The sequence below is a fragment of the Aquarana catesbeiana genome, linkage group LG02, assembly GCF_042186555.1.
Source record: "Aquarana catesbeiana isolate 2022-GZ linkage group LG02, ASM4218655v1, whole genome shotgun sequence".
Lineage (NCBI taxonomy): Eukaryota > Metazoa > Chordata > Amphibia > Anura > Ranidae > Aquarana > Aquarana catesbeiana.
The window spans coordinates 595,846,098-595,918,186 of NC_133325.1; positions in this window are offsets into that span (position 1 = coordinate 595,846,098).

The following is a 72,089-nucleotide window of genomic DNA, read 5'->3' on the forward strand; positions in this document are numbered from 1 at the left end:
GTGGGGTACCCACCCTGGCCAATTCATCTTTCAGAGAGTCAGAAAGTCCCATTCGAAACTGATAGCGGAGAGCCGCATCATTCCACTCTACACTCCACTTTCTGAATTCCGCCACATAGTCTTCTGCAGCCCTGCGACCCTGCTGAAGGGTGTGCAAAGCCGCTTCTGCAGTCACGGACAGCTGGGGGTCATCATACAGCTGACCTAGTGCGTCAAAGAAGGCGGAAAGATTAGTCAAGGATACGTCCTTTTGCTCCAAGAGGCGGTGGGCCCAGGCTTGGGGGTCACCAGAAAGCAGAGAGATTACGTAGCCCACCTTAGTAGCCTCAAGGGAAAAGGTACGTGGCTGAAGAGCAAAGAACAGTTCACAGGAGTTGCGGAAAGCCCTGAATTTGAGGCGATTTCCGGAGAAACGTTCAGGCGTCGGGACCTTGGGTTCTGGAGGGAGCATCACCACTGTTGAGGAAGGCCCGACTGAAGGAGCAGAAGCGGAAGGGACTCCCTGAGCCCTAATGGGATTAGACAAAGTTAATACTCGTTCCTCCAGCCTGGTGTAACCTTGCTGCAGATTCTTGACTGCTTCAGTCAATCCTGCCAGGTGTGCACAGAGTTCCTCCATGGGAGACGTTCCCTGCTCAGGCTCAGACATGGCTGTCTGCTACTGTCACGTACCTGGTAGGTTGTGAGCCTGAAGTGCAGAGAAGGACCTCCCTTACAGCTCCCACTCCTGTTCCTCTGGAATGGAGACAGAGGGCCAGGAGTGAGGAGTGGTATGGGTGCCTGGCAGGATCGACAGTCACCGGAAGTTCAGGAGTGGTGACACCCTCTGGGTCCAGAAGCTGAAGAGGACGCTGGATCGCAGAGAGGACCCGGAGCCACAGCAGATAAGGAAGCAGGTAAGTAAGCAGGTAAGTAAGCAGGTAAGTAAGCAGGACTGGAACCAGGAACAAGCAGCAGGTAGTAGCCTGGAACGCTGGACTGGAACCTGGAACAACAGCAGGTAGTAGCCTGGAACGCTGGACTGGAACCTGGAACAAGCAGCAGGTAGTAGCCTGGAGCACTGGACTGGAACCCGGAACAAACAGCAGGTAGTAGCCTGGAACACTGGACTGGAACAAGGCAGCAGGTAGTAGCCTGGAACGCTGGACTGGAACCAGGAACAAGGCAGTAGGTAATAGCCTGGAACGCTGGACTGGAACCAGGAACAAGGCAGCAGGTAGTAGACTGGAATGCTGGACTGGAACCAGGAACAAGGCAGCAGGTAGTAGACTGGAACGCTGGACTGGAACCAGGGACAAGGCAGCAGGTAGTAGACTGGAACGCTGGACTGGAACCAGGAACAAGGCAGCAGGTAGTAGACTGGAACGCTGGACTGGAACCAGGAACAAGGCAGCAGGTAGTAGACTGGAACGCTGGACTGGAACCAGGAACAAGGCAGCAGGTAGTAGACTGGAATGCTGGATACAGGTATCAGACTGAGGGGTGGTCAAACAAGCCAGAGGTCGGTATCGGTCGATCAGCAGAGGTACCAGGGACAACACAGAGGGATGGTCAGGCAAGCCAAGAGGGTCTGGTGCAGGCGGATAGCAGGATGGTCTAACAGAAAGCCGGGTCAGATAGCAGGGTACACAGGTCAGATCAGGTTAAGGCACACGGAACGCTGTAGAGCAGACAGCGGGAATGGAGTGTGACAGGCCGGTTTAAATAGCCCGCCTGGCACTAGCGGGAGTGCGCGCGCGCGTGCCCGTGCGTGACAGCACCCGTGAACGCGCGCGCATGCGCAGTGGAACCCGCGGCCGTGTCCACCTGCGTCTAGATCGCTGATTATTGGCAGGATCTTCATGACAGTGGAACACAAGAACACCCTATTTATTAGGGGGCCCACACAGGTGATTCAGTGTATACTATAGGGGTGTCTCCATCTTTGAAGCTTGTACAAAACAGGTAAGTATTCAAGCTTGACAAAGGAAAACAATATTTCTTCATCTTGGAACTCTGCCAAAACAGACAATTGTACCCCACTTCCAAGCAATGTTTCATATTCCTATTTTTGCCATCAAATATCTGTGTGCTAAGTATACCTATTTTTTTTACATAGGGGAGAAAAGACTCGGAGGACACCACTCATCCAAGGAGACCACAGACCCCCCACCTCAGGAAGAAGTGCAAATCCTCCAAAGCCAAGCAGAGCAGGAGGAGGAAGGAGACGTGGTGGAAATAGTCAGCACAACAGGTGAGTGTCTGTGACCACAGGCTCAGGTAAGAGATGGATGCCGGCAAATTTCTAATACATGGTGTGTTTTTGTTTTTATATTTTTAGGTGATTGTGATGTTGTGGATCCAGGTCTTTTCACCAGTGAGAGTGCCCAGATCCTGATCGGGGAGATCATGGGGTGTAATAGGGACTTGGAAAACATCCAGAAAAACATCAATGATGTTAAAAACAAAATGAAGAACATCAATGATGTTTTAGGGAGAGTTTAAAACACCTTCAAATCCCTTACTTTTTTTAGGTTTTTTTTCCTAAAATGTTTCCGATTTTTTGGCATATTCTCTAAAAACCAAATTTTGAAGACAGTATGTCAACATGTGCTATCTGCCATCACGGGAGATCAATGTAGGCGTTTTGGGGGTGCAACCCCTTCCTCAATAATAAAGTAGCTGAGAGGAAGGGGTTGCACCCCCAAAACACGTCCCTTGATCCCTCGTGATGGCAGCTAGCACATGTTGACATTTGCCAATTTGTGTGCATCTTCAAAATTTGGCTTTTCCAGGGGTGACTTCACCCCATCTGAACGCAATATCAAACACAGTTTATAAATACTCATGTCTGATATTGCCTTCAATTTCTACAAAAGTTGAATTTTGTAAGTTCCAGATTTGTGTATTTCTTGTTGGTTTTAAACATGCCTGTTTTACCTTAAATGGACATTTCTACTTTTATTAATGTTACCCAAAAAATTGTTATACAACAAACATGTCGGTTTGTTTTAAAAAACCTTTTATAAATGCACATGTGATTGTGCTTGTATTAAAAATATTGATAATCAACAATGTGTGGATTATTGTTTCAAAGCTCCCAAACTTTTGTTGTGGTAAAATTGGTGTTTTCTGTGACAATGGGGGTTATTTCCCAAGGGCAAATCCACTTTGCACCACAAAAAAGTGCAGTTTCAGTGCAGTCTCAAGTGCACTTGTAGTGCAAAGTGTATTTTCCTTTAGTAAATAACACACAACAGCGCTTTCTAATGTTACACAATCACGCCATTTTCAGGACTACCCACATTTCAGTCGTGGTCAGCTAAAAGAAACACAAGCAGTAAATGTCAGCAAATATTTTAGTAGTTAATTTTTTTTTTTATTTAAAAAATGTCTCAGACATTGTCTGGCATATTGATGGCCCCCCTACCCGCAAAGTATTCAAGGTATCTTAGACGTACCTCGTGGGCACTCAGGGGGGGACAAGCCAGGACGGCCAGCTTCAAGCGCCATCAGGGTTGGTTCATTTACATGAATTCTGGCCTCAGGCCCAACTGAGGCAGCATAGTTGGCAGAATTTCACCTTAAAAAGTTGTGGAGAACACAGCACGCCAGGATGATGTGATTCAGTTTATACTCCGCCATGTGTATGGGTGTAAGAAATAGGCGGAACTGGCTGGCCATGATTCCAAACGTGTTCTCCACCACTTTTCTGGCTCTGGCCAGCCGGTAATTAAAAACCCTCTGGTCCGGGGTGAGGGTCCTCATCGGGAATGGCCGCATAAGATGGTCCCCCAGCACAAATGCTTCATCCGCAATGAAGACAAATGGGAGTCCTTCCACATAGTCTTCTGGAGGTGGCAAGTCCAAGCTGCCATTCTGGAGATGCCTGTAGAACTCCGTCTGGGCGATGACTCCACCATCTGACATCCGGCCATTCTTCCCCACGTCCACATACAGGAACTCATAAGTAGCCGACATCACTGCCAACATCACAATACTATTGGACCCCTTATAGATGTAATAGTATGACCCCGAGTTGGGTGGTGGGATGATGTGGATGTGTTTCCCATCAGTTGCCCCTCCGCGGTTAGGAAAGTCCCACTGCTGGGCAAAGTGGGAGGCCACAGTCTGCCATTCCTGTGGCGTGGAAGGAAACTGTGGCATCAAACAAGAAAAATAAATTAATCATTTTGCACATAAACATGGAAAGCAGATTAGACACAAACATTCTTGACCAACATCAGTATAACATTTATTTTAGGGACTATTTAAAGACAAAAGGGCCATTTGTTAGATTTTATGGGGGGTAGATGTTTTGGACAGGTAACCCTCTCCACTTCATTGAGAAATGAATGCCTAAATAATGTGTCTTACTTTGGTCAGCCCCTCCTTACTTACACTATTGGCAGCCCACTGGACAGGTAAGAAGTGTCATAATACAAAGATATAAATACACACTGTACACATTTTAGCACATTTTTACATTCTGCTATTACTTATCAAGATAATAATAGGATACCAAAAAGTTAAACAGTACCATTTAAAAGTATTCAGGCAGGCCCTTGCACTACATACTTTGGGAAATTCATCCATCCATTCATTCATTGTTGTTTTATTGTTCTCCCTCTCTCTATTCTCTCTATTGTTCTGCTCTTTTTTTCTGTATTCTATTCTGCAACGTTTTATTGTTATTAGGTTTTATCATGTTTGCTTTTCAGGTACCCCATTCAGCTGCAGCACGGATTTATTTATCTTTTTTTTTTTTTTCAATTATTTTTTATTAAAGGTTTTTCAAGTACAAAAAATAGTACAAGTTTTTTCTTAAAGTACAAAGCATGAGAACACACGTTAAAATGTAAAAATGTAACATATTCAAAGTGTACATTCTAGAGGGTGAATGATTTTTACAGTCCTATTACATTTTTAATCATATTATATTGATATATTTATTCAGTTAGAATAGTGTATTTCCATGAAACAATAATATGGAAATATAGAGAAAGGGGGAAAGAGGGAGAGGAGGAAAAATAAGGTAGGGAATTGGGGGAGGTGGGGAAAAGGGGGTGATAAGGTGATGGAGGTATATTTAGCTTCCATTAACTATTCTAGTTTAGCTGAGGTATAGAAAGGGGTAAATACCTATTGACGCATTATTTCAAAAATTGGAGTGTGGAATAGCATAATTTAGAATTGTAATTGGAATAGGTTTATCTAAATCCTTGGAAGAGGATGAAGATGATTTATGAAGTTCTCTCCATGCTGATAGAGAGGCCTGAATAGTTAGTGGTAATGATCTTAGGGGGTACGGTTTCCATATATCAAGTAGTAAGAGCATTCGGAGATCTTGGGTTGGGCTAAGGGCTTGTTCTATGTTGCTCCAGAGGATATCTGGGGATGGTGAAATCCAATGTCTGAGTTGGGTAAGCAAGGATGCTCGGTGGTAGTCTTTGATATCAATCAGACCCATTCCTCCAATTGACCTATGTTTAACTAGAATAACTCTGGAGCATCTGGGTCTTTTAGATCCCCATATGTAGTTTCTAAGGAGGGAGTTTAATGTTTGGAGGTGGGTATTCTTGAGTGGGATAGGTAATGTGCGAAACACATACAAAATTTGGGGAAGGAGGAGCATTTTAAAGGATGCTAGTCGTCCCAACCACGATAATTCTACTTTGGTTAGGCGTTTTGTTTCTTTAGAGATTTTATCTATCAGTGGATTATAGTTGGCATCTGCTAATTTTAAGGGGTCGGCCGTTATCTGTAATCCCAGATATGGGATGCTAGATGAGTTCCATGTATATGGGAATCTTTTTTGTAGGTCCGATTTAAGAGAGGGAGGGATATTTAAACCCAATATTAGGGATTTTGAGAAGTTTACTTTATAATACGACACCTGGCTAAAATTTGTAAGAATATCATGGGCACATTTTAAATATTTAAGTGGTGATGTCAAAAGAAGAATGATGTCATCTGCGAACAAGTTAATATTGTGTGATTTACCTAATAGGGAGAATCCTGGTGTACCTAGATGTGCTCTATTTTTTTCCGTCAGAGGCTCTATAAGGAGGTTGAATATAGAGGGGGACAATGGACATCCCTGCCTGGTATAGTTGGTAATATGGAAGGGAAGGGAAAGGGCATTGGAAGTATAAACTTGTGCACATGGTGAGGAGTACAGGGCTAAGATGGCTGAGAGAATGGGGCCTGAGAATCCAAACTTTTTAAGTGTCTGCGTCATATATCCCCAGTGGACCCTGTCGAATGCCTTCTCCGCATCCAGAGAAAGTAGAAGAGAAGGCACCCGACAGGATCCAGCGTGATGGACCACACCAATAACCCTCCTTGTGGCATCAGACGCCTGTCTACCTTTAGTAAAGCCTGTTTGATCTGGGTTGATCAGGAGCGGTAGGAGTGACAGAAGTCTGTGGGCCAGGATTTTGGCATACAACTTAACATCTGTATTTAGTAGGGAGATAGGCCTAAAATTAGCAGGTGTTATAGGGTCTTTTCCCGGTTTTGGAATGGTGACAACATATGCTTTGAGCATTTCAGCAGGGAATGAGGCAGAGGACACTGCTTCAGAATAAATGTCTTTGAGTGAGGGGGACAGGGTTTCACAGAACACTTTGTAATAACTGTTTGGTAACCCATCTGGTCCTGGAGATTTACCAGTGGGCAATGTTTGCACTGCTTTTCGGACCTCAGTCTCCGTTATGGGTGAGTTGAGTTGTTCTAATTGTGATGTTGAGAGGGAGGGTAATGTGAGGTCTGCCAAAAATGATTGAATGGCATCATCTGAGGGCTGTGGTGTGCTTACATCTTATTTTAAATTTTAAAAGAGAAGAGTAATATTCAGCAAAATTATTTGCTATTTCGCTTGGGTTGAATATTTTACTGTTGTCTGAGCTGCGAATTAGATAGGGGATCCTCATTTGTGTTTTTCGATCTTTTACTCTCTGGGCCAGAAATTTGCCAGCTCTATTACCAGAAGAATAATGATTCAGTTTAAGAAACTGAATATGTTTGTCATATTGTTCTAGCAACAGGAGTCTGAGATCCGATCGCATTTGGGTTAGCTTGTTTGCTGTGCTAGGATCAGGCAAGTTTTTATTTTGAACTTCCAGAAGTTTTATATCTTTTAAAAGGGAATCTAATTTTTGTGTCCTCTGTCTCTTCATCCGCGAGCTTATCTGTAGTAAGATACCTCTAATATATGCCTTATGGGCACACCACATAATAAATGGATTATTGACAGATTTAGCATTAACAGCGAAATATTCCTTCAGATGTTTGTTCACAAGAGCAACCTGGGTAGGTTGCTGGAAGATTTGATGGTTAGCCCGCCAGATGTAAGCTGGAGCTGATGCATATCTCTCCTCTATCATAATAGACACAGGAGCGTGGTCTGACCACGTAATGTCATGTACGGCAGAGGAGGAGATTTTCTGAAGCAATGTTCTGTCAACCAAGATTAGGTCTATGCGCGAGTATGAATTGTGTCTAGAAGAATGGAAGGTATAATCACGCTCGTTGGAATGCTGACATCTCCAAGCGTCGTACATCTCTTCTTTATGTAATAAATTTTGGATTGAGGGAAGAGGGCGTCTTGATTTGGAGGTAGTGTCCATCTTGTAGTCTACTGTGACATTATAGTCCCCACGCATTATGACTGTACCTCTTTTAATTGAGTTGATCTTTTGAAATAGCTTTTTCAAAAAACGGAGTTGGTGTATATTGGGCGCATAGAGGTTGACTATCGTGTATAAGTGGTTATTGAATTCCCCAATCAGGACTAGGTATCGACCCTCTGAGTCTATGTGGGTTTCTTGGATTGAGAAAGACACAGAGTCTCTGATGGCGATAAGAACGCCCTTTTGTTTTTTAGAGGCTGATGATTTCTTTCATTTGTATGATCTTACAATCCATCACCGATACGGAGGGGTAAAGGATAAGAAAAAGAAAAGGTAAAAAAGAGAAAAAACAGAAACTCAACAAACAAAAATAGAACTGGTGTGTAAAAAAATGAGATTCCATCCAGAATCCGATGGCAGGTGTACTGCACATTATTTAGGAGGGGAACTACGTGGAATATTAACTCCATGTGGTGACAGGAAAATCATAGCTTTGGGTAGCTTATGACATTCGAGGCGATTGGGTATTGCGGTTCTTCTGTTTCTTTTTGTGTGACACAACCTTCCATTCATTTTGGTCGTCTAGTCTCGATGTGGGGGTAGACCCAGCAGAGGGTTGCTCTGGGAGAATATCCCATGTTCGCAGCATGGATAGACCTTCTTCTAAGTTAGTAACCACCAAGGTTTTGCTGTCATGAGTGATGATAAGTTTAGTTGGGTAACCCCATCTGTATATAATATTGTGATTGCGCAATGCCTTGGTCACAGTTAGCAATGATTTGCGCTTTTGCATAGTGAACTGTGAAAGGTCTGCGAACATTTGGATATTGGAGTATTGCTCAGGAGGTTGTGTATTTTTCCTAAAGGCAAGCATGAACTGCTCCTTAACATGGAAAAAGTGCACCCGCATCAGAACGTCTCTGGGGATATTGTCTGGTAGGTGTGCTGGTTTGGGTAGTCTGTGGATTCTGTCTATGACTAGCTCCAAAGAGGGAGTTGATGGTAAATAAGCTGACATAAATTCCTGAGCGTATTTGAGGAGTTGTGAGGGTTGGACATTTTCTGGGACTCCACGCAGTTTCAGGTTGTTCCTGTGTGATCTGTCCTCGAGGTCCGCGACTTTTTCTTTGAGCCATGTTACCTCATCTGATTGTTCATTATAAGCATCTACTAGGGTGTTGTATGATGCTGCGTAATCACCCATCTTTTTCTCTACATGGTCTACCCTGCCTCCAAGTTCCCTCACTTCCACTTTAAAGTTCCGCATGCATTCCATCATGTCCGCATGTAAGGAACTACGTAGTGAGACCAACATATCTCTGAGGGTTGTGTCTGAGAGAGGTTGGTTTACAGTGGGGAAGGAGTTAATGGAGTCAGCCATCTCCCTCGTGTCTTCTAATGAGCTCTGGCCCGTACTAACCTTCTGTCTGTGCGAGTCATCAGACATGCAGGGTTTCGATTTGGCAGGGCTGCCTGAGAGCGGAGTGGAGGCATCTGGAGAGAGGCAGTGCAGGTCTTTTCCGGAGCTTGGGCTCGGTGTAGCTGAGTGAGAGCCGATCGATGTGATCGGAGAGCAGCCGGCGGCGCCATCTTGGACCTCACTGTGATTCTTAGGAGGGAAGAAATCTCTCAGTTTCTTCAGCTGCGAGGAGTTTTGCCACTTTCTAGTCATCTCCTGGGGTGATGCGGGTCTTTAGGTAGGTGCTGGTACCAAAATGAACAGACTGGATCGCCTCGAATTGCTTTGATTCCTGTTGTTGAAGCGGAGCTAACAGGTCATGCGTCTGTTCACTAGCGCGGTAGCCACACACCCCCCCCCGGATTTATTTATCTTGACAGCAACATCGTTTGCTCCCACGATACATTAATCCGTGACTCCAGGGCTGTCAGAGGTGATTTCACCACCACAGTTAAAAAAAGAGCATATATGCTGAAGCATGGGGGCATCAGGGGTGGAGAAGCGATTTGCTCCTAACTTTTGCGGGCGGATGCCCCCATGCATATATATATTTTAGGTACAGATTGCGTTAAAAAATGTTTTATTTTTTATTATTTTTTTTTGTATTTGCTTTGCAGGTATGTTATGTCTTACTGTTATACTGTAATGTTACTTTGTTTTATTGTTAACCATTATTTGCTTAGCAGGTACGCCATTCAATTGCAGCACGGATTTATTTATCTTGACAGCAACAGCGTTTGCTCCCACGATACATAAAGCCATGACTCCAGCGCTGTAGGAGGTGATTTTACCACCACAGTTAAAAACAAAATGGTGCATGTATGTCCGTCATTAGAAGTGGGTGGAAGAAGGGAGGTATTCTAATGGTGGGCATACCCACCAATCAATCTCTTTTTTTCGTTCAGCCCACAGGCTGCATGAAAAAAAAGATTACAATATATGCCCAACAAGGACTAGCAACGTACTTGTATGTTGCTGGACTTTGAGTGGATATACCAGAATGATGCCTGCGGGTTTAGGTATCATCTTGGTATCATTCTTTTCATGTAAAAGCAATCCTAGTGGCTAATTAGCCTCTAGACTGCTTTTACAAGCAGTGAGAGGAAATGTCCCCCCCTCCCACCATCTTCCATGGTTTTCTCTGGCTCTCTTGTCCCAACAGGGAACCTGAGAAAGCAGCCGGTGGTTCCGCCAGATGACCATAGCGCTGATTAGAGACCAAAATGTCTCCAATCATCTCTATGGCCTAAGAAACCAGAAGCTACGAGCACTTCATGACTTAGATTTCGCCGGATGTAAACAGCGCCATTGGGAAATTGGGAAAGCGTTTTCCTGGTGCCTCCATGACAGCATACCAATGGTGTATGTGTATGCTGCCATTGGCAGGCACCAGGAAAGGAAAATTATGGAAAGGTAAGTATTCAATTTTCCATTTTCCTGGTGCCTCCATGGCAGCATACACATACACCACTGGTTTGCTGCCATGGGCAGGCACCAGGAAAGGAAAATTACGGAAAGGTAAGTATTCAATTTTCCATTTTATCACACCGATCTTGGTGTGGTCAGATGCTTTGAGGGCAGAGGAGAGATCTGGGGTCTAATAGACCCCAATTTTTTCAAAAAAGAGTACCTATCACTACCTATTGCAGTCATAGAGGATATTTACATTCCCTGAGATAACAATAAAAATTATTTAAAAAAATGAAAGGAACAGTTTAAAAATAAGATAAAAAAGCAAAAAAAAAAAAAAAAAAGCACCCCTGTCCCCCCTGCTCTCGCACAAATGTGTACGCAAGCGTCGGTCTGGCATCAAATGTAAACAGCAATTGCACCAAGCATGTGAGGTATCACCGCGAAGGTCAGATTAAGGGCAGTAATTTTAGCAGTAGACCTCTTCCGTAAATCTAAAGTGATAACCTGTAAAGGCTTTTAAAGGCTTTTAAAAACGTATGTAGTTTGTCGCCACTGCACGTTTGTGCGCAATTTTAAAGCATGTCGTGTTTGGTATCCATGTACTTGGCCTAAGGTCATCTTTTTTATTTCTTTTTTATTTCATCAAACATTTGGGCAATATAGTGTGTTTTAGTGCATTACAATTAAAGAAGTGTGTTTTTTCCCCAAAAAAATGCATTTGAAAAATCGCCGCGCAAATACTGTGCGAAAAAAAATGAAACACCCACCATTTTAATCTGTAGGGCCTTTGCTTAAAAAAAATATATAATGTTTGGGGGTTCAAAGTAATTTTCTTGCAAAAAAAATATTTTTTCATGTAAACAAAAAGTGTCAGAAAGGGCTTTGTCTTCAAGTGGTTAGAAGAGTGGGTGATGTGTGACATAAGCTTCTAAATGTTGTGCATAAAATGCCAGGACAGTTCAAACCCCCCCCCCAAATGACCCCATTTTGGAAAGTAGACACCCCAAGCTATTTGCTGAGAGGCATGTCAAGTCCATAAAATATTTTATATTGTGACAAAAGTTGTGGGAAAAAGACAATTTTTTTTTTTTTTTTTGCACAAATTTGTCACTAAATGATATATTGCTCAAACATGCCATGGGCATATGTGAAATTACACCCCAAAATACATTCTGTTGCTTCTCCTGAGTACAGGGATACCACATGTGTGAGACTTTTTGGGAGCCTGGCTGCGTACGGGGCCCCGAAAACCAAGCACCGCCTTCAGGCTTTCTAAGGGTGCAAATTTTTTATTTCACTCCTCACTGCCTATAACAGTTTCGGAGGCCATGGAATGCCCAGATGGCACAAAACCCCCACAAATGACCCCATTTTGGAAAATGAACACCCCAAGCTATTTGCTGAGAGGTATTGTGAATATTTTGCAAACCTCGCTTTTTGTCACAAAGTTTTGAAAATTGAAAAAAGAAAAAAAATATACATTTTTCTTTTCTTTCTTCATTTTCAAAAACAAATAAGATCTGCAAAATACTCACCATGCCGCTCATCAAAACGCTTGGGGTGTCTACTTTCCAAAATGGGGTCATTTGGGGGGGGGGGTTGTGCTATCTTGGCATTTTGTGGCCTTCAAAACTGTGATAGGTAGTGAGGAGTGAAATCAAGGTGATTGGATTTCGGGGCTCCGTACGCAGCTAGGCTCCCAAAAAGTCCCACACATGTGGTAGGTAGTATGTAGAATGTATTTTGGAGTGTAATTCCACATATGCCCATGGCATGTTTGATCAATATATCATTTAGTGACAACTTTGTGCAAAAAAAAAAAAAAGTTTGTCATATTCCCACAACTTGTGGCAAAGTATAAAATATTCCATGGACTCAACATGCCTCTCAGCAAATAGCTTGGGGTGTCTACTTTCCAAAATGGGGTCATTTGGGGGGGGGGGTTTGTGCTATCTTGGCATTTTGTGGCCTTCAAAACTGTGATAGGTAGTGAGGAGTGAAATCAAAAATTTACGCCCTTAGAAATCCTGAAGGCGGTGATTGGATTTCAGGGCTCCGTACGCAGCTAGGCTCCCAAAAAGTCTCACACATGTGGTATCCCCATACTCAGGAGAAGCAGTAGAATGTATTTTGGAGTGTAATTCCACATATGCCCATGGAATGTTTGAGCAATATATCATTTAGTGACAACTTTGTGCAAAAAAAAAAGTTTGTCATATTCCCGCAACTTGTGGCAAAGTATAAAATATTCCATGGACTCAACATGCCTCCCAGCAAATAGCTTGGGGTGTCTACTTTCCAAAATGGGGCCCTTTGGGGGGGTTGCCATCTTGGCATTTTATGGCCTTCAAAACTGTGATAGGTAGTGAGGAGTGAAATAAAAAATTTACGCCCTTAGAAAACCTGAAGGCGGTGCTTGGATTTTGGGGCCCCGTACGTGGCTAGGCTCCCAAAAAGTCCCACACATGTGGTATCCCTGTACTCAGGAGAAGCAGCAGAATGTATTTTGGGGTGTAATTCAACATATGCCCATGGAATCTGTGAGCAATATATCATTTAGTGACAACTTTGTGCAAAAAAAAAAAAAAGTTTGTCATTTTCCCGCAACTTGTGGCAAAATATAAAATATCCATGGACTCAACATGCTTCTCAGCAAATAGCTTGGGGTGTCTACTTTCCAAAATGGGGTCATTTGGGGGGGTTTGTGCCATCTTCAAAACTATGATAGGTAGTGATGAGTGCAATCAAAAATTTGCGCCCTTATGCCCCGTACACACGGTCGGATTTTCTAACGGAAAATGTGCGATCGGAGCGTGTTGTCGGAAATTCCAACCATGTGTGGGCTCCATCAGACATTTTCCATCGGATTTTCCAACACACAAAGTTTGAGAGCAGGTTATAAAATTTTCCGACAACAAAATCCGATTGCGTCAATTCCGACCGTGTGTGGACAATTCCGATGCACAAAGTGCCATGCATGCTCAGAAGAATTTCAGAGATGGAACAGCTCGGTCTGGTAAAATTAGCGTTCGGAATGGATACAGCACTTTCGTCACGCTGCAATGTAAAAAATGGTTTAATACAGCGCACTCTCTTCTTCTTTATAATGTGAGAAGAATGAAGTAGTTTTGCTGCTGATATTCACACAGACTTCTCACAAACTTCTTTCTTTATTTTTGTTTTTTGTTTTTTTCAAGGCTGTTTTTTTTTTTGGGGGTTTGTATTTTTTTCAAGGCTGATCTTTGTTTTATTTTAGTTTTAGTTTTACTCCATAATATTTTTGTGTGTGTTTTGTGTGTCAAGTTACCACAACACCATTGATATCTTGTATTATTTAATCTCAAGGAGATTGTTTGGTGTTGGTGTCTCTTGTTAATTTCACATTGAATTTTTGAAATGTACCTGAATCCTCACAAACTGTCCTTTTTGAAGGAAAACACACATAGGCGAGTATAATTGAAACAAAAATTCCTTTATTAAGGGCTCAGAACCAAACAAAGAGGCAGGCAACGCTAGATAAACATCATAAATTAGCGAAGCCTTGGACCCCCAGGGCAGATATCAATTCTTTTACTGCAAAATTGGTGGCCTGAGGAGTCCATATCTAAGGGAGTGCAGTCTGGTCCAGAAGTCCCAGATATCCGGAAAGCAGCAGATGACATCTATGTCCCCAGGCTGTGGTACTACAAGAAAAAGACAATTCCATAGCTCAACTCACCAACCAGTCTGCTGACCAACCAAATTTACCTGTCTAACCGTATGTTAAAGGCAGGGGTTTAGTTAGCACACATTTGCAAACGCATGTGAAAGCTGCAAGGCCTCGTCAAGGCACCCTGTATTACTTGCAGTCCTAACACTAAATTTATAAGTGTCTCCACAGTGGAAGCACATGCATTGAATGGATAGGTGTGAGACAGGTGAGCCAGGAGGCCGCCCTAGCCCCCTTAAAGGGACAGGACACACACTGGACACCCAGCAATAGCAGCAGAGGCGTCCAGTGTGTCCCCGACCCAAATATACAAACGGTAACAAGACACTGGTCACCGCCCACACCCATAACTGGCCTTCACAGTAAGGAGCACATGGAGGGCATATACATACAAGAAAAAGACAATTCCATAGCTCAACTCACCAACCAGTCTGCTGACCAACCAAATTTACCTGTCTAACCGTATGTTAAAGGCAGGGGTTTAGTTATCACACATTTGCAAACGCATGTGAAAGCTGCAAGGCCTCGTCAAGGCACCCTGTATTACTTGCAGTCCTAACACTAAATTTATAAGTGTCTCCACAGTGGAAGCACATGCATTGAATGGATAGGTGTGAGACAGGTGAGCCAGGAGGCCGCCCTAGCCCCCTTAAAGGGACAGGACACACACTGGACACCCAGCAATAGCAGCAGAGGCGTCCAGTGTGTCCCCGACCCAAATATACAAACGGTAACAAGACACTGGTCACCGCCCACACCCATAACTGGCCTTCACAGTAAGGAGCACATGGAGGGCATATACATACAAGAAAAAGACAATTCCATAGCTCAACTCACCAACCAGTCTGCTGACCAACCAAATTTACCTGTCTAACCGTATGTTAAAGGCAGGGGTTTAGTTAGCACACATTTGCAAACACATGTGAAAGCTGCAAGGCCTCGTCAAGGCACCCTGTATTACTTGCAGTCCTAACACTAAATTTATAAGTGTCTCCACAGTGGAAGCACATGCATTGAATGGATAGGTGTGAGACAGGTGAGCCAGGAGGCCGCCCTAGCCCCCTTAAAGGGACAGGACACACACTGGACACCCAGCAATAGCAGCAGAGGCGTCCAGTGTGTCCCCGACCCAAATATACAAACGGTAACAAGACACTGGTCACCGCCCACACCCATAACTGGCCTTCACAGTAAGGAGCACATGGAGGGCATATACATACAAGAAAAAGACAATTCCATAGCTCAACTCACCAACCAGTCTGCTGACCAACCAAATTTACCTGTCTAACCGTATGTTAAAGGCAGGGGTTTAGTTAGCACACATTTGCAAACGCATGTGAAAGCTGCAAGGCCTCGTCAAGGCACCCTGTATTACTTGCAGTCCTAACACTAAATTTATAAGTGTCTCCACAGTGGAAGCACATGCATTGAATGGATAGGTGTGAGACAGGTGAGCCAGGAGGCCGCCCTAGCCCCCTTAAAGGGACAGGACACACACTGGACACCCAGCAATAGCAGCAGAGGCGTCCAGTGTGTCCCCGACCCAAATATACAAACGGTAACAAGACACTGGTCACCGCCCACACCCATAACTGGCCTTCACAGTAAGGAGCACATGGAGGGAATATACATACAAGAAAAAGACAATTCCATAGCTCAACTCACCAACCAGTCTGCTGACCAACCAAATTTACCTGTCTAACCGTATGTTAAAGGCAGGGGTTTAGTTAGCACACATTTGCAAACGCATGTGAAAGCTGCAAGGCCTCGTCAAGGCACCCTGTATTACTTGCAGTCCTAACACAAAATTTATAAGTGTCTCCACAGTGGAAGCACATGCATTGAATGGATAGGTGTGAGACAGGTGAGCCAGGAGGCCGCCCTAGCCCCCTTAAAGGGACAGGACACACACTGGACACCCAGCAATAGCAGCAGAGGCGTCCAGTGTGTCCCCGACCCAAATATACAAACGGTAACAAGACACTGGTCACCGCCCACACCCATAACTGGCCTTCACAGTAAGGAGCACATGGAGGGCATATACATACAAGAAAAAGACAATTCCATAGCTCAACTCACCAACCAGTCTGCTGACCAACCAAATTTACCTGTCTAACCGTATGTTAAAGGCAGGGGTTTAGTTAGCACACATTTGCAAACGCATGTGAAAGCTGCAAGGCCTCGTCAAGGCACCCTGTGTCTTGTTACCGTTTGTATATTTGGGTCGGGGACACACTGGACGCCTCTGCTGCTATTGCTGGGTGTCCAGTGTGTGTCCTGTCCCTTTAAGGGGGCTAGGGCGGCCTCCTGGCTCACCTGTCTCACACCTATCCATTCAATGCATGTGCTTCCACTGTGGAGACACTTATAAATTTAGTGTTAGGACTGCAAGTAATACAGGGTGCCTTGACGAGGCCTTGCAGCTTTCACATGCGTTTGCAAATGTGTGCTAACTAAACCCCTGCCTTTAACATACGGTTAGACAGGTAAATTTGGTTGGTCAGCAGACTGGTTGGTGAGTTGAGCTATGGAATTGTCTTTTTCTTGTATGTATATGCCCTCCATGTGCTCCTTACTGTGAAGGCCAGTTATGGGTGTGGGCGGTGACCAGTGTCTTGTTACCGTTTGTATATTTGGGTCGGGGACACACTGGACGCCTCTGCTGCTATTGCTGGGTGTCCAGTGTGTGTCCTGTCCCTTTAAGGGGGCTAGGGCGGCCTCCTGGCTCACCTGTCTCACACCTATCCATTCAATGCATGTGCTTCCACTGTGGAGACACTTATAAATTTAGTGTTAGGACTGCAAGTAATACAGGGTGCCTTGACGAGGCCTTGCAGCTTTCACATGCATTTGCAAATGTGTGCTAACTAAACCCCTGCCTTTAACATACGGTTAGACAGGTAAATTTGGTTGGTCAGCAGACTGGTTGGTGAGTTGAGCTATGGAATTGTCTTTTTCTCGTGTGGTACTACAAGAGCCTGCATCTTTTGCCAGACCAGACTGGACCCAGGGTCATCACTCTCTGGTCTTCTTTCCACGCTTCCTTCCCGGCTGTGGCTCTGGTGTTGGAGATGTGGGAGGAGGAGGAGGAGGAGGAGGAGATGTGGGGGGAGGAGGAGGAGGAGGAGGAGGAGGAGGAGGAGGAGGAAGACTAGGAGGAGGAGGACTATGTGTGAGGTTACAAATGTGGGTAGCACATGTTATTTGGCCCCTCAACCCCTTATTGAGAGCTCCCAATATTAAGGACTCACACAGGAGTCGTTGGCCCTCCTCCATCTGCATCATTTTGCAGGTAGTTATGCCAGCAAAGTCCTCCTCCACACTGTGGGGGCTTTTCAGGGCCTCTGTAGCCTTCCAAAAGAGGCCTATGGCAGCCTCCTCCAGGTTACTCCTCTTCCTGCCACTTTGTCTTTGAAGGTGTAGGGGGGGACCTGGATATCAGGCAGCCTGCTTGGCCTGGCCACCTCCTGGCTGAGACATCCCTGTGTATGAAAAAAGGACATGGTTTTAGTTTATGCATCATCAATCACAATCATAAATTAGTACTCCAAACTAACATCTAATTAACATCATTGATTGGACAACCATGAAGATTTAGAGGAATGCTATACCTGGCTCAAGCTGGGCTCCTCCACATGTTGCTGCCTGGAAGGCCCAGGTTGGGTGTCAGAAGCCTCAGCTGGGGGGGAAGGAAGTGTGGAAGGAAGAGTGGAGAGTGATGACCTGGGTTCAGTCTGACCTGCCAGAAAATGCAGTCTGTCATAGTACCACAGCCTGGGGACATAGATGTCATCTCCAGCTCCGGATCTCTGGGAATCCTGGACCTTCTTGCGCTCCCTTAGATAAGTGCTCCTCAGGCCACCAATTAGGATCTTCAAATAGGTGATGTCTGCCGTGGGGATCACCATCTTCACAAATTCCAACAAATTATCCAGCGCTGCCTTCCTCTTTGTTTGGTTCTTATATTCAGGGTGGTTTATCTCTCATAGACAGGGCAGCTCCCTGAACATATCAATGAAGATTGGCATAAAGTCCTTATCTTTCAAGCTATCCATTTTCACTGCAAGACACAACACAAGACAAACCCTAATGTCAGCCTAAAGTCTTCTAAACTTGTGCAAATACAGGCCTCAATCTAGAAGCAGTATAGGGCCAATGTTAAATCTTACCTTCGCAATCATGATCGGTGCCTCCGTTACTCCTTCCTCTGCTCACAGATCGCACGTACTACGCATGCGTAATATGCTTTATACACACTGCGCATGCATGAAACTCCGCCCGCCCCTGACGTTCTTTCTAGTCTATTCCCCGCCCCTTCTCATTCGTCGCAGTGGGGAAGAGCACAGCACATGGCGGAGTCAGAGCAGGTGTGTGCTAATTACAGCAAGAAGGAGGAGGAGGAGAAAAGCCCGGAGGCAGAAACGTCCCGATCCAGAAGGAGACGATTTAAGGCATCAAATATGTCCTTTGGGTAGATGTTGGAGATGGTCTACATCCTGAAGAAGGCCGACTATGATGGAAAGTATGGACCTTACCCCAACCCCAATGTCTGAAAGGCCAAGATCATGGCAAAAGTGGTCAAAAGTCTGCACCGGAATTTTGGGGTACGTTGATCGAAAGATCAGCTCAGGAAGCGGTGGTCAGACCTAAAATTAAGAGAGCACGAGCAGTACAGAAAGATCTGGAGAGTGCTGTAAAAAAGTAAGTAGTTGTGCTGTGTTCCTATTCTTTTTATGTTTATTACGTTCATGCTGCTCCATGTGCTTTTCTTAACTGTTATCCATGTTCATGGGCACATTATTCGTTCGTATCAAACATTTTTCTTTCGGCCTATAAAACACCATTGTTTTGGCCATATGCATTTGCCCACAGTTTTTAGGGCCTACTTGTGTGAAACTAATTTGGTTGTGTAGATGGGTTTGTTACTAGAATGAAATGCAAACTAGATTCTGTGTAAGGAGAGGACACTCAGCAGCTGTTTACACATCTGGACGCTGGAGCACTAGTGTGGGACACAAGAACACCCTTTTTATTAGAGGGCCCACACAGGTGCTCCAGTGTATACTATAGGGGTGACTCCATCTGTGAAGCTTGTACAAAACAGGTAAGTATTGAAGCTTGACAAAGGACAAGAAAAACGCAACAACTTGGAACTCTGCCAAAACAGACAATTTTACCCCACTTCCAAGCAATGTTTCATATTTATAGTTCTGCCATCAAATATCTGAGTGCTAAGTATACCATTTTTTTTTTTACATAGGGGAGAAAATACTCAGAGGACACCCCTCATCTGAGGAGACCAGAGACCCCCCACCTCTGGAGGAAGGGGAAATCCACCCAAGACAAGCAGAGCAGGGGGAAGAAGACGTGGTGGAAATTGGCACCACAACAGATGAGTGTCTGCGACCACAGGCTCAGGTAAGAGATGGATGCCGGCATATTTATAATACATGGTGTTTTTTGGTTTCTATCTTTTTAGGTGATCATGATATTGTTGATCCAGATACTTTCACCTCGGAAAGTGCACAGATCCTGATCGGGGAGATCATGAGGTGTGATAGGGACTTAGAAAACATCAAGAAAAACATCAATGATGTTCTTCAAAAAATGAAGAACATCACTGATGTTTTAGGGAGAGTTTAAAACACCTCCAAATCCCTTTGTTTTTTTTGTGTGCTACAAATTTTTGACATTTTTTGACAAATTTGAGAAAAGCCAAATTTTAAATAGGCACACAATGTGTCAACATGTGCTATCTGCCATCACGGGAGATCAATGGGCGCATTTTGGGGGTGCAACCCCTTCCTCAATAATAAAGTAGCTGTGAGGAAGGCACCCCCAAAACACGTCCCTTGATCCCTCGTGATGGCAGGTAACACATGTTGACATTTGTAAATTTGTGTGCATCTTCAAAATTTGGCTTTTCCTGGGGTGACTTCACCCCATCTGAACGCAATATCAAACACAGTTTGTAAATATTCATGTCTGATATTGCCTTCAAGTTCTACCAAAAGTGAACTTTGTAAGTTCAAGATTTGTGTCTTTCTTGTTGGTGTTAAACATGCCTGTTTTATCTTAAATGGACATTTCTACTTTTTCTAATGTGACCCCAAAAATTGTTATACAACAAACATGTTTGTTTTAAAAACCTTTTCTAAATGCACATGTGATTGTGCTGGTATTAAAAAGATTGTTAATCAAGAATGTGTGGATTATTGTCTCAACGCTACAACACTTTTGTGATGCTCTAATTGGTGTTTTCTGTGACAATGGGTGTTATTTCCTAAGGGCAAATCCACTTTGCACTACAAGTGCAGTTTCAGTGCAGTTTCAAGTGCACTTGTAGTGCAAAGTGTCTTTGCCTTTAGTAAATAACACCCACCAGTGCTTTGTAAGGTTACACAATCACACCATTTTCAGGACTCATCGCATTTCTGTCAGGGTCAGCTAAAACAAACACAAGCAGTAAATGTCACCAAAGATTTGAGTAGTTATTTGGGTTTTTTTTATTTGAAAAAGGTTTCAGACATTGTCTGGTATATTGATAGCCCTCCTACCTGCAAAGTATTCAAGGTATCTTAACTGGACATCACGGGCACTCAGGGGGGGCAAGCCAGGAAGGCCACTTTCAAGCGCCGTCAGGGTTGTTTCATTTTGAAGTCCAGCCTCAGGCCCAACTGAGCCAGCATAGTTGGCGGAATGTTGCCATAAAAAGTTGTGTAGAACACAGCACGCCAGGATTATATGATTCAGTTTATACTCCGCCATATGTATGGGTGTAAGAAATAGGCGGAACCGGCTGGCCATGATTCCAAACGTGTTCTCCACCACTCTTCTGGCTCTGGCCAGCCGGTAATTAAAAACCCTCTGCTCCGGGGTGAGGGTCCTCATCAGAAATGGCCGCATAAGATGGTCCCCCAGCGCAAATGCTTCATCCGCAACGAAGACGAATGGCAGTCCTTCCACATTGTCTTCTGGAGGTGGAAAGTCCAAGCTGCCATTCTGGAGACGCCTGTAGAACTCCATCTGGGCTATGACTCCACCTTCGGACATCCGGCCATTCTTCCCCACGTCCACATACAGGAACTCATAAGTAGCCGACACCACCGCCAACATCACAATACTATTGAACCCCTTATAATTATAATAGTACGACCCCGAGTTGGGTGGTGGGAGGATGTGGACGTGTTTCTCATCAATTGCCCCTCCGCAGTTAGGAAAGTCCCACCGCTGGGCAAAGTGGGAGGCCACAGCCTGCCATTCCTGTAGCGTGGAAGGAAACTGTGGAGTCAAACAAAAAAAAATTGTCATTTTGCACATAAACAGGGAAAGCAGATTAGACACAAACATTCTTGGCCAACATCAAGATAACATTTATTTGAGGGAGTTTTTAAAGACCAAAGTATAAGGTACACCTATCAGATTCCCCCTCCCCTCTCATGGGCCATTTCTAAGATTATAGGGGGGGACTCTTGGACAGGTAATCCTCTCCACTTCATTGAGAGATGAATGCCTATATAATGGGTATTACTTTGAACAGCCCCTCCTTAGTTACACTATTGGCAGCCCACTGGACAGGTAAGAAGTGTCATAATACAAAGATATAAATACACATTTGAGCACATTTGGACATTCTGCTATTACCTATCAAGATAATAATAGTATACAGAAACTTGAAACAGTACCATTTGAAAGTATACAGGCAGGCCCTTGCACTACATGCTTTGGGGAATTCATCCATAAATCTGACCAATAAAGAGATGGGTATAGTGTGTATGGGTTTGGCAAAGTCAGCAGATAGATGATTGAGGATAGATAGAGAATTGGTATCAGCTGACTTAGCAGTTGGGGGGAGGGAGGGTTAAAAATGATTTGGGGACCCCCCCAAAAAAGCCTCTGGCACTCTGCCTGAATTTAAAGCACAGATCACATTTTAAAACATTTTAGGGGTGTTTGCGGTAAAGCACTACTATGGAGCTGATAAAATACATTGTTAAGTGACTACATGAGGTGAATATAGGGCCAGAAGACCATGCTGGGGAGGTAAGTGAAAGCAAATATGTATGAAGGAGAAAAAAAATAATTACCTAAAAATCCAGCTTACATGAGGACAAAGGGGACATTCACAGCATATTACAATCATGGTAATTAGGGAATGAGGAAAGAAATACATTTGCAAACATTAAATACAATAAAATGTGATATTAAAGGATATAAATCTTACCTTCATATACTCCTTCTGCAGGACCTGGATGATGGCAGAACAGGTCTCTGGGATAATAATTCCCAGAGCCTGGGGGGAGATGCCTGTCGAGAACTTCAAGTCCTGCAGGCTTCTCCCCATCGCCAAGTACCGCAGGGTGACGACGAGCCTCTGCTCCGGAGTGATGGCTTGCCTCATGCAGGTATCCTGCCTGCTAATATAAGGGGTCAGCAAAGCTAACAAACGGTGAAATACGGGGTCTGTCATCCAGGGAAAGTTCCTGAAATCATCAGGATTATTCTCACGGATCTCACGGAGCAAAGGCATATGACAGAACTGGCAACCAATTCTTGGTCCATGAACTCCTCCCCACCCTGTTCATGGACTGGACTTGTGACAAGGTCAGGACCCCAACACCAAGCCCCCGCACAGCACGAACTCTACGAGGAGTACGTATATGCAACATGGCTAGAAAACGGTCGGCTGCTCAGAACGAAGTAACAGAACGCACTGAAGAACAGCAAGGCCTGTGAAGAGCGACCTGAAAAACAGTAACGAACGAACAAGAACAGAATGACAAGAGTCACGCGTCACTTGCTGCACGCACTGAAGAGCAGATACAAACCCACAAGCACAAACTGAACAGCAGAAAACGATCTGAAAACCACGAGTCTGAAAAAGCGCAAATCGTCTCTCACCAAACTTTTACTAACACGAGATTAGCAAAAGGAGCCCAAAGGGTGCCTTGCTTGGTTCTGAACTGGCCTTTTCTAGTCTCGTTATATGTGGTGTACGTCACCGCGTTCTTGGCAATCGGAAATTCTGACAACTTTGTGCGACCGTGTGTACGCAAAACAAGTTTGAGCCAACATCCGTCGGAAAAAATCCATGGATTTTGTTGTCGGAATGTCCGATCAATGTCCGATGGTGTGTACGGGGCATTAGAAAAGCTTAAGGCGGTGCTTGGTTTTTGGGGCCCCGTACGCGGCTAGGCTCCCAAAAAGTCCCACAAATGTGGTATCCCCATACTCAGGAGAAGCAGCAAAATGTATTTTGGGGTGAAATTCCACATATAACCATGGCATGTGTGAGCAATGTATCATTTAGTGACAACTTTTTGTAAAAAAAATTATTTTCTCATTATTCAATCACTTGGGACAAAAAAATAAATATTCAATGGGCACAACATGCCTCTCAGCAATTTCCTTGGGGTGTCTACTTTACAAAATGGGGTCATTTGGGGGGGGGGGTTGTACTGCCCCGCCATTTTAGAGCCTCAAGAAATGAGATAGGCAGTCATAAACTAAAAGCTGTGTAAATTCCAGAAAATATACCCTAGTTTGTAGACACTATAACTTTTGCGCAAACCAATAAATATACACTTATTGACTTTTTTTTACCAAAGACATGTGGCGGAATACATTTTGGCCTAAATGTATGACTAAAATTGAGTTTATTGGATTTTTCTTATATCAAAAAGTAGAAAATATAATTTTTTTTCAAAATTTTCGGTCTTTTTCCATTTATATCACAAAAAATAAAAATGGCAGAGGCAATCAAATACCATCAAAAGAAAGCTCTATTTGTGGGAAAGAAAAGGATGCAAATTTCATCTGGGTACAACATTGCATGACCGCGCAATTACCAGTTAAATTGATGAAGTGCCAAATTGTAAAAAGTGCTCTGGTCAGGAAAGGGGTAAAACCTTCCGGGGCTGAAGTGGTTAAAGGCTACAACAAACACACATAGTTACCTGCTCTGTGCAGAGGTTTTGCACCTACAGCCCAGATCCTCCTCTTCTCGGGTCCCCACCGCCTCTCCTGGTCCCTCTCTCCTGCCGAGTGCCCCCAGAGCAAGCAGCAGAACTCTGGGGGAACTTGAGCAGGCTCACTCTTGAGCCACTGCTCTGTCTGTCCATTCAGAGAGACGCGGTTCTGCCAGCCCCCTCTCTCTCCTCATTGGCTCACTGACTTTGAGCCAATGGCCCCTACTGCCGTCTCAGTCAATGAGGAGAGAGTGTGCCCGGAGAACCAGGGCTCTCATGCACATTGCTGGATCAAAATGGGGCTCAGGTAAGTATTACAGGGCTGTGGGGAACTGCTGCAAATAGAAGGTTTTTTAAATAAATACCTTCTGCCTTTAGAACCACTTTATAGTGTCATCAAGGCCTGTTTTGCACCTATGCAGTTTGCTTTTGATCCGTTTCAGCAGTGCTTTTTGCAGTGAGTTTTATGGTTTTGCACAAGCATTTTTTATGCTTTTTTTCACGTGTTTTGTGATGCATTTTGCTTCTTTTATGGGTTTTTTTTGTTAAAGGGGAGATGTTTTTGTTAATAGGCAAGTGAAAAAAATGCAAAACAAAATGCATAAAAAAAGCATCAAAAACGCACTACATGCATTTCAGCAGTGTGTGCATTGAAGCCTCTTGAATCAAAAGTGCATTGTGTTGTGTTTAAAAAAGTTCTTGACCCTTCTTGAAAACACGGAGGCTGAGAAATGCATAGATGTGAATGTGTCCCATAGAAAACCATGTTAAATGGACTGTAGTGCGTTTCTGCAAAACGCTAATCGTACTAAAAATCGTATAGCTGTTAAACAGTTCTTCGCTTACATGGGCTACCCAAGATGATTGTCTCGGACAGGTGTAGTCAGTTTGTGTCCCGGTTCGTGTCCCTATTCTGGCGAGCCTTTTGTGCACAGTTGGGAATTTAGCTATCTTTCTCCTCTGCATATCACCTGCAGTCTAATGGAGCTGCAGAAAGAGCCAATCAGTCCTTGGAGCAATTTCTACGTTGCTATATTTCTGACCATCATAACAACTGGTCAAACCTCTTACCATGGACGGAGTTTGCTCACAAGAGTGCCTTGAATTCTGCTTCCCGATTGTTCCTGTTTATGGCAAACTATGGCTTCCACCCTTCCATGTTGCCTGCCTTGTTTATATAGAGTATTCCTGCGTTAGAGGAGCATCTCTGTGGTCTTTGTTCCACTTGGGCACAAGTCCAGGAGGCTTTGTGGCATGCTAATGATAGGTAGAGACTCCATGCTGACCACAGACACCTGCTTGTGCCTTCCTACCAGGTTGGGGACAGGGTCTGGCTGTCATCTCGCAACCTCCGACTTTGTGTTCTCCCTCTGAAGTTCGCACCTCGGTTTATTGGGCCTTTCCGTATTCTTTGCAGGATCAACCCAGTGGCTTACGCATTAGACCTTACTTCTAATATGTGTATTTCGAATGCATTTCATGTCTCTTATTAAAACCTTTGGTCTGCAACCGCTTTACCACCTCGGTGCCTCGTCCTCACCCTGTACAGGTTGAGAACCATGAGGAGTATGAAGTACAGTCCATTGTTGACTCCCGTAGGTTCCATGGGCGCATACAGTACCTGGTGCATTGGAAAGGGTACGGTTTGCAGGAACACTCTTGGGTCATCTTCCTCGGATGTACATGCCCCTGTCCTCTTCTGTGATTTTCATAGATGTTTTCCCCTCAAGCATGGTGGTCCTCCGATGGGGAGGGGTCATTGAGGAGGGGGTGCTGTCAGGGCTGGGCTCAGCCCTTTCTTCTCAAAGCTACCCGCTCAGCTGTCGGCTAATTGCCAGCTCCTATCTCTCCACAGTGACTCACCTGTTGATGATATCCTGCTCGTCAGTTCTGCCTACTTAAGCCATCAAATCCAGATGATCTCTGCCTTCACTTTGGTCATATCTCTAGAGACGCTCTCATGTGTTCCTGTTAAAGACTTGCTTGGCTGACATTCCTTCTGACTCCAGATCCTGCTTGCTGTTCTACTACGCTGTTCTCTAGCTCTCTGACGCTTTGGCTTGTCTGACTATCCGTTCCGGTTCCTGAACTCTGGCTATGTTTTGACTACGTTTACTCTGTTTACCTTTTTTATTATTATTAAACAAGTGTGATTTAACTGTACTTCTGTCTCAATGTGATTCATGGTTTCTGACAGCTAAAGCTGCTACCGCTTGTTACTAACCTTTGGTTTGTTACTTGACAATGCTACCGCTTGATCCCAACCTGCAACCACCATCCATATTTGGTCAATAACATCACCTGGGAGACCCCACCCCTCCTTTGTATAAATGAGCTGTCATCCACAGGACCTATCATTCAGGGGTAGTGAAGTAATGACAGCAGACTTGTGTCTGCAGGTGGCATTACCTTTCTTTTGGATGATCGTTGAGCATTGTTACTAACATGCATTTATATCACTGGACAATGCGATCAAAGATGGATGTACAGAGTGGGATTTTTGTGAGAATTTTCAAGAACTGTGTGTTTTTTTTTTTTTACTGTTTTTTATTTTCTTGTGAATGAGCAGGGATGATATATTTCCCGCTCTCATTAACACGGGGGGGGGGGGGACCGTTATTACGATAACATACCCCCACAACCACTGGGTCAAGGTTGTGGGAAAAAGTCCCTTTCCCTCATCACCATGGTAAGATATCCCTCATGTTGCACTGATGTGGACTGGTATGGTTCAGGAAGGGGAGGAGCATGCTTGTCCACCCCTCCTTTTGTTGGCCTACCAGTCTGCATGCTTGGATAAGGGTGTGGTATAGATTTTTTGGGGGTGTCCCCATACTTGATTTTGGCATGAGGTTCCCTCTTGCCAAAATCTAGAGGGAAATCCCCCATAAACTTCATACCAGACCTGAAAGAAGTGGTATGAATCAGGGGTGAAACCAAAGGCCATTTTATTTTTTTTCTAACTATCCCGGATTTTTTGCTTGAGGTTGAGGTTTTGGCAGTGCCTGCACCCACCAGCATCAATAACAACCATTAACAATGGAAAGCTGTCATGTATAATAGCCTGTGTAATAACAGATTATACTCCTATTATACGGTTGGCTCCCCTTGAAATGGCAAATGTTCAAGTGTTTAGAGCAAACTCTTAAGTTCATCCCTACTAAACAGTTCCCACTGCAAAGCCAAAGTAATGCCACTCTAGATGAGTGACCGACTCTCACATGTTGTGAACTGGAACCCAGGTTGCTGCACAGATGATCTGTGAGATTCAGTAACATGCACAAATCCAGAATATTTCTGCACACCTTACTATCTTTATTGAAGCATTAAAATCACATCAAAGGTATGACAGGAACATTAAAAGGTGACATGTTTCACGCCAAAGTCAGCACTTATTCAAACACAGGTAAGTGCTGACTTTAGCGCAAATCGTGTCAACTTTTAATAATCCTGTCTTATCTGTGATGTGATTTTAATGCTTCAATAAAGATACCAGAGAGTGCAATAATATTCCAGATTTGTGCATGTTACTGGGTTCCCACTGAAACCTCTAGCAGAGCAACACTGGATACACAGACTATGGTGGGTTCAGCACAGTACCTTTTGTACTCACAGTTGTCAACAGCACAGTCCTTGAAACAGAAGCTCTCTTAAACAGCATATTATAGTAACACATCCCATTATCTAAAGACTGGTATCTAAAGGAAACTGGCCAACATTAAGCCAGTGTGTACAGTATTCTGTCCGTCAGAGGCCGGCCATTCTGTCGAATGGGCATGTTGGAAAATCAGCAGCCGATTGGCATCTGATTAGCGCTGGCAGCCAATGGCTGAAAGTGCTGACCAGTATGTTCTAGCCTAGGGGCAGTCCCCCTGTCAGAACACAATAGCTCAGTGGGGAGATTGTTGTACTAACATTGCATAGTTATTACAGTGAGCTCCTCAGTTTTTTTTTCGTCAGCCCACTGCATTGAATGAAAATAAACTGCCTGTGTGCACCAGGCAAAAGTCACCTCCAGAAGTCCCTGTGCAGTTCTCTGCTCCTACACAGACAGCGGTTCTCCCAGCGGCATCCATCAATCCACATGCTTTTCTCCCCCCTCCTCACAGCACGGGTCCTCTTCCTGGTCCCATTTGTGGATAGGGCTAGGTCCCCAGCTACAGCCAATAGGAGTCCATTCCAGCCCACTCTTCCCCAAAATTGCCACCACTCCTCTTGTGTTTGTGACACCTTCCAGTTCAGTACTGTCTGCACTGAAATAAGAAAGTAATAAACTGCAATGTTGGAAACATTCTGCAGGCAAAACTGCCTGTGTGCACCAGGCAAAAGTCACCTCCAGAAGTCCCTGTGCAGTTCTCTGCTCCTACACAGACAGCAGTTCTCCCAGCGGCATCCATCAATCCACATGCTTTTCTCCCCCCTCCTCACAGCACAGGTCCTCTTCCTGGTCCCATTTGTGGATAGGGCTAGGTCCCCAGCTACATCCAATAGGAGTCCATTCCAGCCCACTCTTCCCCAAAATTGCCACCACTCCTCTTGTGTTTGTGACACCTTCCAGTTCAGTACTGTCTGCACTGAATTAAGAAAGTAATAAACTGCAATGTTGGAAACATTCTGCAGGCAAATTAAAGGAGCCACACTTAAGAAAGAAAAAGATGCGCAAAGAAACTGCTACAAATAACAATAAATATTGCTGCAAACAAATTCTCTAAAACATGATAATAAGGAAAATTGAGTGATGTATCAAAAAACAAATAGTCCATGTGATATAAAAAATAAAGAGCTCGGAATCATATTGATCGTATCAAAACCCAGGGAGATACGTTAGTCATCTCCTCACAGGCAATTGCGAAGGCATTTAGAGATTACTATGCCAACCTATATCAGATAGAGGGCCAATTGCCTACTTCAAGGACATCTAATAGATGGGCGTCGGCAAAAGAATACATTTTGGCTTCAGGAATGCCTAAGCTACCTGAAGAAGGAGCAGGAGACATAGATGGCCCAATTACAATAGAAGAATTTTCAGAAGCCCTGAAATCACTGAAGCCAGGTAAGGCCCCAGGTCCCGATGGGTACACCTTGCTGTATTATAAGACCTTTTCTGAAAAATTGGCACCTAAATTCCTAGCTGCTTTTAACTCAATACGTAATGGGCAAACGATGCCCGTGGAAACATTAATGGCCCACATAACAGTTATCCCTAAGGAGGGAAAGGATCCAGCCCTATGTGCTAGCTATCGTCCAATTTTGTTGCTAAATGTAGACCTTAAGATCTTTACAAAAATACTCGCTAATAGATTACTGACACACATCCCCGCTTTAGTGCACCAGGACCAAGTGGTGTTTACCCCTAATAGAGAGGGCAGAGAAAACACGCAAAGGGTTCTAAATGCCATATATATATCTCAATATTATCAAAAACCCCTAGTGCTTATATCCACTGATGCGGAAAAAGCATTTGATAGGGTAGACTGGACATTCCTGAGAGCCACGTTACAGCATATAGGTTTGAAAAGTGGGATGCAGAACTGGATTTCTAGTCTGTATTCATATCCTAAAGCAAGGGTGAAGATTAATGATACAATGTCTGAACCATTTTCTATAAATAACGGAACGCGGCAGGGTTGTCCACTCTCGCCTATCATATTTATTCTCACACTGGAAACCTTTTTGAGAACAATACGGGCCAACCCAGACATTAGGGGCATTTCAATAAAAGGAGAAGAACATAAATTGGCTGCATATGCGGATGATTTGCTATTTTTTATAACCTCTCCAGTTGTATCTTTACCATCCTTATTATCGGAGTTACGCATATATGGAAGGATATCCAATTTTAAGGTAAACTATAGTAAATCGGAAGCGATGGGTGTGGAAGTGAATACTGCACTGCAACATCAGCTTTTGGAGTATTTTGCTTTTAGATGGACAGATTCATATATATGCTATTTAGGGACTAAAATACCGAATAAGCTTAATAGAGTGTTCGAACTTAATTTTGCCCCATTGGTACGACAGATTAAATTAGATTTTCAGCGGTGGGATAAAGAAGTTTTCACGTGGTTTGGTAGAATTAACATCATCAAAATGAATGTAATGCCGAGATTGCTATACCTGTTCCAGACCCTACCTGTAAAGCTCCCCGCAGGGTTTCTGAGGGACCTGAGATCAAGATTTGTGAGGTTTATATGGGCGGGCAAAACAGCGAGAATATGTAGAGATATTCTGACATTACCAAAGGAGAGAGGAGGGGTGGGATTTCCGGATCCGGTGGGCTATTATGAAGCATCACATCTAGCACGGGTAGTGGATTGGTGTGTACTCCATAAGGAAAAGCCTTGGATACATATGAAACAAGCAACGATCGATATACCCTTGGAGGGAATAGCATGGATTTTGGATGTAGAGATACCACAGGCGGCGAGAAGACACCCCACTGTGGGTGCTACGCTCCAATCCATCAAAAAAGACATTTAAGAAAACTAAGATGTCGACACACATCCAAGTCCCATGATACCAATCCTGGGTACCTCGGTTTTCAAGCCAGGCCTTATAGACCAGGGTTTCAGGGATCTGAGGCGACGAGGCATTAGCAGGATCATACATTTCTCAATTGACAATCATGTGATGACTAAGGGGGAGATTGAACGAGTGTTCTCGTCTGACCTAGACCCATTCAGGCAAATACAGCTTAATGTCTTCCTTCGATCAATCAGGCAACAAGTGCCGGTGGTACATACTCCATCTAGGAATGAACAGATATGCCTAAAGGGTGAACCACTGAGACACTCATTTGTGAACACAAGAGCTGGCCTTTATACAAGCATGGGAGAGGGACCAGGGGGTTACTTTCTCTGAGACACAGAAAAATAAGATCTTTATGTTTACACATAAGGCGTCAATGGCAACCAGATACCAAGAAGGGGGGTATAAAATTTTGACTAGGTGGTATAGAAGCCCGGAAATATTGAATCAGATATTTCCACAAATATCCAATCTATGCTGGCGCTGTCAGGGTGCAGAGGGCACCATGTTACACATATTTTGGGAATGTACTGGACTGAAAGAATTCTGGAAAATGGTCTCTGAAATAATTAAAGAAATTACAGGTGTGTCTCTTGGAGAAAATCCGGCAGCTTTTTTGCTGCACGATATTCCGTTATCTATTGATAAATATAGAAAATCCCTTTTAAGGCACCTGCTTACAGCAGCAAAAGCTTGTATCTCGACACTCTGGAAAAGCACAGTAGCTCCGACTAAAATACAATGGATTAGTAGAATAACAGAGACCCAACAAATGGAAAATCTTACCATGACGCTGAGAGAGCAAGAAGACAGATATCGGGAAGTCTGGACTCCCTATATTATATACAGGGAGCAGAATCCCTAAATAAAATTTCTAGCGTGGGGGGAGGGGTGGACGGTATGAGGGGGCATAATATTAATTTTTTTTTCTTTTTTTTTTTTTGTCTCTCTTTTCTTTTTTTTTTTTTTTTTTTCCTCAATAGATTTTTATTGAAATGTTTCAAATGTTACAAAAATAAAGAAACATATGCATTGTAATTCGTTGTGGGTTACAGGCAATGTTATAAACAGTGTTACATCTTGCATAGTAATAAGTAAGGAGAAGATGAAGATGTACAGCCAGCACAGGACGGTATATAGTAATACTAACAGGCATGTATAACGCTGTATAACTGTAAGGAACTTTGAAATCCATTTGACCCTTATTTTGATCCTTATTTTTGATCCAGGGGGGGTTTTGAGCGACAGCTTCACCTGGACACCCCATGAGGGTGCTAAACTGTATCTGAGCAAAGTTGCCCCCCCCATTGTTTAAGCTCCAGACCAGAGTCTCAGGGTATTTAACCAACAGTAGTAAATTTTCAAACATTGAACCAAGAGAAAGAAAGAAAAATATTTGCTAAGGGAGACGTCAGGGGGAATGTATAGCTAATGTTTGATAGGACCTTGCAGAGTCTTTATTCAACGTTTAAGGGGTGAATACCTTGACTATTTGCGATGAATTAACCCAGTCAGTCCATGGTTGCCACATAAGGAGCATGTGCCTTTTGTCATGGCGTAATGCTAGAGTTGTTTTGTGGGTGAAGTGGACGTGGGTGGTTTGAACTACGTCCTGTAACATGGGGGATTCTGGGTTTTTCCACTTCCTAGCAATACTGAATCTTGCTGCTAGGAGTATATGTGTTATTATATTCCTCATCGGGTTAGTGAATTGCTCTATATCTAGTGATAATAATGCCAGGGAGGGCTTTTCTGATATTGTCAATTTTGTAATTTCTGTGATTAGATGGAAAATGGAGCGCCAGTAGTGTGTGAGCTTGGGGCAGTTCCAGAATGTATGTAACATGTCACCTTTTTTCCCACAATTCCTCCAACAAGTGTTGTCGGTTGACTTGTTAAATTTAGACATTCTGTCAGGAGTTAGATACCAACGGTAAGTCAGCTTAAATGCTAGTTCCCATAAGGTAGAGCAACACGTGGCCCTATAGATGGATTTACATGCTTTCTCCCATTTGTCAGTTGTGAATGTTTGACCTAGGTCTCTTTCCCAACTAAGTATCGGTGTTGAGCTGGTGAATGTCGTCTTATGGTGAAGTAGGTTATAAAATAAAGATATTCCTTTCTGGTGTGTTACGGGGACCTAAAGTAGATCCATGCTTCCTGGGGAAGGGTACAATGCCAAGATTTGAGTGAAGATAGGCAGTGACATGTGCGAATGTATAGGAATATGTCAGAGTTTGGGAGTTGGTACTCTTTTTGTAGTGAAGGAAATTATTTAATTTTCCCCTTGTCTATCAGGTCTGAAAGGTATGTAATGCCCTTTTTCCATCGTGAATAGGATGTCGCTGTCATTAGGTGATTAAGAGATTCTATAGGGATGTGTACTGTTGAGTGAATAGAGTGAGTCAAAGCCACCTGTTGGAGTTTGAGCCACGCCTTTATTGTCGGTGAGAGGTGGGGGAGGGGCATAGGCGTGCGCACAGGGTGTGCCGGGTGTGCCCAGACACACCCTAATCCCCCCATGCGCATTAGTGTTATCCTTCTGTGTAGCAACAGGAACATGGGAAAGATCTCCCTCTTACCGGCTCTGCCATAAGAGAAGTGTTTATCCTTTTCTCTTTCACTGTGCCAGCAGGGAGATCAATGTTCCGGGGTCATATATATGTAGATTTATACACATGCATGTATGTTTGAGCTTAAGGGTGCACACCCTAATGCATTAGGCTGCGCACACCTATGGGGAGGGGTTTTGTCCCTAATGTGATGGTTAATAACCAAGTTGAGAGGTTGTCACCAGGAATTGATGATGTTTCTATTTTCCCCCAAAGCTTGGGGGGAGGAGGGTAAAAACCATTCTTTAGTTTGGGTGAGAATGGATGCTGTGTAGTAGTCAAGGAAATCAACATAACCTGTACCTCCTGCTAGTTTGTGTTTGACTAATTGGGAATGTCCACATCTGGGTTTCTTGCCCTGCCAAACATATTTTGATAAGATCGTTTGTAATGATTTGAAAAAGCTAAGAGGTATAGGAATGGGTAAGGTACGGAATAAGTAAAGTACTTGTGTAAGGTGGAACATTTTGAACGCTGCTAAGCGTCCTAGCCACGAGAATTCAACTGATGCTAGTCTGGTAAGATCGTTCTGTAGCTTGGTTCTAAGCGGTAAGTAGTTTAACGTGTCCAATGTTTTAGTTGAGCTGGGTAATTGTATTCCCAGGTATGTTATACTTTTTTCCGCCCATGTGTATGAGAATTGTGCTTTAAAGGGGTTGTAAAGGTAAATTTTTTTTTTTTTAAATAACAAACATGTTATACTTACCTTCACTGTGCAGCTCGTTCTGCACAGAGTGGCCCCGAACCTGGTCTTCTGGGGTCCCTCGGCGGCTGTTTCAGCTCCTACCCGCAAGCATTAACCACCTTAATGCGAGCTCCCTCGCATGGTGGTTAGTGCTTGCAGGCGCGCTCCCGTGATACAGCCGGCGGCTATAGCCGCTCACTGTATCACTCGGCCCCGCCCCCCAGTGCGCCGCGTCATTGGATGTGATTGACAGCAGCGCGAGCCAATGGCTGCGCTGCTTCCAATCCATCCACTGTAGCCAATCAGCGGCCAGGGTGAGCGGAGGAATAGATGTCGGGAACGAGAAGCTGACTTTCGAGGCGTCAGGTAAGTAAAACGGGGGGCTGGGGGCGGCGGTATTGTCAGAAGTTTTTTCACCTTAATGCATAGAATGCATTAAGGTGAAAAAATGTTTACCTTTACAACCCCTTTAAGTCGTTTGCTAGTAGACTCATCCAGGCCAAGATTCAATATATGATTTAGTTTCATTGATTTTGTAATATGAGATGTCGCTGAACCAGCTGAGCGTCTTTTGAATCTCGGGTAGGGATAGGTCAGGGTCAGTGATCATTAAAATTACATCATCAGCGAACAGGCTGATTTTGTGTTCCAAAGCTGCTAAAGAAATCCCAGAAATTATGTTGTTGGCTCTGATACGTTCGGCTAGTGGTCCCATAATAAGGTTACATATTAGTGGCGATAGTGGGCAACCTTGTCTTGTACCATTTGATATTAGAAAAGGCACAGACAGAGTATCCCCAGAAAATACTCGGGCTGATGGGTTGGAGTACAGGACCATTATTGCTTTATGTATTTGTCCTGTGAAACCAAACTTGGTCAGAACTGCTGAGATGTAACCCTAGTGGACTCTATCGAATGCCTTTTCGGCTTCAAGGGATAGGAGGAGGGAAGGGATTTTGTTAGATTCAACATGGTGGATTATGTTAATCATGCGTCTAGTGGCGTCCGAGGCTTGGTGACCTTTAGTGAAGCCAGATTGGTCTTGGTAAATAAGGGAGGGGAGTATATCTTCAATTCTGTTGGCTATGACTTTTGCATATATTTTTACGTCCAAATTAAGTAATGAAATTGGGTGGAAATTTTTTTCGGGGAATGTAGGTTATTTACCAGGTTTGGGTAAAGTTACTACCATGGCGCTAACCATTTTGGTAGGGAATATGGCGGAATCAGCAGCTGAGTTAAAAATGTTGCATAGAGTGGGAGCTAGAATATGTTGGAATTGCTTAAAGTATTCCCCAGTAAAGCCATCAGGTCCCGGTGACTTGGAGTTAGGGAGTTTATTAATTACTTTCAAAATTTCTGCAGTCGTGAAGGGTTCATTCAGTGCAGAGAGCTGTTGTGGGGTTAAGGACAGGAGATTAGTACCCTCTAGGAAGGTCTGGATTTACTCGGGGGAGGGTTGATTGGTAGCTGGGTCTTTCTTAAGATTGTATAGGTCTTTCTAGTATGAGCTAAAGGCGTTTGCTATGGAGTGTGGTTTAAGGAGTTTTTCGTTAGAGTGGGGATGATGTAGCAATGGGATTTTTGTTTTGTTCCTATGCCCTTTGATTCGTAGGGACATTGTCTTACCTGCCTTGTTTCCAGTGGTGTATGAGTTAGCCTTGAGGATTTTGTATGATTTTTCATATTTCTCAAGGAGGAGGGACCGCAACTCGTGACGGAGGTTGAATATTTTGGAACGAAGGATAGGAGATGGATTTGTTTTGTTTAGGGATTCAGTCTTGGAAATGTCAGCTGTCAGTTCATCCAGTTTCTGAGTCATTTTTTTCTTAGCCCTAGCACCCATTTGGAGGAACACACCTCTTATTACCGCCTTGTGAGCATTCCACACCAGCAGCGGATCAGATACTGAATTTTGGTTAAGTGAAAAATATTCTTCAAGGTGTTGTTTGATGGGGACTGAGTAGGATGGACTATTGAGTAGGAAGTTATTGGCTCTCCAGATATATGAATTGGGTTGGGGTGAATTGTCGGAAATGGTAATACTGATAGGGGCATAGTCTGACCAGGTGGTGGTGTGGATAACAAAGCTCGACACTTTTTGTAATAACCATTTGTCAGCAAGAAAAAGGTCAATGCGTGAATAAGTGTTGTGACGCGACGAGAGGAAGCATGACAACACCTCCATACATCATATAGATCATTAGTAGTGATAAATTTATCTAGAGGAGAAACGTGTCGTTTGATTCCTGCTGTGGAGTCCATTGAGTTATTTGGAACCATATTGAAGCCCCCACATATCAGCAAATGGCCCTGTTGGGATTTTCGTGCCAAGCGCAACGTTTTCCTATTAAAGATCATTTGGCCGTGGTTAGGAGCATAGACAGAAATTAGTGTGTATGGGACATTATTGATCTTGCAGGATAGAAAGATGTATCGACCATCTAGATCCAAGATACAGTTCTATAGTTAGAAAGTCACAGTGTTCCTGATAGCAATCAATACTCCACGTTGCTTTTTGGGATATGTGGTTTGAAAAATATGCAGAAATTGGTGGTGACATTTGGGAGTTTGATTAAGGGCAAAATGAGTTTCTTGGACGCACAGTACGTCACAATTGTGGGCAATTGCCATTTTCCATAAGGAGGCCCATTTCGCAGGGTGGTTTAACCCTTTAGCATTAAGGGAGAGGATGGTGATTCCCATGATAAGTGTAGGCACGATGTATCAGCTAAATTAGTAACTCACAGTTTGTCGGTTGTTGGTTTTGATTGTAGAGGTCAAGGTGATGCTGGATGAGAAATCTGTTGTCGAAGTTCACCAATTCGTTGAAGAGCGTTGCACTGAAGGTTCTATCTAGTTGTAGGACAGGTCAGATGTGGTAGATGGTGATATGTACAAGCTGTTATTCCTTGGACGCTTTAGGATTCTGGCTGGCTAGGTACAGCAAATGTATGGAGAGACACAAAAGAAAAAGAGGAAGAATAACTGAGATAAAACAATATGACAAACACACCCTGTGGTGATGCTCACGGGTGGGTCAATAATAGGTAGCTCAATTGAGCTGTTGACCAACTTTGGGGAAGAGTTCAGCAAGCAGATATTAAAGCGCATTACCAGACCGGACTTGGAGGGTCACTCAAAATACTAGGCAATCTGAGTAATTAATGACGCTTGTCTTTGTATTTCTGCCAGCCCGTTCCAAATGAGAAAGGGTTTGGTTTTCCATGGGGGTCCAGCTGATTGTGAGGGTGATCCACCATGATCCCCCAGGCATGTAGAAGCTTCATGCCACCTTCCAAGGTGGAAATGGTGTGGGGTATACCATTGTAAGTGGCCAAAATTGTGGCTGGATGAAGCCATTTGTATGCAATTCTATGATTGTTCATGGCTTTTGTCAGGGTTTTGAGCTGCCTCCGCAGTTGGAGTGTATATTGTGATAAATCAGCGTACAATTGGATATCTGAATATGGTGCCGGAAGTGGTGACATCTCTCTCGCTTTGAAAAGAATTTGTTCATTTGCTTGGAAAAAGTGGATCCTTAGAAGTACATCCCTGGGAACGTCCGCTTCTAGGTGGCGGGGTTTAGGAATTCTATGAATGCGATCGATAGTTAGCTCAATAGGGGATAGCTCAGGAAGCAAGCTGGAGAACATGGTGCTGGCAAAGTTGTGGAGCTCTTTGGGCTGGACAGACTCAGGGATCCCGCAAATTTGTATGTTATTGCGTCTGGAGCGGTCCTCGAGGTCCGCGAGCTTTGCTTTGATCCAGAGGGAGTCATCAGTCTGTTCAGCATAAGCATCCACCAGCTCATTCACAGTATCAGTGCATTCCTCCATTTTGTTTTCCATAAATTGCACCCTATTATCCATGTGTTTCATTTCTAATGAAAACTGATTAATCAGGGATGACAGGTTGGACATAAGAGAGGATTGCAAAGATAGGAGCATATCTTTCATAATAGTGTCCAACACTGGTTGTCCTGTAGTTGGAAACTGTGCTATGGAGGATTGTAGTGAGGAGATGGCAGAAGCATTGTGTAGGCCAGTACTCACTGTGTCTGAGGCCTGGTTAAGGGGATCCATCCTCATCTTCGATTTTGCCGGGCTCTGCGAGGCTGGAGATGCAGGAGAGGAGTCATCTGGGAAGGAAGGCATCTGCTCCGGGTGCAAATCGTGTGGAGATGTTTCAGGATGGCCTGAGAAGTTCAGGGAATGCCGCGCTGGGCCTCCGCCGGCGCCATCTTGGCTTCTATGCTGCAGGCGGCGGGGCTGGAAGGAGAAAGATTCCAGCCTTTTTGGACCTTTTTCCTGGAGTCTTTTGCGGGACATTATGGTTGTGGGGCTCGGGAGAGGCTATTGTGTCGCTATGGAGCTGGATGGCGCGGTATTAAGGCTCAATCGTCGCTTCTTGTCCGGTCTGATATGCTGAGGTCGCAGAGATCCAACGGATCTGGTAAGGAGTTTGTATTTGCATTTTAAGCTCCGTAATCCAGATTATTCGAATGAATATGTGTCCTGCTTTTCGAGATTAAGTGAAGAACTTTTGCATCTCCTAAATTTCCTAAATTTTGAAGGATAATTTTGGGATATTCTATTTTTGATAAATTCACTTTTGGTTTTATTTATTTATTTATTTTTTATATCACATGGACTATGTGTTTTTTGATACATCCCTCAATTTTTCATATTATCATGTTTTAGAGAATTTGTTCACAGCAATATTTTTTGTTATTTGTAGCGCTTTCTTTGCGCATCTTTTTCTTTCTTAATATTGGTTTTAGGTTTTGGTATTTGACCTATAGAGGTGCAGCATTTAATCACGCTTTATTTAGTTATATCACTTGTGCACATATTTTTTGTATATATTGATTGCTTAGCGCAAATATCCCCTTCTTTAAAGGAGCCACACACCAGGCTATATATGTTTTATATATTTGTTTGGCTAGAGTTCTGCTTTAAGAAACCGTTTATCTTGGAGAAAAATAATGCTCTAAGGGTCCTTGAGAAGAATGTGCTGACTGTAAAATATGCAGTTAGTTTATTTCTTATGAGACAAGAAAACATTAGAAGTTACCTTCTGGCTTATGTAGAAAACTTTGCTTTTAAGATGCTAATAAATGAAATTAAACACATCTGCCTGTGGACATTAAACAACAAAAAAAAGCTAATATTGTACATTTAGAGAAATTAGTTGTTTATACCTCATTTATCTACACTAAGTTTACTGATCTTGAATTTGAAAGTGCCGTCAGGAATGCACACTGCTCATCCATGGTACACACATTAAAATAATTAAAGGGAATCTAAGGTATCTCACAACAAGGCACAAAAGATGTCAGTTAACAGCTTTTAAAGTTGATGAGCATTTTATGTACATCGTATTATTTAGAGGTGGCTAATTTCATTAGCTGCATTTTTTCCAATTCTACATCTTACTGTTTTGAGACAACAGTGTTAGCAGGCGAAACTATAGCTTTCTTTTAACAAATGCAGTGTCAAATGTACCCTTCTTAATGTGTCAGTAATAGCAAAAGAAAATGCTAAATGAGGCATAGATGAGTTAACTGACCTGTACTGCAAATTAGCAGATAAAGTGAATCAAAACTTCAGTTATTGTGATTCTATCATTCTTCTTAAGGTGAGATGGCCAGATTTTCCAGTCAGCAAAGAATCTTGTAATCTATGAACTGCAGTAAACAGTGTTCTGTGCTTTAACACCTTCCCACCCTGGCCTATAGTAAAATGATTAGCAGTCAGGGGAACTGTTGTTCTGGGGGGACATTAAATGATATCCTCCTGAGAATGTGCTTCTCGCTTGGCCATGGGCCTGTGCAGCGGCGTGGTCTGTCACCAGCTGTGTCCACTGCACACAGTCGATGACTGATTATTGCACCGGATCGCTGCCAGTGTCATGTGATCGCTGTGACCAATCACAGCAGATCACATGACAGTTGTAAACGATGAATGGCTTCCTTTCATGCCATCCATTGTATACAATTGTGTTGCTAGCTGTGATTGGTCACAGTGAACACATGGTACAGACAGGCCAATCACAGTCCATTTTTACCATGTGATTAGCTTTGACCAATCACAGTTAATCACAACAAAAGACACCGAATGAACTAATTTCATTCAGTAAAAATGGTTGCTTATACCAATTAAATTCATTGGTTTATGCAATCATATTGTGTTAAAAAACAAAAATCTTAATCACTTCCCCAGAGTGGTACAGTGCTACTATGGTAACACTGTATTGCTCTGGTCACAGTGGGGTTGATTTTCTAAAGGCCAATAGACTGTGCACCTTGCAAAGTGCAATTGCACTCTGCAAGGGCAGTTGCTCCAGAGCTTAGTAAATGAGGTAAAGCTTCACTTTGCAAAAACTATCCAATCACATGCAAGGAAAATTTAAAAAAATGCATTTTTGCTTGCACGTGATTGGTTGATAAAAGTTAGCAGAGCTTCTGCTTATTTACTAAGCCCTGGCGCAACTGCTCTTGCAGAGTGCAACTGCACTTTGCAAAGTGCACAGTCTTTTTGTCTTTAGTAAATCAACCCCAGTGTGTTATAAAAAAAATCTTTTAAAAAAAGAAAAAAGTAATAAAAAAATTTGAAAAATACAAAAAGTGCCTTCTATTATTTATTATTATCTATTTGGAAGGTCTTTGAACAGCTCAAGTTTTTTAATAAAACTAGATAATAAAAGGTGGGACTTAGACACAAAAAAGAGAACCTTGTCTGCAAAGGCATATTGTACAGTGCCTTAAAAATGTATTCACTCCCTTTGAAGTTTTCCACATTTTGTCATGTTACAACCAAAAACATAAATGTATTTCATTGGGATTTTATGTGATAGACCAAAAAAGAGTGGCACAAAATCGTGAAGTAGAAGGAAAATGATAAATGGTTTTAAAAATTCTTTACAAATAAATATGTGAAAAGTGTGGGGTGCATTTCTATTCAGCTCCTCTCCCCTATCAATACTTTGTATCACCTTTCACTGCAATTACAGCTGCAAGTCTTTTTGGGTATGTCTCTACCAGCTTTACACATCTAGAGAGTGACATTTTTGCCTATTATTTTTTGCAAAATAGCATGAGCTCTGTCAAATTGGATGGAGAGCGTTTGTGAACATAAATTTTCAAGTCTTGCCACAGATTCTCAATTATATTTTTTATTATTCTAACACATGAATATGCTTTGATCTAAACCATTCCATTGTAGCTCTGGCTGTATGTTTAGGGTCATTGTCCTGCTGGAATGTGAACCTCCACCCTAGTCTCAAGTCTTTCGCAGACTCTAACAGGTTTTCTTCTAAAATTGGCCTGTATTTGACCCATCCATCTTCCCATCAAATCTGACCCACTTCCCTGCTAAAGAAAAGCATTCCCACAACATGATGCTGCCACCACCAAGTTTCACGGTGGGGATGGTGTGTAGTTTTCCGCCACACATAGCGTTTTGTTTTCAGGCCAAAAAGTGTAGATTTTGGTCTCATCTGACCAGAGCACCTTTTTCCACATGTTTGCAGTGTCCCCCACATGGCTTCTCGCAAACTACAACCAGGGCTTCTTATGGCTTTCTTTCAACAAAGGCTTTCTTCTTGCCACTCTTCTATAAAGGCCAGATTTGTGGAGTGCATGACTAAAGGCCCATACACACGCTTTGATTTTTGGACGTCAATTGTGTTACATTGACAAATTGTCTGCAAATCTTATCATTAATATGGTGCTTTCGACAGCCGATTTCACTTTTTCGTCAGACAAAAGCAGGATGTGCAGACTATAAAATTTTTGGCAGATGTGAACTTAACGTCTGATTTTCCTTTCATCAGTATGGTTTTCGTACAAAACAAATCGTAAGAGCAAGACTACGCATGCTTAGAAATTAAAGAATACATACAAAACTATTCAGCACATTACGTCACTTCTGACGTCGTATTCTGTCAAACGAAAATTCTCATGTTGTTAGCAACCTCTTCACTTTCAGCATGAGACTAGAATGCCACAAAATCGTATGTTCTGTTGTCCGAAAATTAAAGCGTGTGTATGAGGCTTTATAGTTGTTCTGTGGACAGATTCTTCTACCTGAGCTATGGACCTTGGCAGCTCCTTCAGAGTCACCATGGGCCTCTTGGCTGCTTTTCTGATTACTGCTCTCTGGCCTGTCAGTTTAGGTAGATGGCCATGTCTTGGTAGGTTTGCAGTTGTGCCATACTCTTTCCATTTTCAGATGATGGATTGAACACTGCTCCGTGAGATGTTCAAAGCTTGGTATATTGTTTTATAACCCTGCTTTAAACTTCTTCAAAACTTTATCCCTGACCTGCCTGGTGTGTTCCTTGGCCTTCATAATACTGTTTGTTCACTAAGGTTCTCTAACACAGCGGTCATCAACCCTGTCCTCAGGGCCCACTAACAGGCCAGGTTTTATGCATTACCTTAGGGAAATGCAGACTAGAATACTGCAATCACTGAGCAGCAAATAATATCACCTGTGATATATTTCAGTTATCTTGCAAACCTGGCCTGTTAGTGGGCCCTGAGGACATTGTTGATGACCACTGCTCTAACAAACCGCTGAGGGCTTCACAGAACAGCTGTATTTATATTGAGATTAAATTACACACGCAGGTGGACTCTATTTACTAATTAGGCAACTTCTGAAAGCAATTGGTTCCACTAGCTTTTAGTTAGGGGTATCAGAATAAAGGGGGCTGAATACAAATGCATGCCACGCTTTTCAGATTCTTTTTTGTAAACAATTTTGAAAAACATTTATCATTTTCCTTCCACTTCACAATTATGTGCCACTTTGTGTTGGTCTACTACATAAAACCCCAATAAAATATGTTTACGTTTTTGGTTGTAACATGACTAAATGTGGAATATTTCAAGGGGTATGAATACTTTTTCAAGGCACTGTGTGTATATATATATATATATATATATATATATATATATATATATATATATATATATATTAGGGGTGTTGAAATTAATCGTAGCATTGATGCATCGTGATTCGACCACCCATGACGCAGCATCAATGATACGACAAGCAATCCCACAATCGATTTTCTGATGACGTCACCTGCACGCCGCTATGAGGGCATTTGGGCATTCACTTTGTATGCGATTTTACATAACACAGTTGGTTTGTTTCATGTAGCACATGTTGTGCATCCTTTTCATATATGTGGTCTTTTGTATTTTAATCTATTATATTAAAGAATATTTTTTACACAACCTTTGAGTTGGTGGTCCATTTAAAGTCCCAACTAGGGGGCATTTACTTCTATTTCACCTGTGCGCCGCTATATGCCCTGCCTCTGAGTCTAAACTGAACCGAAAGCAGCGGAAGGAGCCGTGGGTGTTAGCCGCTCCTCTTTTCCCGCCCCCTACTAATGTCACCCCAGCTGCCCGGCGTCGCTGCGTTCAGCTGGCTGCTGCGAGACACATGGGGCGAGTGTCCCCCAACTCCCGATGAGTCATGACCCAGTCCCCAGGGCCTTCCTCCTTGGCTCACCTCACACTGTGCACAGTCTGCCTCCATCCTCTTTACAACAGGCTGCTGTGGGAGACCCGAGACACTAGACGGCCGCGGTTGTCCTCTATCCTCCAGTCCTCCTCACAGGCTGCTACTGCGGGCATCATTATCATTAGGTACCTACTTTGGGAACCAACCACCATCTTATTGTAGTATAAAGAATGGGCTGTCTCCTGTGGACAGCACAGCACCATCTTATCTCTTGTGGCTTAAAGAGTGGACTGGGCATGTAAAGGAAAGCACCAAAGTCTTATCATTTGTGACCGCAAAAAGTGTAATCATCATAGTGGTGAATCCAATCCTGCCCTTCTCTTTGTGGGATAAAGGGCTGGCTGTGTGGTGCTGGGAACCTATCTACCCCTGTATAGTATACTACATACATAGTCAGATGAACAGTAATCTTTATGTAAGGATCCAAATGTTGTGAGCTGTTGTAGATCTCCTACACCACTTTAACCACTTGCTTACTGGGCACCTAAAATCCCCACCTGCCCAGACCAATTTTCAACTTTTAGCGCTGTCACTCTTTGAATGACAATTGTGTGGTCATACAACACTGTACCTAAATAAAATTTTTAGCATTTTTTTCCCACAAATAGAGCTTTCTTTTGGTGGTCACCTCTGGGTTTTTTATTTTATGTTAAAAAAATAAAAAAAGACCGATTTAAAAAATATATATAAAACTGTTTTATTTTGTTAATTCATTTTGCAAACAGTGAATTTTTCTCCTTCATTGATGTATGCTGATGAGGCTACACTGATGGGCACTGATAGGCTGCACTGATGGGCACCGATAGGCTGCATTGATGGGCACTGATAAGGTGGCACTGATGGGCGCTAATAGGCAGCACTGTATGGTGGCACTAATGGGTGGCACTGAAGGGCATTGATAGGTGGCACTGAAGGGCACTCTTTTCATATGACAACACTGAAGAAATTACACTTTGTTTCAATGTAAAATAGTGAGTGTACAGCTTGTATAACAGTGTCAATTTGCTGTCCCCTCAAAATAACTCAACACATAGCCATTAATGTCTAAACCGCTGACAACAAAAGTGAGTACACCCCTAAGTGAAAATGTCCAAATTGTGCACAAAGTATCAATATTTTGTTTGGCCACCATTATTTTCCAGCACTGCTTTAACCCTCTTGCACATGGCGTTCACCAGAGCTTCACAGGTTGCCACTGGAGTCCTCTTTCAATCCTCCATGATGAATTCACGGGGCTGGAGGATGTTAGAGACCCTGCGCTCCTCCACCTTCCATTTTAGGATGCCCCACAGATGCTCAATAGGGTTTAAGTCTGGAGACATGCTTGGCCAGTCTATCACCTTTACCCTCAGCTTCTTTAGCAAGGCAGTGGTCATCTTAGAGGTGTGTTTGGGGTCATTATCATGTTGGAATACTGCCCTGTGGCTTAGTCTCTGAAGGGAGGGGATCATGCTCTGCTTCAGTATGTCATAGTACATGTTGGCATTCATGGTTGCCTCAATGAATTGTAGCTCCCCAGTGCTGGCAGCACTCATGCAGCCCCAGACCATGACATTCCCACCACCATGCTTGACTGTAGGCAAGACACACTTGTCTTTGTACTCCTTATCTGGTTTCCTGCCACACGCTTGACACCATCTGAACCAAATAAGTTTATCTTGGTTTCATCAGACCACAGGACATGGTTCCAGTAATCCATGTCCTTAGTCTGCTTGTCATCAGCAAACTGTTTGCAGGCTTTCTTGTGCATCATCTTTAGAAGAGGCTTCCTTCTGAGACGACAGCCATGCAGACCAATTTGATGCAGTGTGCGGAGTATGGTCTGAGCACTGACAGGATGATCCCCCACCCCTTCATCCTCTGCAGGAATGCTGGCAGCACTCATACGTCTATTTCACAAAGAAACCACTGGATATGACGCTGAGCACATGCACTCAACTGCTATGGTCGACCATGGCGAGGCCTATTCTGAGTGGAACCTGTCCTGTTAAACCGCTGTATGGTCTTGGCTACCTTGCCGCAGCTCAGTTTCAGGGTCTTGGCAATCTTCTTATAGCCTAGGCCATCTTTATGTAGAGCAACAATTCTTTTTTTCAGATCCTCAGAGAGTTCTTTGCCATGAGGTGCCATATTGAACTTCCAGTGACCAGTATGAGAGAGTGAGAGTGATTACACCAAATTTAACACATCTGCTCCCCATTCACACCTGGGACCTTGTAATAGTAATGAGTCACATGATGAAAATTGCGAATTGGTCCCAATTTGGACATTTTCACTTAGGGGTGTACTTGCTTTTGTTGCCAGCTGTTTAGCCATTAATGGCTATGTGTTGAATTATTTTGAGGGGACAGCAAATTTAGACTGTTATACAAGCCGTACACTCACTACTTTACATTGTAGCAAAGTGTCATTTCGTCAGTGTTGTCTCTTGAAAAGATATAATAAAATATTTACAAAAATGTAAAGGGGTGTACTCACTTTTGTGAGATACTGTATATATCTATATCTATACATACATAGAGAGAGAGAGAGAGAGAGAGAGAGAGAGATATGCTGTTCTGCACTGGTGACAGTATGTAGAAATAAAAACATTGTCATTTTTTTTTTTTTTTTTTAATGTCTTAATTCTCCAAATAATTGTGACAAAAGATTACAACTTCAAAAAACTTGCCATGCCTCTTACTAAATACCTTGGACTGTCTATTTTCCAAAAAGGTTTCATTTGGGGGGGGTTTGTACTGTCCTGGTGTTTTCGGGCCTCAAGAAATGAGATGAGAAATGAGAAATGAGGTCGTCAGTGCAAGGATTGATCAATTTTTAGATATACTGTATATACCATAGTTTGCGGACTCTATAACTTTACTACAGACTAAATAATATGTACTAATTTGGATTATTTTCACCAATAAAATGTAGCGGAATACATTTTGACCTGCCTTTTTTTACTAAGCTAAGAATTGACACACAGATAAATGTGTGTTGCCACTTCCCCACTGCTGTGATTGGCATCTCATTTCCCTCTCTCATGCACGAGTCTGATTAGCTGTCAAAACGGTGCCGAGTAGATATGACATGCACACAATGGTAGCACGCTCGCTCTGCTTGTGCTGTGCGCGCATTAAGGACTGATCTGCGTGCACTTTTCATTCTCCAGGCGGGAGGTTTGACCTGTGATGTCATGACTCTGCACCACGAGCGCCGGCATAGAGACCCACCCACTGATTCCTGAGTTTTGTGGGGCTCCTACAGCTGAAGGGAGTAAGATTGGAAAGGTAAGGATACATGCAGGAGGTTTATATGTATGGGCAGCTTTATATTCTGCCTTTAGTTTAATCTGGTGATCAGTGGGTTTAAATGCACTATAAAGTAAAGGTTTCACCCTTACTGAATGTCCTGTAGATAGCAAAATGCTGTGCATTGTGGGGAATTTGGGGGTGGGAAAATGAAAGCCCTTTTAACATCCTAATGCTGTTGAAGTCCCATAGCTTCTCTCTACAACCAGACTACTTGCAATACAGTCATAACCTGCTGCATTATTTTTTCACAAGGCATATTACAATATGTGTCGAAAATATCATGGGGGATATAAACTGCCCTGAGGAGCATGTACTAATGCAAAAAAAAAAAAAAAAATTAAAGTGTAAGTTCACCTTTACAGAAAAATCTGTAAGGTGAACTTACACCGGACCTACACCCCCTCCCCCCCCCCAAAAAAATAATACATAACAGACCCTTTGAGTCCAGCATGATTTTTTTTAAAATGCAAGGTGCCTGGATAGCCATGAAAGGGGGGAGTATGCGCCCCCCATACTGAACCATACCAGGCCAATGTGTCTCAAAATCGGGGGGTGTTTTGTTGGTGAGGATAAGGGCCTCTTCCCCACAACCCTTGCCCAGTGGTTTTGGGGTTATGTGGTGGGGGGCTTATTGGAATCTGGGAGGCTCCTTTAAAAATATGGGGGCACCCAAATACCAGCCCCCCATGAAAAGGAATATGGGGTACATAGTAGAAGAAAGACAAAAAAAAGTTGTAACTTGACACTTGCTAAATGGAAAGTCCGATGGATGACAGCTGTTATATATGAGAAGACAGAGTCTCCCAGTGACAGCGTTGAGCATATACTGTATATATAGTCAATGACATCACTGGTATCCGTAAGTGAATGGAGCTGGTGGCATCACTTGTTGTTAAGGACTCAGTAGTGCCTGAACCCTCTGGCATCCTTAACAACTATTGACAGAATGAACCTGTCATGTACAATAGCGTAGTACTGCCATTATACATGACGTTTGGTTCATGTCAATTGGGTAATTGTTCGAGCATTCATCTGAACTTGTGTTCAAACTGAACCTTGAGCTCATCCCTAGTCTTAAACAACTGCATGTGGTTTTTTTACAGGACATAATGCATATAATTTTAGCTGGTTTAATTGATTTTTTCACAGCTTATCCCTGCACAACTACAGTTGTAACTGACTGCATGTGTTGTTTTGCAGAGCATAGTACCTAATTGTTGCTTGCTGAAATTTTATCAAGATATGTGTGAGTCCTTTAATTGCAATGCTAGGGTAAATGTTCTTGTGTACCCCCAAAAATATCCTTTTAAGGACCAATACCTGTCTACAACTGATTACTAGCTAGTAATTCAACTGTCAACATATGAGTTTTTTTTTTAGTCATTGGAGTATTTTCCTTTTTTTATTTTGCATCATTTGAAAAAAGTGCAATAACAGTCTGCAGCCAAACCACCTCAAAGTAAATGTTTCACTTTCACCACAACCCCCGATCAATATAGAAATAATAACATTTAGGCATATAATCCCTTACTTAAACTGTCCTGCTGCTGGCCACTTTACTCCTTTGCAGTTCCTTAATTCTTGTTGCAAAGACCCAGCCAATGCTCTTTGTCTTTGGTAAATTGGGCTTAGCTTTATTTTATTTAACTTCCTGCTGCTGGACAGTTTTATGCTACTGTGTCATCTGCAATCTCCTAATTTTTGAAGTAAAACACTTGCCTGTACTCTTTGTCTCTAGTACATTACAGACAATTCTTCCTAATTGAAAAGCTTAGCTTGGGGTGATCATCCAGGAGATGTTGCTGAGAGTCCATTCAAGAGCTGCCTTTTCCACAGCATATCACTTCATTATTTGAAAAAAAAATTGTAAACATACTGTCTACCCTAAACAGTGGATAACCTCAGCACAGGTTATTAAACGTTCACTTCTCAGGTACAAAATGATACTACTGCACTGAAGGCCCTTTCTAACATATGCAGCATTGCAAGGTAATTCCTCAAGTGCATATAGGGTTACCTCCTGCCAGTGGTACATCCCTGACTCCAAGCAGTTCATAGGTATGATCGCTCGTAAGTTAGTTAGTTAGTCTTAGTTACAGTCTTGCTGCCCCTGCACTGTGTACAGGACAGGCACAACCCTAATAGGGGAAAAAAAAAAAAAATATATATATATATATATATATATATATATATATATATATATATATATATATATAAAAAGATATTAAAATGCAAAATTATTCTGTAAATAATCTGTAAAAATACACAACAAAATAGTAATGGTGGGTAAAAAAATGTGTAGAAGATTACTCTCAAAGCTAGGCGTCTGCTAAATGTTTGTGGTCACTGCTTTCTTGCTTTGTTTCAAAACTGAGTACGCTAGGTATTGCTGGATTTCACATCCTGGTTGTTATAGCACCTAAACAGCCAAAGCCCACCCATCAGCCAAGCTCATTATTTAGCAGTACCCAGACAAAAACTTGTTGCCTAACCTAACCAATAGCTTAACTTCCTAGCCCCAGGTACCAGTTCATGTTAGTTCCTGAGTTCCAGAGTTTCTGCATTCCTGTTTCTCTAATCACTGGCATCAGCTTGTATCTGAGACATGTTCATTGTCTGCCTGGACCTTTAGCCTGCCCTGTTTCTAATATTGACTTTTGACAGTGTAACACACTCTGGTTCAGTTTCTGATCAGCTGTCATCTGCATAGCTGTGTCTGAGGATTGAAATCTGGTACACCCACCAGAAAAGTCTGTAGGCAACTTGAAATGTATTGTTACTAGTGAGATAGCGACTGGCCCAGGCTGGGGTAAGGGTTAACTGTTACAGGTTCAGATCCTGGTCTTTTTGGTCCTAGACAGCCCACCTATGATTTAAAAAGGGGGGGGGCTGAGGTCCAGGGTCCTGTTCTTCTACCTAGCTGTACTGGTCCATTTCTGTTCATGGAGTCAGGACTGCTGAGGGCACTAATACATTTGGAGACATCCAAATCATGGACAATGCCATAATGGACTGTTACCTCACAAAAGTGTGCCTGGGCAGCCACAGTACTTTAATTATAGTTAGGGGAAAGACGTTCATATTGAACTGTTATGCCACACTTCTTCAGTTACATTGAAGCCCCATACACACAGATTTTCTGCTGAGTTTTTCCTTCAGATTTAGCAAAACCATATAATATGAGGTCAAACCTTAGGAGTTTCAATGTGTATGCAATCAGGCAGGCCCTTGCACTACATGGTTTTGGTAAATCTGAAGGAAAAACTCAGCAGAAAATCTGACAGTGTGTATGGGGCTTAAGCGTTGTGAGCTTGGTCTGACGTTATTCAAAGAGGTGCATATTGGTACTGGCATATCTGAAAAACCAGGGTCTGTAAAATACTACAGGGTATGAAGTAACACCGTTACAGAAGGGTTAACTTGGCAGGACTAGGAGAAAAGGAGTGCAGTTGCTATGGGTAACCAAGTGAAGGAACAAGCCACAAACAACCAGTAATTAGGCATGGTACTTGGTAAGGTGACAGGCTCTCTGATAACTAGGGGGTCATTGTCTGGCTTCATGCTGAGCAGTGGGTATCCAATAGCAACTGGATCCAAACTCAAGTTACAGAGATCTATGGCCTGGTAACAAGGTACAGGAAGTGAAAGGGTTAATAAGTCCACACTATATGCACGGCCGGACCCTATTCTGTTACTGGGGGTGAGGTAACAGGGGTATGCTGAACTGGTGGAGTGGGTGTAGGTTCAGCACGTCCCTGCTAATGCAACATACAAGTTACAGTGTATAGTGGCATGAGATAAATCACTTTTCAGAAGAACTTTGCATTTTTACTGCACATCTCTAAAACGTGGGAACTGCCTTAATGTTTGATTTTTTTCACCTGACCAAGTCTCAGCCTGGTCATTGAAGAGCGCACTGGGTGCATGCAGGGCGAAGTAGGCCCTGCCCACAAGTCCATCAAACCTTGCAGGGTGCAGGTGCGGTTAGACTCAGTGCCTCAGTCATTTTTAAGGCTCTCACTTTCTCAAACATGCAGATAGCACATAGAGTTCACTATCCAGTTTGTCCATGACAATCTGGTTCTCTTTGCACTCAGAAACTACCTTTTATCCAATTAGAGATATGCAGTTATTCCTCCAGTGCAGGGGATGCTGCCACCATCAGTAATTGTTTGGGTAGGAAAGGAGGAGTTACCCAGTGTCCAGAAAACTGCAACTTTTGATGTATGTTCAAAAAACATTTAATAAAAGTATACATCAATCCAACATGTTTTGGGGGAATAGACTCACCCTTCTTCAGTACTGTTGCTGCGTGCTACTGGGTGGGAATTGTTCCCAAAATCATTTATAGATTTAGAGAATTTCAGAAAACAAAATGGCAGAGTGCCAGCTAGGGATGCTCTGCTACAACTGCCTCTCCAATAGCACACGACAACAGCCCTGAAGAAAGGGTAGTCCATTCTTCTGAAACACGTTGGCTCAATGTAAATGTTCACACTTTTAAAGAATGTTTTGTGAATCATACATCAAACATTGCATAGATTGCTCATTTTAGCAAAGTTTTGTCTGAGGGTCAGGACTGAGAGCACTGGTTGCCCATTCTGATTATGGAGGCATTGCTTTGTAGAATTAGGATGAATCTGGACATTTTGGAAATAACTGTGATCTCTACCTCTCATATACAGTGCCTTGAAAAAGTATTCATACCCCTTGACATTTTCCAAATTTTTTCATGTTTCCACCGAAAACGTGAATATATTTTATTGGGATTTTATGTGATAGACCAATACAAAGTGGCATATAATTGTGAAGTGGAAGGAAAATGATATATGGTTTTCCAAATTTTTTACAATAAAATATGTGAAAAGTGTGGCGTGCATTTGTATTCAGCCCCCCTGAGTCAATACTTTGCAGAACCACCTTTCGCTGCAATTACAGCTGCAAATCTTTTTAGGTATGTCTCTACCAGCTTTGCACATCTAGAGAGTAAAAATTTTGTCCATTCTTCTTTGCAAAATAGCTCAAGCTCTGTCAGATTGGATGGAGAGCGTCTGTGAACAGCAATTTTGAAGTCTTGCCACAGATTCTCTATTGCATTTAAGTCTGGACTGTGACTGTTCCATTCTAACACATGAATATGCTTTGATCTAAACCATTCCATTGTAGCTCTGGCTGTATGTTTAGGGTCGTTGTCCTGCTGGAAGTGAAACTACGTCCCAATATAAAGTCTTTTGCAGACTCTAACAGGTTTTTTTTCTAAGATTGCCCTGTATTTGGCTCCATCCATCTTCCCATCAACTCTGACCAGCTTCCCTGTCCCTGCTGAAAAGCATCCCCACAACATGATGCTGCCCCCACCATGTTTCACAGTGGGGATGGTGTGTTCAGGGTGATGTGCAGTGTTAGTTTTCCGCCTCACACATAGCGTTTTGCGTTTAGGCCAAAAAGTTCAATTTTGGTTTCATCTGACCAGAGCACCTTCTTCTACATGTTTGCTGTGTCCCCCACATGACCTCTTGCAAACTGCAAACGGGACTTCTTATGGCTTTCTTTCAACAATGGCTTTCTTTCAACAATGGCTTTCTTCTTGCCGTTCTTCCTTAAAGGCCAGATTTGCGGAGTGCACGCACAACTAATTGTTGTCCTCTGGACAGATTCTCCCACCTTAGCTGTGGATCTTGGCAGCTCCTCCAGAGTTACCATGGGCCTCTTGGCTGCTTCTTTGATTAATGCTCTCCTTGCCCGGCCTGTCAGTTTAGGTGGACGGCCATGTCTTGGTAAGTTTGCAGTTGTGCCATACTGTTTCCATTTTGATGGTATGGTATGATGATGGATTTACCCTAACCCTGCTTTAAACTTCTCCACAACTTTACCCCTGACCTGTCTGGTGTGTTCCTTAGTCTTCGTGATGCTGTTTGTTCACTAAGGTTCTCTAACAAACCTCTGAAGGCTTCACAGAACAACTGTATTTTTTTTTAGATTAAAGTACACACAGGTGGACTCTATTTACTAATTAGGTGACTTCTGAAGGCAATTGGTTCCACTAGATTTTAGTTAGGGGTTTTAGAGTAAAGGGGGCTGAATACAAATGCACACCACACTTTTCAGATATTTATTTGTAAAAATTTTTCAAAAGACATTTATCATTTTTCTTCCACTTCACAATTATGTCCTACTTTGTGTTGGTCTATCACATAAAATCCCAATAAAATAAATTTATGTTTTTGGTTGTAACATGACAAAATGTGGAAAACTGAATTACTTTTTCACGGCACAGTACATTATGCCTTTGCAGACGAGGTTCTCTTTTTGTGTCTAAGCCCCACCTTTTATTATCTAGTTTTCTTAAAAAACATGAGCTGTTCAAAGACCTTCCAAACTTTAAGTAGTAATAGAAGGCACTTGGTTTAATCCTTTTGCTTCAATTACCTACTGAGGAAGCTCCATTTGGGGCGTAATGTGCATAGGAGTGGTATCTGCCGATGATGCCATAACATTGAACATTTGAAGGAGGGCGGTAGGCTGGAGCGTTTACATGTGTGATGCTGGTTTTATCTTTTTATATAAGTGTTTTTATCCCTTTGGTTTGAATAAATAATTTATACAGTGGACACTATTAGTTGCTTTTTGTGGTTTTATGCCATTTTTGTTGCTGTGGGTTGTGGAGGATGTTGGTGGGAGGAGCTGAGGAAGCACTGAGTTCCAGAACAGAGGTGGGCGGACTCACATACCACTGGGTGGAGTGTATGTCGCATGTTTTGTGGAATGGAGAGCACATTCACAGAAGATTGTGGCACTGTTCATAACTGAAGATTTTTGTTGGACTATTATTTTATTGATCTAATTATATGATGTGTTTGGACCAGTGTTGCCAACCCCCTGAAGTGAAATTTACTGGCAGGATGACAAAATTTACAAACGGCACCACTTTTTTACTGGCAAAAATCATGAAAATTACTGGCAGATCTGCATTTTTTACTGGCGCTGCAAAAAAGTACCTAAAGTTACTATTTTCAGTGCTAAACAGTACAAGGATACATATTTGAACTATAAACATATAGCTAGTGCTATTAGCAATGTGTTTAAGCTAAACAAAAGTTAAAAAACATATTTCTCCATTGACATGAAGGTCAGGTTACTATAACCCAGCTAGCACTAGGTTCCCTCCTTACATCAGAGTCTGCAGGGATCCCCCTTACAGTGAAAGGGAACTCTTATGTAAAGGGGAACGCTGCAGATCATGATCTAAGGGGGAACTCAGATGTAGAGGGGAGGCTCTGGTGACCAGAGACCACCTTATATCAGATTCCACTGTGTTCACTTTACATCAGAGTTCCCAATTACATCAGGGTCTGCAGATTGAGTTCCCCTTTGCACTGTAAGGGGCAATCCTGCAGACTTTGATGTAAAGGGGAATGCCAGGAACTCTGCTGTGGTGGGCACTCTGGTGACCAGAGGCCACCTTCCGCAGAGTGAATACACTAAGGTAAGGGGAGTTACTAATTTAGGGGGAAACCTTTATATCAGTGCCCCTTACATTATTGTATTCACTCCCCCTTACATCAGCAACCCCCCTAGACTGGCCTAGCGGTGCTGTCACGGACCTCCTCTCAGGTGCATCGTGCAGGGCTCAGTCAGATGGCTCCAGCTTGGTGGTTCTGGTTTTCCTATGGTCTCCTCTCCACAGTCCACACACGTCTGCCTTCTCCCGTGACCCCATGATCCCGGCGGCGCTCCCACTCTTGACTCCTTTCCCGACTCCCCCTCAGAGACTGCAGACATGATGTAGGAATAAGTCAGAGGCTGCGGACAGGAGATGGTCAGAGGCTGCGGGCAGGAGATGGTCAGAGGCTGTGGGCACAGGAGATGGTCAGAGGCTGTGGGCACAGGAGATGGTCAGAGGCTGCGGGCACAGGAGATGGTCAGAGGCTGCGGGCACAGGAGATGGTCAGAGACTGCGGGCACAGGAGATGGTCAGAGGCTGCGGGCACAGGAGATGGTCAGAGGCTGCGGGCACAGGAGATGGTCAGAGGCTGCGGGCACAGGAGATGGTCAGAGACTGCGGGCACAGGAGATGGTCAGAGGCTGCGGGCACAGGAGATGGTCAGAGGCTGCGGGCACAGGAGATGGTCAGAGGCTGCGGGCACAGGAGATGGTCAGAGGCTGCGGGCACAGGAGATGGTCAGAGGCTGCGGGCACAGGAGATGGTCAGAGGCTGCGGGCACAGGAGATGGTCAGAGGCTGCGGGCACAGGAGATGGTCAGAGGCTGCGGGCACAGGAGATGGTCAGAGCAAAGGCTGTGGGCACAGGAGATGGTCAGAGCAAAGGCTGTGGGCACAGGAGATGGTCAGAGGCTGTGGGCACAGGAGATGGTCAGAGGCTGCGGGCACAGGAGATGGTCAGAGGCTGCGGGCACAGGAGATGGTCAGAGGCTGCGGGCACAGGAGATGGTCAGAGGCTGCGGGCACAGGAGATGGTCAGAGGCTGCGGGCACAGGAGATGGTCAGAGGCTGCGGGCACAGGAGATGGTCAGAGGCTGCGGGCACAGGAGATGGTCAGAGGCTGCGGGCACAGGAGATGGTCAGAGGCTGCGGGCACAGGAGATGGTCAGAGGCTGCGGGCACAGGAGATGGTCAGAGCAGAGGCTGCGGGCACAGGAGATGGTCAGAGCAGAGGCTGCGGGCACAGGAGATGGTCAGAGGCTGCGGGCACAGGAGATGGTCAGAGGCTGCGGGCACAGGAGATGGTCATAGGCTGCGAGCACAGGAGATGGTCAGAGGCTGCGGGCACAGGAGATGGTCAGAGGCTGCGAGCACAGGAGATGGTCAGAGGCTGCGAGCACAGGAGATGGTCAGAGGCTGCGGGCACAGGAGATGGTCAGAGGCTGTGGGCACAGGAGATGGTCAGAGCAGAGGCTGTGGGCACAGGAGATGGTCAGAGCAGAGGCTGTGGGCACAGGAGATGGTCAGAGCAGAGGCTGTGGGCACAGGAGATGGTCAGAGCAGAGGCTGTGGGCACAGGAGATGGTCAGAGCAGAGGCTGTGGGCACAGGAGATGGTCAGAGCAGAGGCTGTGGGCACAGGAGATGGTCAGAGCAGAGGCTGTGGGCACAGGAGATGGTCAGAGCAGAGGCTGTGGGCACAGGAGATGGTCAGAGCAGAGGCTGTGGGCACAGGAGATGGTCAGAGCAGAGGCTGTGGGCACAGGAGATGGTCAGAGGCTGCGAGCACAGGAGATGGTCAGAGGCTGCGGGCACAGGAGATGGTCAGAGGCTGCGGGCACAGGAGATGGTCAGAGGCTGCGAGCACAGGAGATGGTCAGAGCAAAGGCTGTGGGCACAGGAGATGGTCAGAGGCTGCGGGCACAGGAGATGGTCAGAGGCTGTGGGCACAGGAGATGGTCAGAGGCTGCGGGCACAGGAGATGGTCAGAGGCTGCGGGCACAGGAGATGGTCAGAGGCTGCGGGCACAGGAGATGGTCAGAGGCTGCGGGCACAGGAGATGGTCAGAGGCTGCGAGCACAGGAGATGGTCAGAGGCTGCGGGCACAGGAGATGGTCAGAGGCTGCGGGCACAGGAGATGGTCAGAGGCTGCGAGCACAGGAGATGGTCAGAGGCTGCGAGGCGAGCACAGGAGATGGTCAGAGGCTGCGAGCACAGGAGATGGTCAGAGGCTGCGGGCACAGGAGATGGTCAGAGGCTGCGAGCACAGGAGATGGTCAGAGGCTGTGGGCACAGGAGATGGTCAGAGCAGAGGCTGTGGGCACAGGAGATGGTCAGAGCAGAGGCTGTGGGCACAGGAGATGGTCAGAGCAGAGGCTGTGGGCACAGGAGATGGTCAGAGCAGAGGCTGTGGGCACAGGAGATGGTCAGAGCAGAGGCTGTGGGCACAGGAGATGGTCAGAGCAGAGGCTGTGGGCACCAGTGTTGCCAACCCCCTGAAGTGAAATTTACTGGCAGGATGACAAAATTTACAAACGGCACCACTTTTTTACTGGCAAAAATCATGAAAATTACTGGCAGATCTGCATTTTTTACTGGCGCTGCAAAAAAGTACCTAAAGTTACTATTTTCAGTGCTAAACAGTACAAGGATACATATTTGAACTATAAACATATAGCTAGTGCTATTAGCAATGTGTTTAAGCTAAACAAAAGTTAAAAAACATATTTCTCCATTGACATGAAGGTCAGGTTACTATAACCCAGCTAGCACTAGGTTCCCTCCTTACATCAGAGTCTGCAGGGATCCCCCTTACAGTGAAAGGGAACTCTTATGTAAAGGGGAACGCTGCAGATCATGATCTAAGGGGGAACTCAGATGTAGAGGGGAGGCTCTGGTGACCAGAGACCACCTTATATCAGATTCCACTGTGTTCACTTTACATCAGAGTTCCCAATTACATCAGGGTCTGCAGATTGAGTTCCCCTTTGCACTGTAAGGGGCAATCCTGCAGACTTTGATGTAAAGGGGAATGCCAGGAACTCTGCTGTGGTGGGCACTCTGGTGACCAGAGGCCACCTTCCGCAGAGTGAATACACTAAGGTAAGGGGAGTTACTAATTTAGGGGGAAACCTTTATATCAGTGCCCCTTACATTATTGTATTCACTCCCCCTTACATCAGCAACCCCCCTAGACTGGCCTAGCGGTGCTGTCACGGACCTCCTCTCAGGTGCATCGTGCAGGGCTCAGTCAGATGGCTCCAGCTTGGTGGTTCTGGTTTTCCTATGGTCTCCTCTCCACAGTCCACACACGTCTGCCTTCTCCCGTGACCCCATGATCCCGGCGGCGCTCCCACTCTTGACTCCTTTCCCGACTCCCCCTCAGAGACTGCAGACATGATGTAGGAATAAGTCAGAGGCTGCGGACAGGAGATGGTCAGAGGCTGCGGGCAGGAGATGGTCAGAGGCTGTGGGCACAGGAGATGGTCAGAGGCTGTGGGCACAGGAGATGGTCAGAGGCTGCGGGCACAGGAGATGGTCAGAGGCTGCGGGCACAGGAGATGGTCAGAGACTGCGGGCACAGGAGATGGTCAGAGGCTGCGGGCACAGGAGATGGTCAGAGGCTGCGGGCACAGGAGATGGTCAGAGGCTGCGGGCACAGGAGATGGTCAGAGACTGCGGGCACAGGAGATGGTCAGAGGCTGCGGGCACAGGAGATGGTCAGAGGCTGCGGGCACAGGAGATGGTCAGAGGCTGCGGGCACAGGAGATGGTCAGAGGCTGCGGGCACAGGAGATGGTCAGAGGCTGCGGGCACAGGAGATGGTCAGAGGCTGCGGGCACAGGAGATGGTCAGAGGCTGCGGGCACAGGAGATGGTCAGAGGCTGCGGGCACAGGAGATGGTCAGAGCAAAGGCTGTGGGCACAGGAGATGGTCAGAGCAAAGGCTGTGGGCACAGGAGATGGTCAGAGGCTGTGGGCACAGGAGATGGTCAGAGGCTGCGGGCACAGGAGATGGTCAGAGGCTGCGGGCACAGGAGATGGTCAGAGGCTGCGGGCACAGGAGATGGTCAGAGGCTGCGGGCACAGGAGATGGTCAGAGGCTGCGGGCACAGGAGATGGTCAGAGGCTGCGGGCACAGGAGATGGTCAGAGGCTGCGGGCACAGGAGATGGTCAGAGGCTGCGGGCACAGGAGATGGTCAGAGGCTGCGGGCACAGGAGATGGTCAGAGGCTGCGGGCACAGGAGATGGTCAGAGCAGAGGCTGCGGGCACAGGAGATGGTCAGAGCAGAGGCTGCGGGCACAGGAGATGGTCAGAGGCTGCGGGCACAGGAGATGGTCAGAGGCTGCGGGCACAGGAGATGGTCATAGGCTGCGAGCACAGGAGATGGTCAGAGGCTGCGGGCACAGGAGATGGTCAGAGGCTGCGAGCACAGGAGATGGTCAGAGGCTGCGAGCACAGGAGATGGTCAGAGGCTGCGGGCACAGGAGATGGTCAGAGGCTGTGGGCACAGGAGATGGTCAGAGCAGAGGCTGTGGGCACAGGAGATGGTCAGAGCAGAGGCTGTGGGCACAGGAGATGGTCAGAGCAGAGGCTGTGGGCACAGGAGATGGTCAGAGCAGAGGCTGTGGGCACAGGAGATGGTCAGAGCAGAGGCTGTGGGCACAGGAGATGGTCAGAGCAGAGGCTGTGGGCACAGGAGATGGTCAGAGCAGAGGCTGTGGGCACAGGAGATGGTCAGAGCAGAGGCTGTGGGCACAGGAGATGGTCAGAGCAGAGGCTGTGGGCACAGGAGATGGTCAGAGCAGAGGCTGTGGGCACAGGAGATGGTCAGAGGCTGCGAGCACAGGAGATGGTCAGAGGCTGCGGGCACAGGAGATGGTCAGAGGCTGCGGGCACAGGAGATGGTCAGAGGCTGCGAGCACAGGAGATGGTCAGAGCAAAGGCTGTGGGCACAGGAGATGGTCAGAGGCTGCGGGCACAGGAGATGGTCAGAGGCTGTGGGCACAGGAGATGGTCAGAGGCTGCGGGCACAGGAGATGGTCAGAGGCTGCGGGCACAGGAGATGGTCAGAGGCTGCGGGCACAGGAGATGGTCAGAGGCTGCGGGCACAGGAGATGGTCAGAGGCTGCGAGCACAGGAGATGGTCAGAGGCTGCGGGCACAGGAGATGGTCAGAGGCTGCGGGCACAGGAGATGGTCAGAGGCTGCGAGCACAGGAGATGGTCAGAGGCTGCGAGGCGAGCACAGGAGATGGTCAGAGGCTGCGAGCACAGGAGATGGTCAGAGGCTGCGGGCACAGGAGATGGTCAGAGGCTGCGAGCACAGGAGATGGTCAGAGGCTGTGGGCACAGGAGATGGTCAGAGCAGAGGCTGTGGGCACAGGAGATGGTCAGAGCAGAGGCTGTGGGCACAGGAGATGGTCAGAGCAGAGGCTGTGGGCACAGGAGATGGTCAGAGCAGAGGCTGTGGGCACAGGAGATGGTCAGAGCAGAGGCTGTGGGCACAGGAGATGGTCAGAGCAGAGGCTGTGGGCACAGGAGATCATGGTCAGAGCAGAGGCTGCGAGCACAGGAGATGGTCAGAGGCTTTTACTTCTGTCACTCACTCACTGACGTCCTGCCGTGGCCGGGCCCGGTAACATGGCTCCTCCTGCTCCCCCCCGCTGAACCGCCGAGAACTGAAGAACGAGCGGCGGCCGGCGGCTTCTGTTCAAAAATGGCGCCAGGCGGCGTCATTACATTACTGCGCATGCGCCGGCCTGCCGAGCTCGTACGATATTTCCCGAGTCCTGCAGGCTTCGGAACGGCGCATGCGCAGTTGCATGGCCGGCCCGCAGCCATATTTTTTACGGGCACCGGCTGCCCGTAACGGGCATTCACGGGCGCCCCGAAAATGGGGTGCTTTTTACGGGCTGCCCGTAAATTAACGGGCGGTTGGCAACACTGGTTTGGACTTTTTTTGCACCTGCCTTTGCATATGGGGAGACGCTGACTAATTGGGTAGCATAGAGGCTAAGTGGTTAGCACTTCTGCCTAGCAGCACTAGGGTCATCAGTTCAAATACCACTGGAGTTTGCATTTTCTCCCTGTGACTGCATGTGTTCCACAATCTAAAGGCATGCTGGTAGGTTAATTAGCTCCTGTCTAAATTGGCCTTAGTATGTGAATTAGGGCAGAGACTGATGTAAATGTGCAATATACTGTATATTTAAAGCAAATGTAAATTGACAGTGCTATATAAGTGCCTGTAATAATAAATATATAATTGAAAATTTCTAAAGGCCGCATGTAAATGTTTCCTCATAATCATTTTGATTTGAGCACACAATTTAGTTTTTTTGGGTAGCACTAACTATTTTATTCATTATGTTCTTTTGCTTCAATTGGCAAACAAATTATTTGATCTATCAGGGGGATAAGTGTATGGCTAAGTAAAACGGTTTAGTTGAGGCAAATTCCCAGACACTCTTGCATACTGCCCGCATGGACCCCTTTGATTGGAACATCCAATGACTGTGGAGCATTTAAATCAATCACACCCAATGACTGTGGAGCATTTAATTTAGAAGAATGAATTTACTGCCTAGGGTCTTGTTATTGTTTCAAATGCTCCACATAATCATACTGAAGGCCTATTTTCAGAAACGTTGCTATATTTACCCAATTTTTCGACAGGCGCATTCGATGGAACCTTTTCGACGTCGGGCACATTCGACGGACCCTTTTCGATGGCGGGTACATTCGACGGAACATCGGAAACCGATATATCTGCCGTTCTGCCAATGCTGTTCCGAATTACGAACATATTCGACTTAAGAACAAACCTACAGTCCCTAGCCCGTTCATAACTCGGGGACTGCCTGTACCACTTTTCCCTCTCCACTACAACCTTTTGGGGGAGTGCCCAACGTTGGCTCTAGGGAAGCATATGGCCTTTTTTGAATAGTTGATGGGGGAGGTGTAGGGAAATATCTGTTGGAGACATTGGAGTAATGATTAATTTGATTTATTCAATTTGATTTTATACTGTATCATGCATCAACATTTAATATGGTCAAAAAAACATTTAGACAAAATAAAGGTGAATAAAGAACTTGGACAAGATATCTCACCCCCACATGTCCTCAAGGAGTTGAGCTTGTTGTTTTGAAGCCATTGTTTCTCATTTTTAGAGACTCTTTTAAAATATACCCCATGTAGTTCATGAACAGCATTTCATAATGCTCAACTAATCTGATTTAAAAATATGAATTTATGTTATGCTTTTCCCATACCTGTGGTCATTTTTGCATGGGGTGAAGCCTGCCTCAAATGCTTCTAATTATTTTTTCAAAGCTCTGTCCTATAATCTTCTCTAGGATGAACCAGCTATTAGGACAAGCACCTTTGCCCCTGTACAAAGCATTGGTAAGGCCTCATTTGGAAAATGCAGTTCAGCTTTGGATATCAGTTCACAAAAAGGATATTGTTTAACTGGAGAAAGTGCAGAAAAGGGCAACCAAACTAATCATGAAGGAAAGATTAGCCGAACTGAATTTTTTCTCTCTTGAGAAAAGATGATTAACCAGTTCCTTTCCAGGCTCACAGTTCCTTACCAGGCTTACTTGTTTTTCCCATACCTGTGGTCATTTTTGCATGGAGTGAAGCCTACCCCAAATGCTTCTGATTATTATTTCAAAGCTCCGTTCTGTAATCTTCTCTAGGATGAACCAGCCATCAGGACAAGCACCTTTGCCCCTGTACAAAGCATTAGTAAGGCCTCATTTGGAAAATGCAGTTCAGCTTTGGATATCAGTTCACAAAAAGGATATTGTTTAACTGGAGAAAGTGCAGAAAAAGGCAACCAAACTGATCATGAAGGAAAGATTAGCTGAACTGAATTTTTTCTCTCTTGAGAAGAAATGGTTAACCAGTGTTCATGCAGTGAGCCCATTCCCCCACAGTAAGAAAACACAAACAGGGAACACACTTAACCCTTTGATTGCCCCTGATGTTAACCCCTTCCTTGCCAGTGTCATTTATACATTGTCAGTGCATATTTTTAGTACTGATCACTGTAATAATGTCACTAATTCCCAAAAAAGTGTATAAAGTGTCAGTTAGGTGTTCGAACTGTCCACTGCAATGTCGCAGTCCCGCTAAAAATCGCTGATCGCCACCATTACTAGTAAAAAAAAAAAATTCCACAAATATATCTCATAGTTTGCAGACGCTAACCCCGTGATTGGCCCTGGTGTTAACCCCTTCCATTTATTTGTCATTTATTTAGTCACAGTCATTTATATATTGACAGTGAATTTTTTTTAGCACTGATCACTGTATTGGTGTGTCCCCAAAAAGTGTCACTTAGTGTCAGATTTGTCCGCTGCAATGTCGCAGACCCACTAAAAATCACTGATCACTACCATTACTAGTAAAAACAATTAAACAAATAAAAAGTCCATAAAAATATCCCATCGTTTGTAGACGCTATAACTTTTGTGTAAACCAATCAATATACACTAATTGAGAATTTTTTTACCAAAAATATGTAGCAGAATACATTATGACATAAATTTAAAAAGAAATTTTATTTTTTTTTATTTTTTATTTTTGGATGTTTTATAGCAGAAAATAAAAAATATTGTTTGTTTTTTTCTTCAAAATTGTCGCTCTTTTTGTTTATAGCACAAAAAATAAAAGCCGCAGAGGTGATCAAATACTGCCACAATAAAGCTCTATTTGTGGAAAAAAAATGACAATTTTATTTGGGTACAACGTCGCACGAACGCACAATTGTCAGTGCCATATCGCAAAAAATGGCCTGGTCAGGAAGGGGGTAAAACCTTCCGGGGCTGAGGTGGTTAAAGATGGGGGGGTTACCATGTATACAGTAAATACATAAGTGGTCTATATAGTGAACTAAAAGTAGAGTTATTCACTTTAAATTCAAAGGACAAGTATCACTCTTTACAACTGGAGGAAAAGAGAGTTGACCTCCACAAGCAGAAAGGCTTCTTTACAGTAAGAGCTGTGAAAATGTGTAATAGACTACTTTAATTGCTCCGGACCACCCACCGCATATATATTGTATATACACCTGTACGTGATTTTGTGCACGTGATCTGGAGCGCCATGCCCGCTGTAAATTAGACACAGCGGGAGCCAATCAGCAGGTCCGGCAGCCGCGATGGCCCCTGGGACCTGCCGATCATTTGGAGAAAAAGCGAAATGACGGTCTGCCTATGTTAAGAAGGCAGACTGCTGTTCTGTCAGGGATTACAAGAGAGATCTTGTGTTACTGGTAAGCAGAAACACGGATCTCTCTTTTCATCAAGTGTATCCACTCCCCCAGTTAGAAAGCATTCCCTAGGAACCTACTTAACCCCTTGATCACCCCTGGTGTTAACCCCTTCCCTGCCAGTGTCATTTATATAGTGACAGTGCATTTGTTTTAGCACTGATCACTGTATTGGGGTCACTGGTCCCAAAAAAGTGTCACTTAGGGGCTTATTTACTAAAGGCAAATCCACTTTGCACTACAAGCGCACTTGGAAGTGCACTTGGGAGTGCAGTCGCTTTAGATCTGAGGGGAAGATCTGAAAAGAGGGGAAGCTCTGCTGATTTTATCATCCAATCACGTAGAAGCAAAAATGCTGTTTTTTATTTTCCTTGCATGTCCCCCTCAGATCTACAGCGACTGCACTTCCAAGTGTACTAGCAGTGCACTTGTAGTGCAAAGTGGATTTTCCTTTAGTAAATAAACCCCCAAGTGTCAGATTTGTCCGTCACAATGTTGCAAACCCGCTAAAAATCACTGATTGCCACCATTACTAGTAAAAACAATAAAAAAAAGAAAAAGTCCATCAAAATATCCCATAGTTTGTAGACGCTATAATTCTGCGGCAAACCAATCAATATACGCGTATTGGGATTTTTTTTTAATTAAAAATATGTACCAGAATACATATTGGCCAAAATTGACGAAGAAATTTGTTTTTGCTTTTTTTTTTATATATTGGGTGTGTTTTATAGCAGAAACTAAAGATGTGATTTATGTACAGAGTCGCACGAACACGCAATTGTCAGTTAAAGCAACGCAATGCCATATTGCAAAAAATGGCCTGGTCAGGAAGGGGGTAAAACCTTCCAGACCTGAAGTGGTTAAGGACTAATTTTGGTCAGTTCAGTAGATTGTTTTGAAAAAAGAACTGCATGCCTTCTTAAATAAACAAAATATAACTGGCTAAAACATTTATAACTAAAAACACCCGTGATTGTTGCTCCTGGGGATATTTGATTGCCTTTCTGAGAATGAGGAAGGAATTATTTTTTAACACAGTGGAGCAAATTGAACCATGCTTTATAGGGTTTTTTGCATTCCTCTGGGTCAACTGTGTGTGTAGGTTTCTGTATATGGAGGTTTTTTAATTTATTCAATTTTTTTGTTTTCTGTTGGTCAAACTAGATAGACTTTTATTTCCAACCTGATTATATATGTAACATTATTTTCTCTTATTCTGTAAGCAATGAGGGTTACATGGCTATGGACATGCACATACTGGGTTTAGAACAATTAAAATGCAGTGCAGCAACAAAAGGGCAAGTGTTGTTACAGGGCTGGAAGTTATTTTATTTAATTTTTGTCTTTTCTTCTTAGATTTGTCAAACATCTCTTCATTTATTTGAACATTTTCTCCCCTTTCTAACTTAATTTCTTTTCATCAAGGGTTGTCAAACTGAAAGAGATGATAATTTAATTAAATAATAATAATTTAGTGATAATGTAATAATAATTTAGAGATGTCCAATTGATGGGTCCTAGCTTATCCATCTGTGAGACAAATTTTAAACAGCCTTTTGTTTGTAAAATATAAATGCGTGCTATGCCTTAAATATATTTTGCTGTACATGTATAATGTAAAATAAAGATTTTGAAGAAACAAAAACAAAAAAAAACATTAACGTGTGTTTGAAAATATAATCATGCCCTGGGTAAAGCATTGCCTACCCCCTGATTTCGACGAGTTGCTATTATTACCTTGATAGACCCCCCTTTTCCTTGTCATGACACTCTGAATCTTTAGAGTCATCCCACCCGTAGGGATTTACTTCACCCACTTCCCTGCCCTACTTCTCCTTTTCCTCCTCTTCCCTGGTCATCTCCTGTAATCTTTCTTCCCTATTTTTTGGCTCTTTCCTTTTGTCATGGTACAGTAATGGTATGGTTTCCAATTGAGGGCCTTGTCTTTAACTACACCAGTTTATCCTAGCTGTTCCTTCTCTATTGCAAGCATTGCAGGTGTTTGCTCTTCACAGTAGTTCACCTTTTATTGTTATCTGGAGATAACCACTCCAGCAGTTTTGTCAACAGTAGCTTTATGTTTGCTGCCTACAGCAAATATTGTGTCTGACCTCGACTTTTGTAACTTTTGATCAGTCTACCTGATGCCAGACCAGCACATGTCTATGTCTATTTATGTATCATTTGCTGTACCTAAATTGTTCCTATGACATTCAAGCATTAATAAACAAATTTGACAAGAAAACAAAAAAAATTGTGTTCCCCAACACAATGACCCAACATCAATTTAATATCCAATATTCCTAATAGAATAAGATACGATTTTACTATTTTATGCAACTTTACTGTTTTATAAATGTTCCTGGTTCACAGGTTAAACAATATGAGTTGTTTACTAAGGCTTACAACTGAGAAAGTAAATATATTTGTTCTTTTGCCATGTTTTGGTTGTATTCCTGTAGCAACATCATGATTGGCTCTCATAGGTTACTAATTATGGTTGATGCTGTATGTTTTGGCAAGGAAATAATACATTAACCACTTCAGCCCCGGAAGGATTTACCCCCTTCCTGACCAGAGCACTTTTTACAATTCGGCACTGCGTCGCTTTAACTGCTAATTGCGCGGTCATGCAATGCTCTACCCAAACGAAATTTGCGTCCTTTTCTTCCCACAAATAGAGCTTTCTTTTGATGGTATTTGATCACCTCTGCCGTTTTTATTTTTTGCGCTATAAACGGAAAAAGACTGAAAATTTTGAAAAAAAATGATATTTTCTACTTTTTGTTATAAAAAAAATCCAATAAACTAAATTTTAGTCATACATTTAGGCCAAAATGTATTCGGCCACATGTCTTTGGTAAAAAAAATGTCAATAAGCGTATATTTATTGGTTTGCGCAAAAGTTATAGCGTCTACAAACTAGGGTACATTTTCTGGAATTTACACAGCTTTTAGTTTATGACTGCCTATGTCATTTCTTGAGGTGCTAAAATGGCAGGGCAGTACAAACCCCCCCCAAATGACCCCATTTTGGAAAGTAGACACCCCAAGGAAATTGCTGAGAGGCATGTTGAACCCATTGAATATTTATTTTTTTTGTCCCAAGTGATTGAATAATGACAAAAAAAAAAAAAAAAAAAAAAATTTACAAAAAGTTGTCACTAAATGATATATTGCTCACATAGGCCATGGGCATATGTGGAATTACACCCCAAAATACATTCAGCTGCTTCTCCTGAGTACGGGGATACCACATGTGTGGCACTTTTTGGGAGCCTAGCCGCGTACGGGGCCCCGAAAACCCAGCACCACCTTCAGGATTTCTAAGGGCATACATTTTTGATTTCACTCCTCACTACCTATCACAGTTTTGAAGGCCATAAAATGCCAAGATGGCACAACCCCCCCCCAAATGACCCCATTTTGGAAAGTAGACACCCCAAGCTATTTGCTGAGAGGCATGGTGAGTATTTTGCAGCTCTCATTTGTTTTTGAAAATGAAGAAAGACCAGAAAAAAATTTTTTTTTTTTTCTTTTTTCAATTTTCAAAACCTTGTGACAAAAAGTGAGGTCTGCAAAATACTCACTATACCTCTCAGCAAATAGCTTGGGGTGTCTACTTTCCAAAATGGGGTCATTTGGGGGGGTTTTGTGCCACCTGGGCTTTCCATGGCCTCCGAAACTGTGATAGGCAGTGAAGAGTGAAATCAAAAATTTACGGCCTTAGAAAGCCTGAAGGCGGTGCTTGGTTTTCGGGGTCCCGTACGCGGCTAGGCTCCCAAAAAGTCCCACACATGTGGTATCCCCGTACTCAGGAGAAGCAACAGAATTTATTTTGGGGTGTAATTTCACAAATCCCCATGGCGTGTTTGAGCAATATAACATTTAGTGACAACTTTGTGCAAAAAAAAAAAAAAAAAAAAAAAATTTGTCTCTTTCCCGCAACTTGTGTCACAATATAAAATATTCCATGGACTCGACATGCCTCTCAGCAAATAGCTTGGGGTGTCTACTTTCCAAAATGGGGTCATTTGGGGGGGTTTGAACTGTCCTGGCATTTTATGCACAACATTTAGAAGCTTATGGCCCACATTATCCACTCTTCTAACCACTTGAAGACAAAGCCCTTTCTGACACTTTTTGATTACATGAAAAAATTATTTTTTTTTGCAAGAAAATTACTTTGAACCCCCAAACATTATATATTATTTTAAAGCAAATGCCCTACAGATTAAAATGGTGGGTGTTTCATTTTTTTTTTTCACACAGTAATTGCGCAGCGATTTTTCAAACGCATTTTTTGTGGAAAAAACACACTTTTTTAAATTTTAATGCACTAAAACACACTATATTGCCCAAATGTTTGATGAAATAAAAAAGATGATCTTAGGCCGAGTACATGGATACCAAACATGACATGCTTTACAATTGCGCACAAACGTGCAGTGGCAACAAAATTAATACATTTTTAAAAGCCTTTAAAAGCCTTTACAGGTTACCACTTTAGATTTACAGAGGAGGTCTACTGCTAAAATTACTGCCCTCGATCTGACCTTCGCGGTGATACCTCACATGCATGGTGCAATTGCTGTTTACATTTGACGCCAGACCGACGCTTGCGTTCGCCTTAGCGCGAGAGCAGGGGGGACAGGGGTGCTTTTTTTTTTTTTTTTTTTTTCCTTTATTATTTTTTTGCTTTTTTATCTTATTTTTAAACTGTTCCTTTCATATTTTTTTTTAAATCATTTTTATTGTTATCTCAGGGAATGTAAATATCCCCTATGATAGCAATAGGTAGTGACAGGTACTCTTTTTTGAAAAAATTGGGGTCTATTAGACCCTAGATTTCTCCTCTGCCCTCAAAGCATCTGACCACACCAAGATTGGTGTGATAAAATGCTTTCCCAATTTCCCAATGGCGCTGTTTACATCCGGCGAAATCTAAGTCCTAAAATGCTCGTAGCTTCCGGTTTCTTAGGCCATAGAGATGTTTGGAGCCACTCTGGTCTCTGATCAGCTCTATGGTCAGCTGGCTGAATCACCGGCTGCATTCTCAGGTTCCCTGTTGAGACAGGAGAGCCAGAGAAAAACACGGAAGACGGTGGGGGGGGGGGGGCATTCCCTCCCACTGCTTGTAAAAGCAGTCTAGAGGCTAATTAGCCACGAGGATTGCTTTTACATGAAAGCCGACCGCTGGCTGAAAAGAATGATACCAAGATGATACCTAAACCTGCAGGCATCATTCTGGTATAACCACTCAAAGTCGTGAATGGCGTACCTGAAGACAAAAAAATGGTTAACAATAAAGCACAGTAAACGGTAAAGTATAAAAAATTGCATACCTGAAAAGCAAACATGATAAAACATAATAACAATAAAACATTGCAGAATAGAATACAGTAAAAAAGAGCAGAACACCAGAGAGAGAATAGAGAGAGAGAGAACAATAAAACGACAACTATTTTTTTTTATTTTTGTTTGTGTTTTTTTTTTTTTTTTACACTTTTTTTTTGTAACTGTAACTTTTATAACTGTAACCGGTTCCAGGTTCGGGTCTCTCAAAATGCGATGGCATCTTGGGAGACCCTGTGAAAGTGTGCCTAGTCTGTGCAATGCTGTACCCTACGCTAATACTCAACTAGTGAATGGTAGCGTTCAAAACATTCACCAATGCAAAGACCAGGATTATCAGGACAGGAGGGACAATAATAGCGGGTGTCACGTCTATATACGCGCTTGCTGCAGACACATCTTTTTTGGGGGGGTTCATTGGGTAGGGGTACTCGGGAGGACATATAAATGCCTCTCATGCAGCCGACTGCATTTGGTTGGGGATGTGAATGGGGGAAATACGGGCGCTGCAGAAGTGGTGGGTTCCCAATTAGGATTGGCGAATGCAGCAGGAAGGGCATTATGGGCACGACGGGCCTGTGTTTGTCTTCTTCTTGGTGGCAGCGGGACACTACTTGTGCTTGCCACCTCACCAGCTTGAACTGCACTTATGGGACTCGCCACGTCACCAAGTGAAGTGTTACTGCAGTGCTGGTATGACTACGACTGGGGTGTACTAGGCCGCTGGCGCTTGCCAGTTCACCAAAACGCTACAAAAAAAAGTGACAGTGATCGATCGATACTGCACTTGGGTGGGCTGGGCTGGGCCGGGCGGAGGGGCAAAACGCAGGTGCTAGCAGGTATCTGGGCTGATCCCACTAACACTGCGTTTTTGGGAACCCTAAACTGCTGGGGATGCTAGTATAGATCTGATCGGATCAGATATTGATCCGATCAGATACTATACCACTAAGGGAGGTGTACGGTGCGTGCGTGGGTGTTAGTGGTACTGGCGCTAATCTGACGCTGCTTGGGGCTGGTGCTTGCCAGTTCACCAAAATGCTACCAAAAAAACTGTTAGCGATCGCAGGGATCAGGCCTGACTCTGTGAACGCTGCAGTTATGCGTTTAGTGTTTTGTAAGTGACAGTGATCGATCGATACTGCACTTGGGTGGGCTGGGCGGAGGGGCAAAACGCAGGTGCTAGCAGGTATCTGGGCTGATCCCGCTAACACTGCGTTTTTGGGAACCCTAAACTGCTGGGGACGCTAGTATAGATCTGATCGGATCAGATATTGATGTGTTCAGATACTATACCACTAAGGGAGGTGTACGGTGCGTGTACGGTGCGTGCGTAGGTGTTCGCGGTACTGGCGCTAATCTGACGCTGCCTGGGGCGACGCATATCACCGCCGGGCGATCAGGGGGCTAAACCTTTATTCAGTAATAAACGGCGGGTGCCCTGACACTAAAAAAAATAAACAAACTAACCAGCGTCACCCGTAACAGTTATACGGTGATCAGTGGTGAAAGGGTTAACTAGGGGGCAATCAAGGGGTTAAAACATTTATTAGATAGTATATGGGGGTCCCTGTCGCTATAAAACGCTGACAGCGAACCTAAATATTTACGTTCCTAACTAGCGTCACCAGCGACACTAATACAGCGATCAGAAAAATGATCGCTTAGCGACACTGGTGACAGGGGGTGATCAAGGGGTTAAAACTTTATTAGGGGGGGTTAGGGGGGTACCCTAGACCTACAGGGGGCTAATACTAACTGTCCTACCACTGCTAACTGTCACAAACTGACACCATGCAGTAATCAGGAAAAAAACAAAACAAAACAAAAAAACCTGCTTGCTGTCAGTTTGTGACAGGGGGGGGGGTGATTGGGGGGGGATCGGGGGGCGATCGGGGGGGGATCGGGGGTGTTTAGTGTGCCTGGCATGTTCTACTGTGTTGTGTGTGTGTTGGTGCACTTACATGTCTTCTCTCCTCGGTGCTGGAACGGAAACTGGCCAGCCGAGGAGAGATGACATCACATCCTCTGCCTCTGTGTACTATACAGAGGCAGGGGATGTTTCTCATTGGCTGGGAGCGATCGCGAGGGGGGGGCCACGATCGGATGGTCTCCCCCTCGTCTCTCAACTCTCCCAGCCAAACGCCGACCGCCGATGGCACCGGGGGGGGTCCGATCGGACCCCCCGCCCGCGGGAAGGCAATCACGTACCAGGTACGTGATTTTGCCTGCCCGTGCCGCTCTGCTCACGTATATATGCGTGAGGCGGTCGGCAAGTGGTTAAACATGTGCAGTTCGTTTTGTTCCGAATTAATAGTCAGACAAATTTTTCGTTATTCAGAGATTCGGATATATCCGAATACCCAAATTACAATATTAACAGAATTTACCGAATGCTTCGAATAACGAAATGAAATTTGTCCGAATTTCCAAAATTCAAGTCGAATTTTACATCGAACTCCAGTCAAATTCTAACTGTAAACATATTGCTGAAATCAAAGGCTGTGTGTGTTATTAGAGTACGATTTCGAAATAATGCTGTTTTTGTTAAGCCAAAGGTGATTTAACCACTTAAGGGCAGGAAGGATTTGCCCCCTTAATGACCAGGCCATTTTTTGCGATACGTCACTGCAACGTTTTAACTGACAATCACACGGTCATGCAACGCTATACCCAAACAAAATACATGTCCTTTTTTTCCCACAAATAGAGCTTTCTTTTGGTGGTATTTGATCACCTCTACGGTTTTTATTTTTTGCGCTATAAACGAAAAAAGACTGGCAATTTTGAAAAAAAAAACAATATTTTTTACTTTTTGCTATAATAAATAACCAAAAAAAATAAGTTTCTTCCTCAGTTTAGGCCGATATGTATTCTTCTACATATTTTTGGTAAAAAAAAAAAAAAAAATTGCAATAAGTGTATATTGATTGGTTTGCACAAAAGTTTTAGCTTCTGCAAAATAGGGGATAGATTTATGGCATTTTTATTATTCCTTTTTTTTACTAGTTATTGGCGGTGATCTGTGATTTTTAGCAGGACTGCGACATTGTGGCAGACAGATTGGACACTTTTGACACTTTTTTTGGGACCGTTGACATTCATACAGCAATCAGAGCTAAAAATAGCCATTCATTATTGTATAAATGTCATTGGCAGGGAAGGGGTTAACACTAGGGGAAC